The sequence below is a fragment of the Gorilla gorilla genome, chromosome 1 (assembly GCF_029281585.2).
Source record: "Gorilla gorilla gorilla isolate KB3781 chromosome 1, NHGRI_mGorGor1-v2.1_pri, whole genome shotgun sequence".
Classification (NCBI taxonomy): domain Eukaryota; kingdom Metazoa; phylum Chordata; class Mammalia; order Primates; family Hominidae; genus Gorilla; species Gorilla gorilla.
In genome coordinates, this window is record NC_073224.2 from 155,574,803 (window position 1) to 155,637,075 (window position 62,273).

Below are 62,273 nucleotides of genomic sequence, written 5' to 3' on the forward strand. Positions count from 1 at the left end.
AAAAAAAAATATATATATATATATATATTGTAATGAATCCTGAATTACTATGAGTTGAATACTTATTACATAGTAAGTGTTCAGTAAGCGCTAGCTTTATTATTGTTGTGATTACTTTTTCTAGGTTGTAAGCTGCTTGAAATTGTGAACAACACATATGTCAAATGTTATTAAGCAATTAGTACTTAACACAAGTTTATTATTATCCATTTATATAACAGTTACAAGTAGTGATAAGAATGCCAGAAAAAGAAACACATTGAAATTAAGATTATTGCATTTGGCTGGGTGCAGTGGCTCATTCCTGTAATCCCAGCACTTTGGGAAGCCAACGTGGGAGGATTGCTTGAGCCCAGTTCAAGACCAGCCTGGGCAACAAAGCAAGACCTCATCTCTATTATTAAAAAAAAAAAAAAGACTATTGCATTTGATTCTGGTTTCATTATGTTACACTTCTTTATTTCCTTCAAGTTGATGAGTCACACTTATGCAGTTTTTTTCCTCCTAATGTGACTTTAACATTCTTCTTGTAAAATATCACTCATTTCTGAAACTTATTTGTCTTTTTTTTGCTGGAATTCAAACTCAAATGCCACCATTATTTTTAAGTGTCATCTATGTGCCGGGCTCTGTGCTAGGTACTTGAACATACCTAGCTATTATCTCCCTTTCATAGATTAAAAAAAACAAGGTTCAGAGAATCCAAGTGAATGGCTCAAGATCATCCAATTAGTAAGTAGTAGCTGAAAGAATGACAAATAAGTCTTAACCGTAAACCAGTGAGAAAGAACTTTAGGAGCAATATGATCAAATAGTATGGAAGAATACGCAGAGAGAGTTATTTGCTTTTCTTCAAAAAAGGGTGGGGAAGAGAGTCAGGAAAGTCTTTGTGAAGGAGAGGAAATGTAATCTACTAGGTGGCCAGTCAATCCATAAACAACTGGAGTTGACTAATGTGGAAAAATATTTTTCTTTTTATTTCTTCTGTTCTCAGTTGTGTATAATGGTTTATGTCTATGATATATAGTGCAAAGTAAATAAATTACCATCAAATAGAAGATTAAATGGTAAACATGAGAGAAAAATGTTTTATTTTGTGATATGCAGATTATAAGTATATTCACAGGCCTTTAAAATATAAAGAAGGTGTAATGGAAGAAGACCCATTGTCAAGGTTTTCAATGATAGTACCTGTGTCCTTTTACCAAGTTTACTTACAGCTTTCATAATATAATACTAATCCTTGAAATGCTTGGTAAATATGCCAATTCTGGGTACAAATGAATCCTCCACTTCTGAAGGCTTGGTGTGGACTCCGATTTAGGTCTCCAATACATGTCCAGCGATTTTTGGTGCCCTTTTGGGAAATACACCACTTGGCATGATCCTGATAAGAACTGAAATAATAGTGTCGTGATAACTTAATTGCTTTTATATTGTAGACATGGTAAGGAAGGGAGCAGTTTGAAGGAAGCTCTTGTCTTTTTCGCTGCCAGGTTTCTGTTAACAAGTGTGTCTTCAGCCGTTGAGCCATCCAGGCTGCAAAGATGTCTAGGGTTTAGGAGGAGAAAGATAGTGAGGTTGGTATTTACACTTAGATTAGTCCCTGAAAATATACTCTGGAATGGAAATCATCTTTCACCCCTGATATGTGGATGTCACGAGCACAATAATAACAACATAATTGAGATAGTGGATGAGAAAACATTTTGTAAATGCTAAAGTGATGTGCAAATGTAAGTTATTATCATCATTACTATGATGATGTTGGTGTTTGCAGACATCTTCTGTTCTATAAAACGAATGAAGCAATATATGTCTTTGTCCTGGAAAGACCTTTGGAAAAAATTAGTCTAGAGAAGGAATCAGGGCCAGTTTCTAGGGAACTTTGTAAATCATGCCAAAATGTTTGGATTTTCCTGAAATCAGTGGAGAGTTTTTAAAGGAATGTTAGTAAAGAATTAATAGAAACTGGTTTATGATCATAAATATCAGTTGAGAGGCAATGGGCAGGATGAATTGGGAAGGACAGGTTAGAAAGAAGAAAGGAAAAACATAAGGCTATCATAATAACTGTGTCAGTAAACACAGGTGTGACCCATGGCAGTGGCAAAGAGTTTGGAGAAGATACAATACATGTGAGTGTTATTAAGGATCTGGAACTGACTGAATTTGATGGTTTGATAGAAGGGTCAGAAAAAGAAGAGATGGGGAGTGACTGGGTAACTATGCAGAATACAAGAAAAAGTAGATTTGTAGGGGATGATGATGCAGTGAGTTTGGCATGTTGAACTTGATGTGGCTGTACCACCTTCAAGTAGAAATGTCTCACTTGCTGTTAAATACATCAGTCAGTATAGAGGTCTGGGGTAGAGATGAAGACTTGAGAATCATTGGAGGGCTTGCTGGAATTGCCCAGCATGGGTATGTAGAATGAGATAAGGAAGGGTAGGGACCACATGGCAACCCAGTCACCTAAAGAGTAGTCAGAGGAAGAGGACCTGGCAGAAGAAACTTAGAAGTGGGAGGAAGACCAGGGGACTGCGTATTCCCCAAAATCAGTGAAGGTGAGAGTTTCAAAAAGGAAAGAATTTCAACAGTGCCACATTCTGCAGAGACTCTCTCTGTCCTGTCAAGTTTGAGATCTCTAGTACCTAACACAGGACTTGGCTAGTAGTAGGCATTCAGTAAATTTTATTCAACGTATAAAGGAAGGAAGCAAATAAGCAAGGAAGACAGTGAGGTCATCTAAGACAGCCATTGGTGACTGGGGAGAGATTCAAGAGTCTACAGACAGAAGCAAGACTGCAGTGAAGGAACATTGAGCAAGTGAAGGCCCTGATGAGTTTTAAAAAAATAAATCTGAAAGAAAAGGAAAAATAGAGCTATAGATGCTTTAGAGTTGAGGGAGGGTTTTTAAGCATGTTTGTATGTTATGAGAAAGTAGCCTGGGGAGTGGGAGAGCTGAAACGGAACAGAGAACAGATCAGGTGGACAAATCAAGGTATGCTGAGGCTGAGATAGGTTTCAGAGCATAGGGGGTGCGTCACTTCTTTGGGGGTGGGGGAAAACCCTGCAAAAAGGAAGGAGAACAGATAAGATTGTTGGAGGGGTGTGGGGGGGGCATATTGAAGTGGTTTCTCCCTAGTGATCATTGTTCTATTTATGAAGGAGAAAAGGAAGCTATGAGTGAGGGGGCAGAGTAGTGTAAAGGGCTTGAGAGTAAAGAAGGCTTAAAATAACTGCTCAGGGAATGGAAGAAATGGAGATGGCTATGGCCCCTTGCCAAGCAGAGGATGGAGACTGTGAGTTTTCACTGGCCCCTGGCTGGATGGTTGCGAGATACTTTTGTGGTTGACTCAGCAACCTGGTTATTCAAGTATAGCAGGCTGATGTTCGAACTGATCCGTGACTTTCCTTTTTCCTTTTCTTTTGCTCCCTTTTTCCATCTCTCTTTCTCTGAATACTCAAAATATTTCTCTAAGCTATCCCTAGTCAGTTCAACAGCAGAATTATATAGCATGTTGTTTGATGATGGTCTTTCATACCGTCAAGAAAAGAATCCGACTTTGCAAAATGGAGGAATTTTTGTCCCTGGGCTGACTGAAGTGTGGTGAGGAGCCTGCCAGGAATCTCTGATGAGCTGGCCCTGGTGCACAGCTGGGGCATGTGAATGAGCTCCTGGTGAAAGGTGGCTGGGATGGAACAGCTATAGACGTTGGGGTTGCAGACCAAGAGCTGAGAATCTGAATCAAGAAACAGTAAAGAAAAGTTGAGAATTAAGACACAAATGGAAATACCTGCTGTTATTATAGATCTTTTTGTGGATTTAAAAACAAAACAACACAAAAACAAAGGCATTTCTTTCTTTAAACCAATAGCCTTCAAATAACTTTTTGTTTAAATAACTGACACCTGTTAAGCACTTCCTAGTTTCCAGACATGGTCCTACAAGTTTTACATGGGTTTATTCATTTAATCCTCACAGCAACCATATTGTCAGGTAAATTCTGTTGTTATCATTATCTTTACTTTATAGATGAATTAACTGAGAATTTACATCACACACCCAAGATTATAAAGTTTGTAATTGATGAAATTGATATTCGAACCCAGGTAATCTGGCCTTGGAGACCATATATTTTTTCTTCTAAATGTACATATACATATACAAAAGTTGAGAACTCCATGTACCAAGCAGCTTTAAGAATCATCAGCTCCTCAGTGTGCATGCCTAATCTCTGTGATATTCGGCATCATTACATGATTTCAACTAGTGAGACTAGAGCTTGACTTGGGTGAGGAGCTCAGTGATCCTTGCCATAAGATGGAAATTTGATGAGAAACATTTTCTAAATTTCCTGTTTCTATAGGCAAGTTGCTTTTCACTACTATTTAGCTACCAACCTGTCCCTACTTCTCCTTTCCCACCACAGTTTGCCAAATCTAAGAATTTTTCGCTGAGCTTGAAATCTTAAAAGGAGATTATCTGGCTCAGAGGTGTCATGTTGGTGGCCTACAAGGAACATGTGGCCTGGAAAACTTCAAAAACAAAATTAAGATTGAACTCATATTTGGAAATCAGTTTCTCTCTCTCTCTCTCTCTCTCTCTGACACACACACACACACACACACACACACACACACACCCTAGGTTTCTGGTACTTCATGAGAAATATGGAGCTCTGTAATCATTAGGCTTGTATTCCTGTAGAGCCACAATATGTTGGAACTGAGGCTTTAAGGGAAGCTAGGTGAGTCAACACCCCAGTTCGTCACTATCCTCACTTCCCATGTAACATGTCTGTTTCACTCATATATGTTATCTACCAGGCCCCTGAATACATTTGAAACTACTGCCCTGATCGAGTTCAACAACTGCACTGGTAGATTAAGAGCCAAAGCCCAGTAAGCGAGCCTGCCCAAGACCTCACCATGGCAAAGCCAGCATTAGAATCTAGGTATCAGAGGGTCTATGAATAGATTAACAGATGAAGTGACACATTTATGAATATATTTCCAAATCCTTTCTTCAACATAGTTATCTGTTTTTTTTCCTCACATACTTTAGTTTTACCTATTGCCTCATACTGGTTGTACTTGAAAGTTATGCAGATGCCACTTTGTCCATTTCGTCTCCCTGTGGGTGGATAATCATAGCCTTCTTCCGGAATTGGAGGAAACTGAGGGATGGAATGAATCAGCCAGAACCCTTGAACTCTGTTCCACAGCAGTAAACCTACCAAAGACACATTTAACAAAGATAAATCAGAAAAACAAAGCTTCTTTTATAATAGGGTTCACAGTGGCAACATTTAAGCCCATTTATGCTTCAGACTAGTGTTTTATTAGGCTAATAATCACAAGGATCATGCTTATTTTTCAAAGATTTCAAATACAATTCTGGCACATATCACATTGCCTGATTACTGATAAAAAGCCACCACGAAAAGGGAACCAAGGTAGCCATCCTGTGAAGAGTTAAGAGGAATTTCATTTTGAAATCACAAGGAAAATTTGTTTTGGCAGAATGCAAATTTGCTAAATTGGAATTTGACCTTGTTAAACTATACAGTCACCTAGCAAGATTTAGATAGTGTCTTCACTGCTAAGCAGCTAGGCTCTTTTCAAAAGCTGACTAAAAAACAGAGTTGAAAGAGAAAATATCAAATGAAGAAATGTACTCACAATAATTTGTTATAAAAAACTGCTGCCCATTTATTGGCAGAAGAGTCACTATTTCTACAAGCCCAATAAAAGAAGCAAAGAGAAAAAAAGGAAGCTGTGCTAAAGCATCCTAGTTAATTACATTTGTAAAAATCTCTAGAGCAAAATAAACAACTTGAAAGCCAATAAGGAAGAAAATAGAAAGATTTTTATCATTTTGTGACATACCAAAAAGAACTTTGTAAAACAGACATCTGACTATTTTTGTGTTTAGAAATTTATCATGGTAGGTTTGGTATGATAGCTAGACTTTCCAGTTTGCATATGACTATGCAAACATAAGATTCACTCGTGTTTGCCTAATTGTTTTTTTTTTTTGCAGGAGACTGGAGCTTTATTATTACTCAGTTAGTCTCCCTGAGCATTCAGGGATCAGAGTTTTATTTTATTTTATTTTATTTTTTTTTTTATTTTTTATTTTTTATTTATTTATTTATTTATTTATTTTTTTATTTTTTATTGATCATTCTTGGGTGTTTCTCGCAGAGGGGGATTTGGCAGGGTTACAGGACAATAGTGGAGGGAAGGTCAGCAGATAAGCAAGTGAACAAAGTGCTCTGGTTTTCCTAGGCAGAGGACCCTGCGGCCTTCCGCAGTGTTTGTGTCCCTGGGTACTTGAGATTAGGGAGTGGTGATGGCTCTTAACGAGCATGCTGCCTTCAAGCATCTGTTTAACAAAGCACATCTTGCACCGCCCTTAATCCATTCAACCCTGAGTGGATACAGCACATGTTTCAGAGAGCACAGGGTTGGGGGTAGGGTCACAGATCAACAGGATCCCAAGGCAGAAGAATTTTTTCTTAGTACAGAACAAAATGAAAAGTCTCCCATGTCTACCTCTTTCTACACAGACACGGCAACCATCCGATTTCTCAATCTTTTCCCCACCTTTCCCCCCTTTCCATTCCACAAAACCGCCATTGTCATCATGGCCCGTTCTCAATGAGCTGTTGGGTACACCTCCAAGACGGGGTGGTGGCCGGGCAGAGGGGCTCTTCACTTCCCAGTAGGGGCGGCCGGGCAGAGGCGCCCCTCACCTCCCGGACGGGACGGCTGGCCGGGCGGGGGGCTGACCCCCCCACCTCCCTCCCGGACGGAGCGGCTGGCCGGGCAGAGGGGCTCCTCACTTCCCAGTAGGGGCGGCCGGGCAGAGGCGCCCCTCACCTCCCGGACAGGGCGGCAGGCTGGGCGGTGGGCTGACCCCCCCACCTCCCTCCCGGACGGGGCGGCTGGCCGGGCTGAGGGGCTCCTCACTTCCCAGTAGGGGCGGCTGGGCAGAGGCGCCCCTCACCTCCCGGACGGGACGGCTGGCCGGGCGGGGGGCTGACCCCCCCACCTCCCTCCCGGACGGAGCGGCTGGCCGGGCAGAGGGGCTCCTCACTTCCCAGTAGGGGCGGCCGGGCAGAGGCGCCCCTCACCTCCCGGATGGGGCGGCTGGCCAGGCGGGGGGCTGAACCCCCACCTCCCTCCCGGACAGGGCGGCAGGCTGGGCGGTGGGCTGACCCCCCCACCTCCCTCCCGGATGGGGCGGCTGGCCAGGCGGGGGGCTGACCCCCCACCTCCCTCCCGGACAGGGCGGCAGGCTGGGCGGTGGGCTGACCCCCCCACCTCCCTCCCGGACGGGGCGGCTGGCCGGGCTGAGGGGCTCCTCACTTCCCAGTAGGGGCGGCCGGGCAGAGGCGCCCCTCACCTCCCGGACGGGGCGGCTGGCCGGGCGGGGGGCTGACCCCCCCACCTCCCTCCCGGACGGAGCGGCTGGCCGGGCAGAGGGGCTCCTCACTTCCCAGTAGGGGCGGCCGGGCAGAGGCGCCCCTCACCTCCCGGACGGGGCGGCTGGCCAGGCGGGGGGCTAACCCCCCCACCTCCCTCCCGGACGGGGCGGCTGGCCGGGCGGGGGGCTGACCCCCCCACCTCCCTCCCGGATGGAGCGGCTGGCCGGGCAGAGGGGCTCCTCACTTCCCAGTAGGGGCGGCCGGGCAGAGGCGCCCCTCACCTCTCGGACCGGGTGGCCGGCCAGGCGGGGGGCCGAACCCCCACCTCCCTCCCGGACAGGGCGGCAGGCTGGGCGGTGGGCTAACCCCCCCCACCTCCCTCCCGGACGGGGCGGCTGGCCAGGCGGGGGGCTGGCCCCCCCACCTCCCTCCCGGACGGGGCGGCTGGCCGGGCGGGGGGCTGACCCCCCCACCTCCCTCCCGGACGAGGTGGCTGCCGGGCGGAGATGCTCCTCACTTCCCAGACGAGGAGGCTGCTGGGCGGAGGGGCTCCTCACTTCTCGGGCGGGGCGGCTGCCGGGCAGAGGGTCTCCTCACTTCTCAGACGGGGCGGCCGGGCAGAGACGCTCCTCACTTCCCAGACGGGGCGGCAGGGCAGAGGTGCTCCCCACATCTCAGACGATGGGCTGCCGGGCAGAGACGCTCCTCACTTCCCAGATGTGATGGCGGCCGGGAAGAGGCGCTCCTTGTTTCCTAGATGGGATGGCGGCCGGGCAGAGACGCTCCTCACTTTCCAGACTGGGCAGCCAGGCAGAGGGGCTCCTCACATCCCGGACGATGGGCGGCCAGGCGGAGACGCTCCTCACTTCCCAGACGGGGTGGCAGCCAGGCAGAGGCTGCAATCTCGGCACTTTGGGAGGCCAAGGCAGGCGGCTGGGAGGTGGTTGTAGCGGGCCGAGATCACGCCACTGCACTCCAGCCTGGGCACCATTGAGCACCGAGTGAACGAGACTCCGTCTGCAGTCCCGGCACCTCGGGAGGCCGAGGCTGGCCGATCACTTGCGGTTAGGAGCTGGGGACCAGCCTGGCCAACACAGCGAAACCCCGTCTCCACCAAAAAAAATACGAAAACCGGTCAGGCGGGGCGGCGCACGCCTGCAATCGCAGGCACTCGGCAGGCTGAGGCAGGAGAATCAGGCAGGGAGGTTGCAGTGAGCTGAGATGGCAGCAGTACCGTCCAGCTTCGGCTCGGCATCAGAGGGAGACCGTGGAAAGAGAGGGAGACGGAGAGGGAGAGGGAGAGGGAGAGGGAGAGGGAGAGGGAGAGCTGTTTGCCTAATTGTTAGATTAAAAACCAAATGCCTTCTAGTTATTTTTTTTTTCAAAGTGCCTATTTTAAGAAAGCATACTGTTGTTCTTTGGGTGGAAATAGAATCAATACCTGTGTCAAGGTGGAAAATACTGAAAGTTCTGTTGTGTAACAGAACTGGATAACCTTCAAGAGTTCTCCTCTGTGCAGATGAGTGTGCCAGTTTGCTGGAATCCTATCCTCCTGGTACAAATGCCATAGGATATTAGGGCATCTGTTGGCCAAGAGAACCCCTCCACTTGATATTGTGCCCTACTTCTTTAGAGCCATTTCCCCAAAGCCTTGTGGCAGTTAGCAGGGTAGAGCAGGAATGGTGTGGGAGATTGTTGGAGGAGAGGTTGAAGGATGTAGCATGTTATGAAAATTGTTGGGTTCCCAGTAAATAGGGCATTCAGGAGAGCAACTTTGCTAAATAAAAAGCTTTCAAAGTTCATGACCTTTGTCAGCCATTACAAACTACATTCTAAATCAGAGGCTGCAAACTGGCATCCTCTGAGCCAAATCCAGCCTGTGGATACATTTTATTGCACTTGCAGAGTATTTTTTAAACTTTGAATTTAGTGCCAACATTTAAAAACTGGGGAGTTTTTCCACAAATATTAATTTTCAACATCTCCTGGAAAATTGTGTCCGTATCAGGCAAGTTGAATAGTAACTGCCTCCTTTCACTTGCTGACATCATTTGCCTGCTCCCTTGAAGGCATTTGAATTTGGAATCTTCTGAATACTTGTTGCCATGGAAAGTTATTTATGATATACGAAATTGAAAAAAGGTTGAAAAATAGTCATTACAGTAGTTTTGTAAAAATGTTTTAAAATATGTATTTTAGAAAAAGTAGAAAGGATTAAATATGGTTTATCTAATGGGCATTAGGATTATAGATTTTTTTGTTTACCTGTATTTTGAATTTTTCTGTAGTTCACAAACACATATGCAAAGTTTAGAAATAAAAAAATTGTGAAAGTATAATAAAAATTATATGTGATAATGTAAATAACATGATAAAAATTAATATAAAAAGCTATTTAAAATACTTTTTCAAAAATGTATATTTCCAAGGGAACTGTATGTTAAGAAGAGCTCATTTTACTCTCTATAAATTATACTTCAGTAAATCTGACTAAAATGTGTTTGTACATATATACTACATGAACATATACATATATACATATTCATGTGCATATATATATATATATATATATATATATATATATAAAATTGCTGGTGTGTGTGTGTGTCCTCAGTATCAGTACCTGGATTCCTGCTGCTGCAAAGCAAATATTTTAACATATGTTAAGAAATAAAATGGGATTTCTAAAAATGAGATTGCCAAGTCAAATCATATAATTATATTATAACCAGTGATATAGAAGTCGTACATTTCAATAACTCAAATAAACTATTAAGAAGAAAGGCTATCTATTTAGTATGGAATATAAGGATATTCAAGATGAAATATTTAAGAAATTGTTGATTTCCAATAGGAAAGAGAAACCAAGAATCTTTGTCATACCTTTGGTGTGTCCATACTTTCTGCTGTAATTCACAGGTTTAGGGACTCCATCATTGTATATTAGATAGGCTGTGTTGTTACTCTGCAGGAATATATTAGGGTTATAATGGCGTAAATCTTCCACTTACAAACGCCCACAACATTTCTACCAGCTACCCAGCCTGCAATACGTTGCTTTCATTAATACACATGAGAAGTCATCTATTCCCCTAATAGGCAGCTTCCCCATCAATATGAAGCCTGTGACATGAAAGACAGGGGAAAGGAAGTCCATTTTTAACTGTGCATGATTTTTACTCATGTGACAGGAGCCCTGTGCATTGTGATCTGTGTGTGAGGGCAATGTTCCTATTTCTCTTGGTTGTTTTGGAACCAAGTTTCTGATTAAGCAACCAGTGTATAATAAAGGAGTACTGAATTATTTGTTCAGGAAATGAAGTAGGAACAACCAACCAGGGATTACATCTGAGGTTTTTTCCATTGATATTATAGGCACAGTGCAGAACTGGCTGTCAGGATCTGATTTTCTCTGCACACTTTGTGCTTCACTTCACTGCTGGGTAGTAGCGTTGTGTTTAATCAGGATTCCTCATTATCTGCTCTCCCTTCCTCCCATTATGAGAGGATTTTTCTGCAATCCATTTTTCAGTGTCACTTCACCTTTCCAACTTGATATTTTCCTGCTTTAAAAAAGTGGTGAAATTTACTGTGTGATATTGGATTTCCTCTGGTAAGGCCAAATATGAGTCAATTTTCAAACAGCCAAATCTTAGAGCCAAAATAAAGCTATTATTTCGATAGTATCTATTTTTCATGTTTTAGAAACTTGCTAATATTTGTTCTAGGTGGTTCCATTTAATTTGTGTGATGATACAACTTTAATTGAAGCCAATAATGTCAATATTAAAAAAATCTGAGTGACATAATTAAAAGCAGGAAAGGATAACCTATGTCCTTAAAAAAGGCCTTTGCTTTTTTCTCAGAAAACAAAGTCAATAAAGAAGCCTCTCATAGTTGCTTAATTATATGATGTAATAAAATTTGTTTTTCAATGCACAACATAGTCTGTTGGAGCGTTCTTGTCTACTGTGCTTAGGAATGCCCCGAAAAGTAAGCTGTTTTCTTACCTTCATTTTCCATAATTGATCATAGCTACTGAATGGCATTCATATCATCATTTGGAGAACTCTGAAGAGTTAGTTACTCTGTGAACCTGCACTGAATGTGGTAAGGAGGCCATTTGTGTGCCTTTGGGGTACAACATGGAGGAATTCTGGGATGATCCAGTGAGGAATTTATTTTTTATGATAAATGAAGTTTATTGTTCTAACTGAGTGTAACTGCCAGCTGAGGTTAAGTGGATTGTAGCCTTAGTTGGAAGAGAGGCTATTGATAAAGGGAAAAGATCATGGACTTAAGAGTAGGTAGATGTAGGCATGTGCCTTTGAATAGCTTTATTCCTTTAACACATATGTTCAGTATTGTTTTGACTATTGAGTGTTGAACAAGAGGGGTACAGTCTCTGCCCCCTGTCTAGCAGAAAATATAGTCACACAAGTGCAGGCAATATAGTTTGATAAGTGTTTATGAAGGTACACGGAAGATTCTTATTTGTAAAGGCAAGAGAAGGGAAACAATTCCAAATGTAACCCAGCTATTGGCCTTGGTCACCTTCACATTTGAGATTTAAACCAGTCGGTCTAATCTTGCATTTCACTCTCTGTCAGAGGTTCAATTCCGGGTCGGGGGTGGAGGAGTAATATTCTCACAGTCACTTCTGGCACATAATTCCAGCTTCCAAAGAACACTGAGTCATACCTGGATATCACCAACTGCTGTTGCTCTCTTCTTTTGGCTCTATGCCAATCAGGCATGGAAATCAGTCCCTTTCCTGTCATTTTCCCCCCAGAACCAATCACTCAAGACATTGTATGTGGCAGGTTTTACTAAAGGTAAGAAATATTGAATGCTTTTACATCACCATAAGGCCTTACCCCAGTCTTTCTCCATGTTTCTTATGCTTTTTAATCCCTGGCTTCCTTCTATCCCTTTTTTGTTTAGCAGAGCAGTTTAACTGTGTCTCCCTGCTAGGGTGTGGGGCTACCTTTGCACCTTCAAAGATCATTATTGTATTTGGCCAAGTGAAGGCCTATCTACTCCAACTAAGGCAAATGATAGAGGCTTTACAATGTTGCTCTTTCCTTCTTCCTCCCCTAGCAGTCTCGTTGATGTGGAAAGGAACAATGTAGGCATTATTTTCCCACTAATAGATATGCTCCTGGTCCCCATCCCCAACCTGGAAAGCAGAAGCAGCTGCAGGCGTTTTCATTTTATATAATACGGTTGGCCCTTGGGTTTGAACTGCATGGGTCTATATGTATGCGGGCTTTTAAAAACATATGTTGGAAAATTTAGGGGGAGATTTTTGACAATTTGAAAAAAAAAACTCACAGATGAACCACATAGCCTAGAAATATTTTTAAAAATTAAGAAAAAGTTAGACACGTTATGAATGCATACAATATATGTAGATACTAGTCTATTTTATCATTTGCTGCCCTAAACTATGCACAAATCTATTATCAAAAGTTAAAATTCATCAAAATTTACATATACAAACATAGACCAAACATGTGCCATTCACAGTCAAGAAATATAAACAAACATAAATATGCAGTACTAAGTCATAACTGCATTAAATTAACTGTAGTAATACTGTACTACTGTAATAATTTGATAGCCACCTTTCGTCACCATTGAGGTGAGCTCAAGTCTTGTGAATATCTGCTGAAAATGCCACATGACACTAACAACCTCCATGTGAGCAGTTCTCTCCAGTAAATTGCATACTGTAGTCAAAAGTGATCTCTCACAGCTCTTGCATATTTTTCATCATGTTTGGGGCAATATCAGAAACCTTGAATAAAACCGTAGGACCTATACTGAGTGCCACTGCTGATGCTGGAAATGCTTCTAACAAGCAAAGACAAGTCATGACATTATAAGAAGATGTTGAATTGCTTGATATGTACTGCGGATTGAGGTCTGCAGCTTCAGTTGCCTGCCATTTCAAGTTAAGTGAATCCAGCATAAGAGCCATTGTGAAAAAAGAAAAGGAAATTTGTGAAGCCCTCACTGCAGCTATGCCAGTAGGCATGAAAACCTTGCACTTTTTACAAAATACTTTTATAGCTCATACTTAAAATTAAAATGCAGCTTTTATATGGGTGCAAGATTGCTATAAGAAAGGAATACCATAGACTCTAATATGATTTGAGAAAAAGTGAAGTCACTATATGACAAAGCAGAAGGAAGGTAGATCATCTAAAGCTGGAGAATTTAATACCAGCAAAGGATGGTTTGACAATTTTAGAAAGAGGTTTGGCCTAAAAAAAAAAATTAAGATAACAGGAGAAGCAGCTTTTGCTGACCAAGAGGCAGCAGATGAATTCCCAGATGCTATCAAGAAAATCATTGAGGGGAAAGAATTTCTTCCTGAGCAGGTTTTTAATGCAGATGAAAATTCCTTATTCTGGAAAAAAGTGCCACAAAGGACATTTATTGGTAAGAAAGAGAAGCAAACATCAGGATTTAAGGCAGGAAGGGACAGACTAACTGTACTGTTCTGTGCAAATGCCGTTGGGTTGATAATCAGGACTACACCTATCTATAAAGCTGCTAACTCTTGAGCCTTGAAGTGAAAAGATACATACCAGCTGCCAGTTGTACAATAAGAAGGCCTGGGCAACAAAACCCTTTTTCTGAATTGGTTCCAGTGATGCTTTGTCTCTAAAGTTAGAAGGTACCTTGCCAGTAAGGAACTGCCTTTTAAAGTTCTTTTGGTATTGGATAGTGCCACTGGGCACTAAAAGTCCCATGAGTTCAACACCAAAGGTGTCAAAGTTGTCCACCTGCCCCCAAACATAATGTCTCTGATTCAGCCTCTAAATCGGGTTCATAAGAACCTTTAAGGCTCATTACATATGGTGCTCTCTGGAAAGGATTGTCAGTGCTATGGAACACATGATAGAACACATGAAAGGATTACAGCGTTGAAGATGCCATTTCTGTTATAGGAAAAGCCATGAAAGCCATCAAGCCCAAAACAGTACATTCCTGCTGGAAAAATCTGTGTTCAGATGTTGAGCATGACTTCACAGGATTTATGACAGAGTCAATCAAGAAAGTCATGAAAGAGATTGTGGATATGGCAAGAAAGGTTTGGGGTGATGGATTTCAAGATATGATTCTTGGAGAAGTTCCAAAGCTAATAGACACCACACTAGAGAAATTAACAGAACATAACTCAATGGAACCAGAGCCAGATGATGAGCAAGAAGACATAGAAGAGGTGGTGCAAGAACACAAATCAATATTAGACGCATTCTGATCATTCAAGACTGCTTTTAGGCTGGGTGCAGTGTCTCATGTGTATAATCCCAGCACTTCAGAGGCCAATATGGGTGGATTGCTTGAGTCCAGGAGTTTGAGACCAGCCTGGGTAACATCCTGAAACCCTATCTTTACCCGCCCCCTCCGCCAAAAAAAAAAAAAAAAAAAAAATTAGCCAGGCATGGTGGTGCATGCCTGTAGTCCCAGCTACTCCAGAGGCTGAGGTGGGAGGGTCACCTGGGCCTGGGAGGTCGAGGCAACAGATAGCTCTTATGGTGCCACTGCACTGCAGCCTGGGTGTCGAATGAGATCCTGTCTCAAAAGAAAAAAATAAAAAGATTGCTTTTAACTTCTTTTACAACATGAACCCTTCTGTGATACGGGCACTGAAACTAAAGCAAATGGTGAAAAAAGGATTACTACTGTATAGAAACATTTTGGAGAAATGAAAAAGCAAATAGATAGAATTCATTATGTATTTTCATGTGAAAATTACACTGAGTATGCCTGCCTCTCTTGCTTCCCCTTCCACCTTCCCCACCTCTCCCATCTCTGCCACCCCCGAGATAGCAAGACCAGCCCTTCCCCTTCTTCCTTCTGCTCAGCTGACTCAACAGGAAGATGACAAGGATGAAGACACTTATGATGATCCATTTCCACTTAATGAAGAGTGAATATATTCTCTCTTCCTTAATGATTTTCTTAATAACATTTTCCTTTCTCTAGCTTACTTTATTGTAAGAATATAGTATATAAGATATATAACATAAAAAATACATGTTATTCGACTATTGATGTTATCAGTAAGGCATCCAGTCAAACAGTAGGCTGTTAGTAGATAAATTCTTAGGAAGTCAAAAGTTATACATAAATTTTTGACGGCATGAGGGCCGGCACCCCTACCCCAGCATGGTTCAAGGGTCAGCTGTCGTCTGTTTATTCAAAGCAGGTTTGTTGAGACAAATAATTTTGAAAAGCATCTAGAAAAGTGCTTGGCACGTCACATGTTCTCAAATAGCCTACAGATAAGCTTTAACTTTGTAGCTTGGCTCTGAAGGCTAGTCTTAATGGCAGGTAAATAACATGAATATTACCACACACCATGACAGTTCCGTGTGTATTTTGACTAAATACTCAGATACACATGTGCAGTGCCAGAGGCTAAAACAGGATTGTTGTGGGCATTAAATTACTTGACATATGTAAAGGCCCAGCATACAGTCCAGCATATTATAGGAACAGAGTCATGTTATATATTTACTTGTCTATAAGTTATTGTTAGGAAATGCATACATGAGTATAATTGGATGTTAATCATGGCTTGATTTTACTTGTCACTCCTGGTTGGAAAGCAGTATCTTGAAACTAAGCAACAGATGATGCCTAGAATATTGGGAGCATGCCCATAATAAGCCAGCAGGCCTACTTACCTGTGTCTCTTTGGCTGATTAGCTCATTGCCTGATAAAGTCCAGATATAGCAGGGATAATCTCCATCCAGGCAAGTTAGTTCTAGGGCCTTGAACTAGAGTCCTAGTTTTCAACATATCATTTTGAAAACAATTAATTGAAAGGAAGATCAAGTAGAACCCTTTACTGAGCTCACCACCACTGATTAACACCATGATATAAACAATCCATAACTCATAGCATGTTAATCACAGTTCTGTATTGCCCTGTAACAGCAGAGGCTTCTCTCCCTATTTCTATTAGATGAATAAGCAAACTGACAGGCATTTTGGCAGCCAGAAGACTTCAATATACAATTAATTCACACCTTGCCTAGTGACACCACTGGACATGGTGCCAAGTAAATTTGGCATTGCTGTAGAGTATGATGACATGTTTCCTTAGGTGTTAGTCAGATTGACTCAGATAGTTGTCTTGAGCTGGTCCTGAGCTAGCTCACTTCAAGGTGCTAGGATTGGGGGTTGGGTGGGTGAACAGAAAACTCTGGTGAAGGCTTTGGATTCAGTTTTATGCATTTTATATTATTCAAGTGAACAATTAACTATATAACATACCTTAGAGGCATATGCTTCATATAGCTGTTGTAATGTCCTTCCCAAAACACTCTTGGTGTCATTCATTAGTTGCTCACTCTTCCTCCAGCTTCTAGTTGTAGAGTCTAGGTACAGGTACTCTAACCCAGTCTCTCCACTTTCCTTGTTTTGTCTTTTAGGTAACTTATAAAAAGTAAACCTAACAGACAAAATGATTATGAATTACTAACATTTATTGACTGTTTTCCTGTGGCAGTAACTGTATTACACACTTTAATATATCTCTCATTTATGTTTCACGGAAGGCCTCTAAGGAAAGGGATTTGCTCAAGCTCTTTGCCTCTTTCTTCACTCTTATCTTTGCTCCTCCCCAGAGAAGAAAATAAAAATCTGATTGGATATGTTCTAAGACCTTGGTTATACTGGTGGGTGGAGTCCCTGAAGTGGAAGTCCATATACATTGAGAGTGGCTCTTTCTGTTGCTTCCATGATCCATGTGGCTACAGTGGAGAGAAGGCCAAGGCCCAGACCATGCCGTTGGCTGACTGGATATGAGATTTGGGTTTGGGCTTCAGGAGAGGTGGAAGGTACTTTGAGCCCCTGTCGTAAGCTGCATTCCTCAGCTCAGTTCATCAGAATACTCTGCCTTGATGATTCAGGGCTAAAACCAAGTAATTAAGTAGGCCCTTTCCTTCCTTTACTATTGTTTTCCATTTGTATATCTCCCTTGGATATCTCACAGGGAGGAGAGGTAGCTCAGCCAAGACAGCATTAAGGCATTATTGGATTACCTAGCTCAGCGTTTCTCAGTGTGCTCTATTCACATTTTCGGCCGATCATTCTTTGTTGTGGGAGCTGTCCTGTGCATTGTAAGATCCCTGCCCTCTACCTACTAGATGCCAGTAGCACTGCCAAGTTGTGACAATCAAAATTATCTCCAGACATTATCAAAAATCCTCTGAGGGCAAAATTACCCTCGGTTGAGAACCACTGATCTAGCCAAATACTTTCTAATAGCATGAACCCCACCATTAACCCCTAAACACTCACAGTGCACCAAACATTATAATATATACACTATTACCATACAACAGTGTCACAAACCTGTAAAAGCTTCACACTCTTCACTTGGTCCCCTTCGGTCTTATACTTAATTTAAGTGAACTCTTTCCTGCCCTGCTTATGCTTTCTTACAGGGTCAGGTCCTCACATGTGGCAGGAAACATGAAATTATTCTTTGGTGCTGACTTGATGGTCTCTTTCCTTACCTTTCTCAATAAATGTTAGCAGCTTGGCAACAAGTTGCTTATATTCTCTCTAACAGACATTGCTAAGTAATATGTCCATTCACTTGTGGCAAAAATGATTTTCCATATCAATCACAATTTGGTGGCCCACCAGTGAAGGGTTTGTGAACTATCAGTGTGCCGTGGCACACCAGTTGAGAGCTAGTACTTTTAAACATTTTTCCTAGGTGACTGTCTCTAATTATGTACTCAAGAGTCCTCAATCTGTTTCTAGCCCAGACCTTTCTGCTGAGGTCCAGAGAAACCTAAACTCAAAGATGTCCCATTAACCCCCAACTCCGTATTTTTGAAACCAAATTTATAATATTTTGCTCCAAATCTGCTCATCCCACACTATTAGGGAACATATTCATGCAGTCACAGAAGCAGAAGCCTAAAATTATTTCTTTCTTTTTCTTTCTTGTTTTTTTTTTTTTTTTTTTTGAGACGGAGTCTCACTCTTGTTATTCAGGCTGGAGTGCAATGGCACGATCTTGGTTCACCACAACCTGCGCCTCCTGGGTTCAAGCAATTCTCCTGCCTCAGCCTCCCATGTAGCTGGGATTACAGGCATGCGTCACCATGCTTGGCTAATTTTGTATTTTTAGTAAAGATGGGGTTTCTCCATGTTGGTCAGGCTGGTCTTGAACTCCTGACCTCAGGTGATCTGTCTGCCTAGGCCTCCTAAAGTGCTGGGCTTACAGGCGTGAGCCACCACGCCTGGCCAACCTAAAATTATTTCTTAACATCTCCCTTTCTCCTACCGGCTGCAGCCCATCCATCACCAAGTCTTCTCAGCATGTCCTTCTTTCTATTTCCATGACCGCTTCTTTAACTCAGGTCCACACCTCTTCTCACGTGTAATGCTGCAAAAGTGCTCCTGGTCTCAGTGACTCTAGGCTGCTTCCCATCCATCCAGCCCTCATAGTACTGCCAATGGGTTTCCTAAAGTGCAAATCTGACCATTCACACCCCTGCGTGAAGTCCTCCAATAGCTCCCTTTCAATGTCAAGTTCAAACCTTGTAGCTCAGCACACAGACCCCTTGGCTGTCCCCACCTCTCTAACCTCACCTCCGCTCATCTTCCTGTATTCTCCTGAAGTTCCAGCAATACCAAACTACTTTGCAACTCCCAAATTTCCATGTTGCTTCTTGCCTCTCTACCTCCTCATTGCTCCTTCATTGGCCTGAGATGCTCTTGCACATCCCTTCTTTTTCCAGCTACTTCTTAATTGTTCTTAAAACTTAGCTCAAAAATTACATCCTTAGAGAAGTTTTCTGGGCTTTCTGTTCCCCAGTGTTCCACCTATGCCCTTACCACGTAACTGTGAGGTCCTTGAGGGTAGGAACCATGTTTCGTTCATATTTATATTTTCAAAACTCCACACAGACCTCTGTTGAGCTCAGTAACTGAGGAAAGACTGACTACTGCCTTGAGCATATTTGTGTTCTCTAGCCTGAAGTTTACACAAAAAGCTTGACACCAACCATTATGGCAAACCTAAATATCCCAATTAAAGAGTGAAAAAGTAGTTAAAGCTTTAGGAGAACCCATGACTATAATGCAACACAGCATTTAATGTCTTTGACACTGTACAACAGGCCAATGGCCTACCTACCAATTATGGCAACAGCTGCCTCTGCTTCCAAACAAACCGAGGTTAGGCAAACAGTGCTGTGTGTGACCAGGTCCCCCTTCTCTTTCTCATAAGGAGCAGCACATGCTCCATTTTCAGAAAAAAATAATCTGCCTTCTTTACTCTGTCAGTCTTTCAAAGGATGTTGGAAATGTTCTGTTAGGAAAAGCCATGATGTAATTAAAAGAAATTGCCAGCTGACAGAAGCTGTCAGCTCAATCCCACTTCTGTGGCTACCAGCCTTGCCCCGCTGAGAACAGTGAATCAGGCCCAAGAGGGGCTGCTCAGCTCTTTTTCAGGGGGAAACTCCGTCACTCAGAAGCCTACCCCTGCCTGGGAGTTTGGCCGATTTGCACACTTTAACTTCCTTTATTTGTAAAGGGAGGAAAGAGAATGGACATTCCCCTTAGGAACTTCGCAGTGAGCCAGGCCAACTCTGTACCGAGGCTGTTTGCATGCAGCAGTCCTTCCATTTCATTTACCTACCAGTCCACAGCTTTCCCTTCTTCATTTCTGCATGAAATTGTTGCTGCCCCCAGCACCCCAAAGAGGCCGAGGAAGAGCAAAGCAAAGGATGTTCTTAGCAATCTTGCCATCATTTTCTGTTTCATTTATTTCATGCCACAGCAGGACACTTTCCCCATAGATTGTGGAGTCTGAGTTTCAAGGCGCTCTCAGGCTGTGCTGGCTCTGATGTTTGATTTGATTTACCTGTTCTGTTCGCTGTTCGGGGCATTTTCAGAATGGGATGGATCCCATGTAATTGTGCGATTCTGTCACAACATGCCAGCGTGACTCTGGATGCCTTTGTGCTGAATTGTTGACTGGTTTGCAAAGTCATCAAAAAGTTCTGCAGAAAAAAAGGGAAAGATAGTTAACTCTTTGGACTGAACATTGTTGTATGAAATTCAGTGGGCAGGGGGACTTCATTTTAATAAGTAGATGTTAAATATATTTCATGTCTTCTCCTCCTGTTTGACTCAATGAATGAGAGCAAATGCAGGTGGTTCATACATTAAACAGAAATGATAAAACCTTATGTCTTAGTAATAATTAGGATCTGTCACTTATAATAATCTCTGTCTTAAGGAACCGGTTGCTAAGGGATACTTCAAAGGGTTGCTTCAAAGTAACAGTAAATTTAACTGTATTTTACCAAAGATGTTTACATATTCTCTCCATCTTCCTGGTTTTAGCCACTCAATGTGGTGCTTCACTTCAAAGAGGCTTTGGTGTCCAGTTGGCTGCTATGCAATAGGTAAACATATTGATCACCCACTCTTCAGGTTAATAAAAAATGTTACAAACATCTATTTTGCCCAAACTATGCTTTCTCATTCTCGAAGCTGAATCTGAAGTAGAAAACCAAAATAAAACGGACCACTACCATAACAGCTATAAAAAGGTGAGACCAATTTCTTTGTGAATCAGGGAAGGAGTAGATAGACATATGAAAATAATTTCTTTAATGCATACTTTTGCATCAGTTATTAAAGCTGCCATCATAATAAATAGCAGGTTACATCATGCCTGGAAATAATGCTGCCCCTAATCTGTCTCTCTGATAATCACAATGATAACTATAATAGTTCCAGATCAGAGGATCCAGACCAAACTGAACCCTTGTAAATCAGATTACCTCTGTGGTTGCACTAGAACTGTTCACAATTCTCAGGATTCATAGAAAAGGGGAAGGCTTGTGTCTCTGTCCTAAGACAGAGTTTTGGGAGGAGGACTCTGTACCACCTGCCCAATTACCTGTGGTGCCTGCAAAAAAGGCAGAATTCTAGGACTTATTCCAAACCTGCTACATCAGAATTCTTCCAGTTGGGCTCAAGAATCTATATTTTTAATAAGCTTATTGGTGATGCTGGTGTACCCTAAAGTTTGAAACTCACTGCCCTGAGGCCAAGACTATGCTGTATTTGGTAGATTCACAGCTTTCTGCAGGTTAAATGAAGAAATATTTTTCTTACCCATTCCTCCATTGGTATTATTATTATTATTATTTCGAGATGAAGTTTTGCTCTTGTTGCCCAGGCTGAAGTATACCCACCTCGGCCTGGGAATCCATCCACCGCGGCCTCCCAAAGTGCTGGGATTACAGGCATGAACCACTGTGCCTGTTCTCATTTTGTTTTATATATTTTCTTCCTGTGTTCAGAAAAAAGGATTTCAACAACCCCAATCTTTTTGTCAATTTTTAAAAGTTTTTTAAAAAATTATCAGCTGGACGCAGTGGCTTATGCCTGTAATCCCAAAACTTTGGGAGGCTAACGCAGGAGGATTGCTTGAGCCTGGGAGTTCAAGACCAGCCTGAGCAACATAGCAAGAACGTATCTCTACAAACAATAAAAAAAAAAATTAGTCGGGCATGGTGGCACATGCCTGTAGTCCCAGCTGTTCAGGAGGCTGAGGTGGGAGTATTGCTTGAGCCCAGGAAGTGGAGGCTGCAGTGAGCCATGATGGTACCACTGCACTTTAGCCTGGGCGACAGAGTGAGATTGTCTCAAATATATATATATATATGTATACTGAGAGAGAGAGAGAGAGAGAGAGAGAGAGAGAGAGAGAGATTACTCTTCTCTGTTAAAGTAAAAACAGAGTGTTGCTGTGTCGCCCAGGCTGGAGTGTGGTGGTGCAATCTCAGCTCACTGCAACCTCCGCCTCCCACGTTCAAGTGATTCTCCCACCTCAGCCTCCTGGGTAGCTGGGATTACAGGTGCCCACCACCAGGCCCGGCTAATTTTTGTATTTTTAGTAGAGATGGGGTTTCACCTTTGGCCAGGCTGGTCTCAAATTCCTGACCTCAGATGATCTACCCACCTCAGCTTCCCAAAGTGCTGGGATTACTGGTGTGAGCCGCTGCACCCGGCCAAAATAATTTTATTTATTTACTTACTTATTTATCTGTGAGACTTTTTGGTATTACAACTAATAATAGAAACATACCAGTAGGATTCACTGATGCATTTAGAGAATGTAAGCAAATTGTTTTCAGTTATGTAGGGCTAAAGACAGTTTGTTGAGTAGGATTTAAAATCATTCCTATTTTCTTCTCCTTATTACACTTAGCACAGTGCCTGGTAATAGTAAATGATTCATAAATGTTAGCTAAGATTATTCTTACTACAACCTGAGCTTTTCCTGGAAGGTGGTTGGGGGACATCTGTATTAGAATGATATTTGCTAAATCCAATTTTATTTCAAGGTCTGGAAAGACACTGTTAGGTTGGTTTCTTTCAGATGTCACTTTCAATAAACTTCCTTATCTCCCATTATTGCTAACCTGATCATGCTGGTTGTCAGTCAACAACCTTTCTTATGCAATCACTACTGTGTCTAATATTGTACCAGACACTGAAGATCTCCAGGGATTTCAACGTTACCTAAAACCTAGAGTCCAGTCTGTTTCAGTTTTTACTGAAAACAGTGAAGTAATTTGGAAAAAAAACCTATGAATTTGGTGAGTGAGGAAAATGCAAACTGTGCAGAATGTTTTTCATAATATTATCTGCTTTTGAAGCCCAAGAAGTATAATGTTATGTAAGTGCCATAGTTCCTTCATAACCTGATTGCCTCTAAAAACAGTAGAAAATGCCTTCGTTGTAACTTGGCCAAGTACTATATAGTGTACAAGTAAGAATTCTTTCTAGGTAATGGGCTTTTAATTTTATGATTGAAGTTTTGTAGTCACCCAATTATTCTGGAAAATCTCAGTCTTGAGCTCTTCAAATAGTGCCTTTTCCACATTCTCTTTATTATATCTTTCTAGTACATTTTATGTGTTGTTCATATATTCTAGCTCCTTGTATGTCTGCACTAATCCTTATGATTATTTATTTAGATCTGTCTTCCAGTTCTCTAATTCGCTCTTTGGCAGCATTAATCTGTTACCTAATCTATCTCTTCCAAATAACTAATTCTTTTAAAAAATATTTTCTTGAAAAATCTTATTTTTTATTTGTACATTGACAAACTATACTTACATATATTTTAATTCTTTTTTGAGTTATGTTTAATGTGTTTCTTAATCCACTTAATGCATTTTTACAAGTTCTATTTTTTTTTTTTTTTCAAATTCGCTTGGTCTTTCTTATGGTCTTGTTTCTTGCTCATACATCCAATCTTTTATTTCTGTAAAAATATTAAATATATTATTTTATATTTTTGTATCTTATTCAAATACCTGAAGTCTTTGCAGGTCAGACTTTGCTATTTGTTATTTCTGAAGCTCTTTGTTATAATACCTTGCTATTGTATGTACTTTTGATTTTTGGCTATGAGTTCACATTCTGTGAGGATTTTTGGGGGTTGAGATAAAGTTGGGTTTCTCAAGAACCTGGTCTCTACTGGCTTCATCAAAGTTCAGTTGTCCTTTGAGGACTCCTGGGAGTCAGGATGCTGGCTTTATTTATTTATTTCCAATATCTTTTTGAAGTATTATTTACACACCATAAAATTTATCTGTTAAAGTTCAGCTTATTTTTGTTCAGATTTTTACAAGACTGTCGATGGATTGAGTAAAATCTAGAAGTTGACATACTGAAGGAAAAAGTTGATGTACTTGTTGTGGGAGGATGGGGAGAGGACTTGAATTATTTTGATGAAAAGGAATGAGACAAGCAAATGATTCAAGTATTTATAGATTAAAGAATTTGAAGATTAAAAGAATTGTTACTGAGAAATGCAGTTAAAGGAAAACATAAATACAGTAAGTGGAAGAGGACCAGAAAATTATGTTTGGTTAATTCCTACTCATCCTTCAGGTTGCTTTGAGGATGCCAATTCTTCCTGGAAGCCATCCTTGCTCTCTCCCAATCTGACTTAGGTGTCCCTGCAATATATTCCCAGATCTCACTATTTTCTCAATTAGAGTAATTATCACAATGTGTTGTTAATTACTTGCTTACCTTTCTGAGTCTTCCTCTAGACAGCAGGGGTCAGAAAACTCCTGTGCCTATTTTTGTAAAGTTTTATTGGAATACATCCACATCCATTCATTTATGTATTACTTATAGAAGCTTTTATGCTACAATGGCAGAGTTTAGTTGCAACAGAGACCCCACAACCTAAAAAGCATACAAATTAACTTCTGATTCTTTACAGAAGAAGTTTGTTCTAGTCTATGAAGGCAAAACAGTGCCTGGCTTGTTTACTGTTGCATCTGCAGCACATACCACAGTGCTTGTCACCTAGAAGGAGCTAAATAAATACAAGTGAATATACTGATTGAATGAAAAAGTTTTCAGATCCTGCTGTGATTGAGTCGGGGAAAAAAACAAGAAAAAGTTTTCAGAGACATCTATTTTGGGGTTATATGGAATTTAGAATGAATTTAATCAGAAGATATATAAAAGTGGGTATATAGTAGGTAAAAATCCCATTAGAAAGAATTTTAACACAGCTAAGCATAGTAAGAAGAATCAGCCAGACCTGGGGTCCATGGCTGCCTCTCACTCGCCACGTGGTTTCCATCAAATAATCAACCATGTTGAGCTTCAGCTTCCTTTTCTAAGGGTGGGGCTTATGATTTCTACCTTCATAGAGTGCTCTCAGGATTCAGTGAGACGCTATGTGCACAGTCCCTGTCACATAACTGACTCTCATAAATGCTGGTTCCTTCTCACTTGTTTCCTTTCCTTCCATGACAAAGTAACTTTCTTTTCCTTGCAGATAGACTGGAATCAGTCCTTTGGTGAGGTTTTAAATGACCTCAAGCCCATGTTATTTGCGTTTTCAATGCTCTTTATCAGATAAAAGTCTGTGTTCCACTCAAATGAGTGCCATGTTGTTGAAGACATGAAGCCGAAGGGGCAACCACCCTAAGATTTTCCTCCTGTTTCACAGCTTAAACCTTCCCACCATAAACACAGAATTCATCTGAGTTCAGGATCCTCTGTAATTAAAAAAAAAAAATGACTGAAGTGCTAGAAAAAGGGATGGTTTGTGCAGGGGCAGCTCTTGGTGTGGGGTAAGTTCTGCCTAGCATAGTGTCTTTTCCATCTCAGTGGGACTTTTTCCACTATATCAGTCTGCCTGTCATCTGTGTGACTTTGGGTAGCTCACTTAACATCTCTGGGCTAGTTTCTTTCTTCCTTTTTTTTTTTTTTTTTTTTTTTGGAGATAGAGTCTCTCTCTGTTGGCCAGGCTGGAGAGCAATGGTGCTATCTTGGCTCACTGCAACATCCGCCTCCTGGGTTCAAGTGATTCTCCTGCCTCAGCCTCCCAAGTAGCTGGGATTACAGGCATGCACCACCATATCTGGCTAATTTTTTTTTTTTTTTTTTTGAGACAGTCTCGTTTTGTTGCCAGGCTGGAATGCAGTGGCGCAATCTCGGCCCACTGCAACCTCTGGCTCCTGGGTTCAAGCGATTCTCCTGCCTCAGCCTCCTGAGTAGTTGGGACTACAGGTGTGTGCCACCATGCCCAGCCAATTTTTGTGTTTTTAGTGGAGACGGGGTTTTGCCATGTTGGCCAGGCTGGTCTCCTGGCCTCAAGTGATCTACCCGCCTTGGCCTCCCAAAGTGCTGGGATTACAGGAGTGAACCACCATGCCTGACCTCTCTGGGCTAGTTTATTTTCAAATAGAGTCTCTCTACCAAATCACAGGGTGCTTGTGAGGAATAGATAAGGTAATATTGATCCCAGAGGGTGGAAATTTTAAAAATGCTAAAGTGGTATATAAATGCAACTTTCTACAGCAGCATGGCCAATTCCCTGCTTTGCTGGAATCAGAATAAATGCTTCCTTTCTTCCCCTAATGAATGCAGGAGCCAGCCATCAAAGTGGGTGTAGGGCCTATGATGTAGTGGGAAAGAATATGTCGTCTAGGGGCACATGGGCTGAGCTCTCATCCTGTCTCTGTCACCTAGTAACTATGTGACCTTGGGATATTACCTAACCCTACTGTCTTTTTTGGTCAAAGTTAGATAATAATACATATTTTACAGGGCTTGTCAAGAAGTAGAGGAAATAATATATGCTCATTTCTTGACATATCAAACTCTTAATAAATGGTTGTTGCTATTTTATTTTCAAGACATACATTAGGAAACAGACATCTTTCAGTGTATGAATTTCAGCAAAATGTTCTTTCAGCTGCGTTTTTGGTGGTCTCCATCAATTCTTTGTTGTGGGATCTTCTGCCCCTAATCCTAGAAGCTTCTGTGGGCCTTGTTCCAGGTTCAGTGCCCTAAGCCTGTTGGTGCTGTGGAAAGGCTGGCAAGAAAATTAGTATTTCTCCTGGCAATTAGCAATGAGTTTCTCTTTCTTGGTAGTAGGTGAAAGAATGAAAAGAAGACTCCTGTAAATGGAGTCTTTATTAGGTAACAGGTTACCGTTTCTGCCATAGTTATGCGGATGAGTTGTTATACTGTTCTTGAAACATCTGCTTGACAAATCCCTTTAGAGTCACTCTTTGAACATAACATATATCTTCCCCCATGATAGCAATAATAGGCCACTCTGCAGGTTAAAGCAACATGCCATTCCCTACTGGATATCAATATTTTCCCATCAACATTTAGTAGATCCTAGGCAATCAAAATGATACCAGCTGTCACTAAGATTAGCCACCATTATTGTTCTTATCATTATTGTGTATTGTTAAAATCTACCAAAGTGATATTAAGATTGTCCACGAGTGCTCATTTTTCTCATGTTAGCTCAGCATTTTTCTCTGAAGTCTTTTTGTTCGTGAATGTCCAAAAAATAGCAGGCAAAGGAGAAACCTGGGAAAATAATTGGAAGAACTTCTCTACCACATTCCAAAGACAAAAGAGGCTGTCACCGTGAATAATTTTTCCTTCTATCATGGCACACTGCAACTGAATTGATATTTATCTATATGTGATGGGTCCTACATAGCTAGTATTTTTGTATTTCTCTCTATTATATAGAAGAGAGATGATGCTTTAGAAGCTCTTCTAAGACTTGAGAGAAAATTCTAGTCATTTTAAAATTTACATTTATAAGTTTCCCCTTATCTTTCCTAATATTTTCCAGTCATTTTTCTCTAATTAAAACTACATACATAAACACACATTTGGTGAACATACACATACACCAAATGAAAATTCATATGTAAGTATTGGGAAAAGCTAAAATTAAACACAACAATAACCTTTAATATCTGCCTTTGCCAGCAGAGTAGAGAAATTTGATGTTGAAGAATGACATGCTAGAATCAAAAACATAAGACTATAGCTAAAAGAAGCCTCTAAAGTGAGGCAGTCCTGTGCAAAAAATAAATGAATATGTGCCAAAGGTTTAGGTAGTTGGAAACTGTGTTATACTATTACTACCTCTGCTAATATTTAATAATATAGAGGCCCGTGGGTGGTTTCACAAGGATTTTTATTTTCTGAGAATGATGTTGAGCTCACAAGCCACAAAAATCAACCGTATTTCTTTTCCCTATAAGAGTTCTTGTAGGAAAATAAGTACCGATATAGGCTGAATCTCCTTATACCCCTCCACCTCATCCTGTAACTTGAAAATATGAACCTGAGGCTCCATTGATGAGCGACTTAGAGCTGAAAACCATGTTTTTCCTGCCAAAATAAAAATGACCTAAATTTTCTGAACTAATCTGCAAAATGAGGAAGCGTGTTTCTTGGACAAATAATTTATGACAATTTTCAAAGCACTGTCAAGTGCTATGGGCAAATATAAAGATGACTCAATCTTGCCTTCAAGACATTGATATTGGGAATACTAAGACATGTACACACATGAGAATAATAAAGAGTGACCTCAGCAGCTAGTAACTCTTCACCTAAAGTGCACTGGAAGTTCAAAGGCAAGAGGTGTCATTTCCTCTTGGGGGCATTGGGAAAGTTTTATGCAGAAGGTCCAATGTGGAATGAACCATGCTCTGTGGAGAGAGGGCATTCTAGGCTGAGGGTAAGAGTGTTGGTTGGTGGTTAAAATCAGAGAGACTTGAAGTCAAATCTTGGTAGTTTGGCCAGAGAAATGTACTTCTTTCTGCCTCAGTGTTTAACTAGAAAATGGAGAAATTCATTTGGTACCTGGTACATGTAAGTACAAATATGTGAGTGCTATTATTAAAAGGAAGCATGCATAAATACGCACAGAGCTAAAAAGTATGGCCCATGGGTGGAGAAGAATATTAGCTTTATGTAACGATTTGCCCTCAATGTGTATAAGCAGCTAGGATTCATTTAAAATACAATTAGTATTGACAAGGATTTGTTTTATTAGTTGTACATCTACAGCACAAAACAGTGTGCACCTGTGTGGGATCCTCAGTCTTCTTTATCAAAAAGAGATGAAACTCCTGTACTGATCAGTAGTGGGATCACGCCTGTGAATAACCACTATGCTCCAGCCTGGGCAACATAGTGAGATCCTGTTTCTAAAAATGAAAAAAAAGAAAGAGATAAACAAGGATGTCTCCCTACCACTTACTGATGGAACTGATTTGAAATATCCCCCTTTTTTTTTTTTTGGTCAAATTGGCAGGTCAGATAATAATAAGAGCTAACATTTACTGACACCATGTGCAAGTCACTTTCAACCTCATGACAATTGTGGGAAACAGCTGCTGTCATTACCATATTTTACAGATCCAAAAGGGAGGGAACAAAAAAAATTAAGTAACTTGCCTAGGGCCATACAGCTAGCAGGTGGTGGAGGCAGAAATTAAACTCAGGCAATCAGACATTAGAGCCTTCACCTTTACAATACTGTTCCATTGCAGTTGTACACTGAAATGACCAAGTCTTCTCCCTCCTGCCACCTCATGGCTAGTTGTCAGACCGTGGCAAAGTCAGTTTGATCAAAGTGATCCTAACAATTTGGACACCAATTACACAGAGCAATGGTTCTTAAACTTTTATAAGTCATGAGGCCTTTTGGAATCTAATGAAATTCTACGAATGCTCTCCCCAGAAAGATTCACCTCTCCCCTCCCCTAAACAAATAAACTTTTAGTTACAACTTCATGGAGTACACAGTTCCAACCCAAATCCATCCACTGAGACTTCAGGAGGCTAAAAGACTCTAAGGTAAGAACCCCTAGACCTGTAGTGACATCTACATCACTTTCATTATGGCCTGAAAATAAGAGAACACTTACTATCTTATTGCAGAAGTGAAAATACATGAGTCATTTAAAATCCCTGAGAGCTCTCCCCAACATTACTTGCAGACAAGTAATCCCTTTACATTTTAAGACGTGTAGAAAGGGGATTTTTCTTGTGTAGAGCCAGGTAAAGATTTATTCCTGGCTGGGCATGGTGGCTCACGCCTATAATTCCAGCACTTTGGGAGGCCAAGGTGGGAGGATCGCTTGAGCCCAGGAGTTTGAGACCAGCCTAAGCAACATAGTGAAATCCCATCTCTAAAAAAAACTACAAAAGTTAGCCAGATATGGTGGTGTACACCTGTAGTTCCAGCTTCTTGGGAGGCTGATGTGACAGGATCGCTCAAATCCTGGAGGTTGAGGCTGCAGTGAGCTGTGATTATGCTACTGCACTCTGGCTTGGGTGACAGAGCAAGACCCTGAAAAAGAAGAAAGAAAGAAAGAAAAAAGAAAGAAAGAAAGAAAGGGAAAGAAACAACAAACAAAGAGAAAGAATGAAATTATTCCTGCTAATATTTTTTCCAGAGTATTATTCTAGGAAATCGATTCACTTTTATAACTTCTCAAACCATACAAGCCTGAGGAAGGACAACCAAAGGGGTGAGTGTCAGTAATCATGAACATTTAAAGAAGGCCAATGTACCTGAGGGTAGGCAGGCAGAAGTAGGCCTTATCATAGCAGCAGCCCTTTGATTTGACCACTCCAGCTCTCGATTGGTGTGCACTCTAGGTATTTATCTCTGTCAGTAACTTTATCCTTTAATGCAAAATTTGACGAGTGATTATTATTTATCAATGATAATTATGGCTAATAAGTGCTGATTAATCGAGTACTGATTATTGGTAAAACACTTTTCTAAGTTCTTTATATTTTTTCTCATCCTCACATCAATCCTTAGAGATGGACACTACTATTATTCCCATTTTATAGATGGAGAAATTTGCCTCTGTTCAGAGCTAATATGTGGCAGAACAAGGATTCCGCCTGGGCTGCCTGACTGCAGAGCCCAAAGCCTGTCCTTTCAGCCACCTGCCCACTCTCCAGAAGAGAGCACCCTTTGTATTTTACCGTATGAGATCTCTGCACCATTCCCTACATTCTACACAATGGGGCTCTGACACCTACTTCTGATTTATCTGATTAGAGAACTGGGGGAGAACAGCCTCGGTTATGGTCCAGGCCATTATCTGCTCTTTGGGTGCAGGGACGCTTTTGGGTGTCCCACGCCAGACTTGTTCCATCCGCTCCAGGATCAGATGATTGGTTCCCTTCATACAGACTCATTGCCAGTAAACTTGATTACTCAAACTTTGCTCAAGGGCCAACTCTGCTTAGTCCAGTCAGGGTCCTGCAAAGGAGCACTGACCTGTCCCGCACATGTCTTGCATGATCTCCGGTCTGGGATGGCTGTGCTGCACTGGAAGGCTGTCTTATTAGCCATGTGAACACTTTGTGCTGCCTTACCGACTCTATACTCAATTCTGCCCTTCCTCGGCTTTTTGTTCTTTGGCCAGCTGTGCCTGTGATCTCCAGGCTGTGGTGATCATTGGGCATAAATTCCTTGCCCCACTTTCCCAGGAAAAGGACTTCCTAATTGGGGTCTGAGCTGAAGTGGCTCTTCCTGTATTGAAATCCTTTGTGTGTTTTCATTAACTATGCTGTGTCATCACACAAGCAGTGGGGGTGGTGGTGGCACCATCCATTCATTCATGACACATTTATTAAGCACCTACTTATGTTCCAGGCATTGTGCTGAGTGCTGAGGTTGCCATGGTGACCAAGATCAAACTTGTTCCTGCTTTCATAGTTTACTGTTTTTGAATGAATCAGACACATAAAGAGGCAGGTGCAATACAATTTGATAAATATTCTGATAAGGCAATAACAAATATTTTGAGAGCACCTAAAAGGGGCAGCTATTCCAGACTTGAAGGGCTGGGGTGGACCCTGGGAGAAGTGGCATCTGAGACCTGAAGGGTATCTAGAAGAAGCTAGGCAGGCAAAGAGGTTGGTAGTTGGGTAGTAAGGAGGAGAAAGTGTTCAAGAAAGACGGAATAGCAAATCCAAAGGCCAACAGACAGAAAAAGCATGTAACACCTGGGCAGCCGTGATTAGATCAGCATAGCTAAAGCAGAGTTTGCAATGACGTGTGGCCAGATATTATGCTGGTGAGCTGAACAGGAATGGGGATAAGAAGGGTGGCTATCATTTAATCTTTCTATGTACCATGTAGGTACCACTTGCCTTCATAGGCTAAACTACTGTTGCTTGAATATATAGGGGCAGGGATGAGGCTAAGGAGTAACATTTGTCAAGTCCTAAGGAGTAACATTTGTCGGGGATGATGGATGATCTCAGAGACCTTTCATTCCAGACTCCAGCCCATACCACTCGAGGGCCCCAACCCAGCCAAATGCCTTCCTCCTTCAGGTAGAGTCCCTTGTGGCTCAATATACACCAGAGTCTTCCACCTGTTACTGCCCCCAGTGCTGTCCACTCTGAAAACTGGCGCCCTTAATCAAGGTCCCCTCTGCTACCTCTGCTGCTGCTGCTTCCACAGCCAGGCCTGGCCTCTATTGCTGGGATTAACCTCAGTGTACCACTAGCTACTGGGAACTAAGCCAGGCCTTTGACATTCACCAGCAGCCCTACAAGGTAGAGGTGCTTCTTTCCATTTGCACAAATGGGGAAACTGAGGCTCAGAAACATTAAATTACTTGTTGCAAGCCACAGAGCTTTAAGTGGCAGGGTTGAATTTGAACTTCGTTTAATCCCAAAGCCACTACCACACAACAGTTTCTCTTTCCCCGACAGTCTTGTAGTTCTTACTGAGATCCCTGGAGTCTGCTCCTTTGGTTTTCTTATTGACCCTTTTCTTCAGCATGAGTCTCCAAATGTTGGGCCAGAGGCTTTTCAGAGGCCTCTCCAAGAGTTTTCCTTAACCTCTCACAAGAAAGAACTGAATTCAGACATCTCAACCCCCGAGGGCATGTTCAATGACCAACAATAGCCTGCCCTGACCAGCTCTATCTCCAAGATTGGAGGCAGCCTCCCACCCCCTACTTTAAGAACAGCAGTACTGGGTCAAATGGTATTTTTAGTTCTAGATCCCTGAGGAATCGCCACACTGACTTCCACAATGGTTGAACTAGTTTACAGTCCCACCAACAGTGTAAAAGTGTTCCTATTTCTCCACATCCTCTCCAGCACTTGTTGTTTCCTGACTTTTTAATGATTGCCATTCTAACTGGTGTGAGATGGTATCTCATAGTGGTTTTGATTTGCATTTCTCTGATGGCTAGTGATCATGAGCATTTTTTTCATGTGTTTTTTGGCTGCATAAATGTCTTCTTTTGAGAAGTGTCTGTTCATGTCCTGGGTATATACCCAAATGACTATAAATCATGCTGCTATAAAGACACATGCACACGTATGTTTATTGCGGCATTATTCACAATAGCAAAGACTTGGAACCAACCCAAATGTCCAACAATGATAGACTGGATTAAGAAAATGTGGCACATATACACCATGGAATACTATGCAGCCATAAAAAATGATGAGTTCATGTCCTTTGTAGGGACATGGATGAAATTGGAAATCATCATTCTCAGTAAACTATCGCAAGAACAAAAAACCAAACACCGCATATTCTCACTGATAGGTGGGAATTGAACAATGAGATCACATGGACACAGGAAGGGGAATATCACACTCTGGGGACCGTGGTGGGTTGGGTGGAGCGGGGAGGGATAGCATTGGGAGATATACCTAATGCTAGATGACGAGTTAGTGGGTGCAGCGCACCAGCATGGCACATGTATACATATGTAACTAACCTGCACAATGTGCACATGTACCCTAAAACTTAAAGTATAATTAAAAGAAAAAAGAAAAAAAAAAAAAAAAAGAACAGCAGTACTTTCTGACTTTGGCTAGTATTCTTAAATTCCCCTCAGAGGGTCTGGTGATTTTTTATTCAAATAGATATTTAGGCAGCCCTTGGTACACCTGAACATCCTAAGTGTGATTTGCAGATGAGGTTCCTTCTTTTTCTCCTACCCAGACTCTCACTGCATGCTGTTTTTCATTTACTTTTATTTTTGTCACCTTCTTTCATTATCATTTTAATGTTCAATTCTGTGCTAAATAAAATAAGGTTTTTCTGTTCTTCTGCTCCCTCCTGCCTCTTTCCTCAAACACCAGTAAAGCCCAGGGACAAATCTTATGGATTCTACCGGTGGAGATGAATGTGTTCACTAGCCAAGGCTCCAGCTTCAGACAAGGGTAGTAATGAATCAATCACCAGGCTTTTATTAAGTGTCTCTTCACTAAAAGCATAGCTCTTCCTGCAGCCAGACAGCCTTGGCTCTGCACTCCTGAAGGTAATCTGGACCCTGTCACTAATTACTCTTCTTCCCGGCAGCAAGTAGAAAAGGCAATTTTCAAATTGTTTCTATTGATCGCAGGGCATTTTCTCCAGAATATCACTCTCTATAAAAAGGGCATGCAATTATTTCCAGGTAACATAGTCAAGATATTTTATAGAAGAAAAGCAGTTCACCTACTGGCCATTCTACAATTTAGAGTCAATAGACTTGAGTGCAAATCCTGGCTCTGTCCTTTACTGGCCGTATGAACTAGGGCAAATCACTTAATATCTTTGAAACTCACCTTCTCCCTCCATAAATGGGAATATTAATTCCCATTTTACACTGGGATTATAAAGATTTTACAGTGCTATTACGAGGATTAGGTTAGTGGGGATTAAATAAAACAGTATAGTTTTGACCCAGGAGGTCCTATTAATGTATTTATTATTATCAAAAAAGCCCTGTACCTGTCAGTCTTCAGAACAATCTGATATATTTTCATTTGCTGCTTGGGATTCTCTTTTTCCTATACAAGTTCTTATTCTTCTTCAAAAATAGAATGTGATATTGCTTCCATATATACTCTGAATCTCATCTTTTACAATTGTATGATATAATGAAGGTTTAAATAAATTTCACCTAACTTTTGGCTTTCATTGAGCCTTCTTCAATAAGATGCCTGTGTTTTCATTGCAGAATGATGAGGTGGAGTTTGTCCGAACTGGCTATGGGAAGGATATGGTAAAAGTTCTCCATATTCAGTGAGATGGAAAATATCACAGCATTAAAGAGGTGGCAACTTCAGTGCAGCTTACTCTAAGTTCCAAAAAAGCAACTTCAGTGCAGCTTACTCTAAGTTCCAAAAAAGATTACCTACATGGAGATAATTCAGACATCATCCCTACAGACACCATCAAGAACACAGTTCATGTCTTGGCAAAGTTTAAAGAAGTATGTGTCATTTTTCTTAGATGCTGCCCATCTTGATGCAGAATTTGCTATAAAACAGCATGAAGTGTTACTTGCTTATTTCCAGTTCCCTTTGCATTTTAATCTATTTTTACATTTAAGCCATTTTTTTAAAAAATGTTCTTTTCTAGCCTAAAGGTCTCAGGATTGAAGAAAACTTTGCAGAAAAACAAACAAACACACAAACCTCACATCTTTGTTTCCTTGGCTCTTATCTCACTGCAATCTTTTAGGCAGAGAATCTTATTGGACAAAATACATGTTATCTCTAATTAGAATCAAAGGAAAATCAAGGTCCTGAAAGAATTTCAGAATAGAATTTTACACATTTTTGTCATGCATTTCTTTGGGTCTTACCATTTAGTTTTTATTTTTTTAGAATGGTGTGCATTTATAGAAGAAAATATCGTTTCACTTCCTGTTATTAATACAGAAGAATATCTTGAGTATGAGATACATTTATTTTTATTGTTGAAATCTATTTTCCAAATTTTAATGCCATTCTAACTTTCCCAACTCTGTTACTACTTACCGTTCATATACAGTGGTTATTAGGACTTTTCAAGAGAGACTTAGATCTGATAGAACTGATATTTTAGCATTTCCAGCTCTGGTTTCTTTTTTCTTTTTCTTTTTTTTTTTCTTTTTTTGAGACAGACTCTCACTCTGTCACTAGGCTGGAGTGCAGTGGCATGATCTCGGCTCACTGCAACCTCCGCCTCCTGGGTTCAAGTGATTCTCCTGTCTCAGCATCCCAAGTAACTGGGACTACAGGCGCCTGCCACCACGCCCAGCTAATTTTTTTTTTTTTTTTTTTGGCACTTTTAGTAGAGATGGGGTTTCACCATGTTGGCCAGGATGGTCTCGATCTCCTGACCTTGTGATCCGCCTGCCTCGGCCTCCCAAAGTGCTGGGATTACAGGCATGAGCCACCGTGCCCGACCCCACCTATGGTTTCTTTAAGTGTGAGTGAAGCTATGCTGGGTCACCCAGATTTCTGGGCAATTCAAGCTGATTTTTTTTTTTTTTACTTGCCACGAAGTCTAAAAAGACAAGAAATGTAGACTGGAAAGCTTCTTTTCTCATGTTTTTTCATGAAATCCATACCCATAATTCATTAAATGAACAAACATTGCAATATAATTTCTGCAACTCCTATTTTTAACCTGAACCTTTCTCTTGCTAATCAGAATGACCCAGCAGACATAGATGGGGCTATGGAAAAAGGAACTGCATTCTTTAAAAAAATCGTTTGAAAGTAGACCTGTGCTGTGATATGGACAAGGGCCAGGTACAACAGATTCTTGTATTTCCTGTACTGTGTAGGAGTTTGCAGAAAAGTGAAGAATGGACCTGAATGTTAAAAACTACTTAAAGTCATTCATTATGGATAGAGTGATCGTATAGCTTCTTATCGAAACCAGGACACTTTTGAGCTCAAAATAGGATGCTATTCGTAATTATTCTGGGCCAACAGGTATAAAACAGAACTATACTGGGGAAGCCTGTACAAATACTTCACTTTAATTGTAGGCAAAGCCATTAATAATTTCCAGACTGTGCTAAGACCATAAAATATTACCTAGGGATTAATATGGAAGCTGCATTATGGGGGTGGAGAGCTGGGATCAATAGAAGGCCTGTATGCAAGGTAAGGAGTGAGGTGGCCCTTCATTAACATTTTTCCTTGGGAAAATGGGAAGCCTCACAGAGTTCAGAGTGTTATGGTGTGCTGTGGTTGATACAAGTGATGACTGAACGCACTGTGAGAAGAATCTGAATGTTAAGTTATTTTTTGCTCATCCACTGACACATCCTCTCCTGCAAAATGGGTTTCTTTTAAAAACGAGAGTCTCACCTGGTGATGGTGATTATTAACTTCATTTGGGAGCTCTGGTAAAAAAGTGAGATAAACACCTTTTTTCTCTTGAGATAGACTCTATTCTCTGCTTGTCTAGTTCTAAAAAGCAATTCATCAGGAAAGAGAACATCATGAGTAATATCAAAAGACAAAATTACAACAAGTTTAGTTATAGAGTGAATTGGTTTTTATTTACCATTGGGGCAGCTTCTGTTCTACAAAAAAGAGTAAGAGCTTCCACTGGGCAAGAACAGAACATTGGGTTTTGTAAGGTGGCAACAAGAAACAGAAAAATGGAAAAAAAAACTGATTGGTTAACATCAGGTTTCAGATTACTTTTTTAGTGAGAGTTAAAGCAGAGGGGACTTCCTTATCGCACTGACTCAGATAGACTGGAATCTCCTGTTTTCAGGAAAAACTGGTCTGTTTTGGTATCTATCTGCTTCCTTAAAGCTTCAATTTGATTATGTGGAATTTAGCATAAGTGACTCCATTTTGGTCTGGTCTGTTGGGGTCTAATGCAGGAGCTTAGTCCAAAGCAATGACCTCCCATCATTTCATTTAACAGTATTTATAAATTATTTTTAAATGGGACAATTATTTCTGCTTTGAAGCATTTTGTTTCTTTTTACAAATCAAAAGCATAGAAGCCTTTGGTGTGAATATTTGTGAGCATTTTCTTTCTTCTTTTAACCATGTAATCTGAGCTCAAGTCTATGTGGAAGAAATCCCTTGGAAGCATCTTGAAAAGGTTAACTCACTTATTTGTGCTCTCAGTTTAATTAAAGAAATTGGCTTTATGGCATGAACTGAAATTTTCCTGGAAATAATTTGTTTCCCTAATTTTCAGAATGGAGTTAAGCATGTCCATGCATTTATTCACACTCCCACTGGAACACACTTCTGTGAAGTTGAACAGCTGAGAAGTGGTAAGAAACTATTTTTCATGCTTTGATTATATAGTAGCAACTTCAGGGTGGCTTTGTTTTCTTTTTTCTTCCTTTCTTCTAAACAATGCTGTTTACTAACATGGAGGAAAACTGTAGAGACTTTTTAAGGCTTTTAAATCTGAGATAGAAATGAATATTGTGACTTTGAATTACATTAAAGAATTATCTACTTTTTGTCTTAAAAATATAAAAATGAAATAATTCATTTTGCAACAACCCTGGGGATTGAGTCAGGTAAATCATTTTTATTACCAGATTTTGAGGTAAGGCAAAATTTAAAAAGGCCCAGGCTGAAAAGAACGCAAATCTCTGAATTTTCTGACCAATATTTTTTGTGCCACATCATGTTACAATTACAGTAACCTTCATAGGAAATATTTACTAAATAATAGTCAAGTTTTCCTGAAATTTTATTTGTGTAATAAAACCACTAATATTGTAATTCCTATAAAATGCATCTCATTTAAAATAGCAATGGCAATTATATAATTCTATTTGCTAAGAAATTTCCAAATTAATTATGAAACATAATTATATCATAGGTGTTATTAGTACTGATAACTGAACTTAGCAAATATTAAAATTTCCACAGCTTGTATTCCACAGATTTGTTGAGCTTGTCAGAGCAGAGTTCAATAATTGGCTAAGAGTTAGGCTAGAGGACCTCTAAGAACCATGGAGACAAAGCTGGTAATAATGTCTTTATCCCAGTAAAAAAATAAACTTTACTGATTGTTATAAAATGAAAAGGTGGACTCTAAAATTTTTCTATTTTCTTTCCCTCCCCTCCTTTACTCTTCCCTTTTCTTCTTTGCTGTTGCCTTCCCTTCCCTTCCCTTCCCTTCCCTTCCCTTCCCTTCCCTTCCCTTCCCTTCCCTTCCCTTCCCTTCCTCCTTAGTAGGAATTTGAAGTGGCATCTAATGAATATCAGATTTATTATAAGGTTAATAAAATATAAGATCCCTTCTCATTCTGAGTTCTTTTGGATAATGCCCTCCTTAGAAAGTTCTAGTGTATTAGCTATTTTTAAATATTTTCCACTATCTGAATTAAAGTCTATACATAACTAGGGCCTTCTCAACGTTTGATAAACAGTTATAAAATTAATGTTATATAAAAGAGACTAAATAGTTGTTGTATTTGGTTAAAAAGATGATCTTTATCGCCCAGATGTGTAGTCATATGCTATATTAGCTTTCTGAGCTATTTGTTAAATTAAATTGGAACTAACTTCTTTCTTTCCTTCCCTCCTTTCCTTAGCCCTTCCTTCCTTCCTTTCTGTCTCTCTGGTTCCTTCCTTCTTTCCCTCTCCTTTCTCTTCCTCCCTCTCTCCCTTCTTCCTTCTTTTCTTTCTTCCTTCCTTCTTGTCTTAGATATGTGGCTTTGGAGGAGAAAGAAAAGTTTCCTGACTCAATGTTATCCTACCCAAGCCCCATTAACTACCCTCATAAAACTAGAAACTCGAAATCAGCTCTGCCCAACTGAAATATAATGCAAGCCATATATATAATTTTAATTTTTTTCATAACCACATTAGAAAAGCAAAAAGAAATTAGGGAAATTAATTTTAATAATATATTTTATTTAAATAACATCAAAAATATTTCGGTATGTAATAAGTATAAAAATCACTAATGAAGTATTTTACATTCTTTTTACAAAATTGTCTTTAAAATTCTGTATTTTATATGTGTAGCTTATCTCAAGTTATGCTAGCCATAATTCAAGTGCTTAATAGCCACATGTGGCTTAGTGGCTACTGTATAGATCAGCATAACTCGAAACTGCTTTTCAGTGACGTTTGGGATGCTTTTTTACATTTTTCAATAATGTAAAATAATAGCAGCTAGGATTAGGCCTCAAGAGAGCTAATTAACAATGAGAGCATTTATGAAAAGTGCTTATGTCATTCATTCATATACTATTCATTCAACAACTAGATTTCGAGGACCTATTATGTATGCAAAGGGCTGTAGGTAAAGAGGGGAATAAGATGTTCCCTGACCCTAGTGAGACAGATTGACTGCAGTATGAGAGGCTAAAGACTATGATGAAGGGATAAAAGGCATGCTATGGGAACTGAGAAGTGAAGAAACTCTTTCCAGAGCAGTCTGTCTGGAAGGCTTGACAAGGGAGGAAAAAATATTCCAATTGACTTTTGAAAACTGATTCAGAATATGCTGCGCATTGAAGGAGGAAAGGGAATTACACGCAGAAGAAACAGGATACATATGAGTACAGTCCATGAGGAGTGAAAGAGGGGAAGTAAAATATTTTGAGCACTTGCTTCATGCTGAAGACTATGCCGGGGAAGTAATTTATTTAACTGTGGAAAGGGCAAAGCATTTGGGGGACAGTAACAAATTCAGTGGGTCTGATTTCTAGAATGTAAGAAGGGAGATGAAGATAAATAAGTTGGTGGTTTGGGCTGGAATCTGAAGGGCCTCATGTGTTATACACAAGTTTAGTATAAGATGAAGGCAGTTTTGCACAGTGGTTAAGCAAGAGGCCTTGAGGTCAGAATGAATCATATTTGAATTTGAGCTCCACTACTTAACTTTGTGATTAAGAGCAAGGTTACTTATACTACATTGGTGGGTTTTAATTTGTAAAACAAGGATACCAGTGCCCACTTCAACAACTATCCAGAGAAACAAAGGAGATGAAAGCTAATTTATTTTATTAAGGCATTTAGCATAGTACTTAGCGTAGTACTTGGCACACTAAGCTCTCCTTAACTAATAGCTATAGTTATTGTTTAGAATGACAACAGAGAACCAGAGAAAGTCTCTAATGGTCAGATTACTATGTGCATGTTTTTGTTCAGAAACTCTGAACAAGGTATGGTGACAGATTAAAGAAACAGGCAGTAGTGAGACATTTGGAGACTTGCAAAGATGAAGTGATGGGGTCTAAACTAAAGCAGTAGAAATAGAGCTGGAGAGACTGAGAGGTTGTGGGAAGCATTATGTGAGACATTTTTGAAGTGTAATCAATAGGTCTCAGTGGTTGATTAGAGATGGAAGATTGGAGAGAAAGAGGAGTTAAAATTGACCCTAATCTGGGAGGACTGGGCAACTGACTAAGGAGATTACACACAAGGGGAAGTTTTCAGGTGGGAAGCTGGTGAATGTGGGATTATGTGCTGGAGATAGATTTGGGGCCCATCAGCAGATTGGTGGTAGGTGAAGCTACAGCAGATTGGTGTTAGGTAAAGCCACAGGGAAGAAGGACCATTCCAGAAAAACACACAAAGTGAGAAGAGTTTGAAAGAGGAGATGGCCTGGGAAAAATTCCCCACTGTAAGGGTTGGGCAGTTTAAAAACTGAGACAGAAGAATGTTTAGAGAGATAGAAGGAAGACGAGGGATGATAGTGTCATGGAAGCAGAAGAAAAAGACATTTCAAGAAATTAGGGATTTCTGAATTACTGGGGAAGACGCATGACAAATAGGCCCATGTGCAGTGGCTCAGCACTAGAAGTTTACTTCTTTTTGCAGAAGTCCAGTTCAGCGTCTGTGTGGGGAGCTAGGGGGGTCAGGCGGATGCTGTGCTCCATGAAGTTCTTCAGGAACCCAGGTTGATGGCAACTTTATATTTTTAATCCTTACTTTTTGGTGTCACCTTGAAAGTAGACCCTCATACCAGACAACCAAAGAAAGAGCTTAGAGGAGCAAAAGGAGGGGCAAGTCCTTGAAGCGTAAGCTCCCGGCCTGGAAACAGCATGGATCATTTCTTCTGGAGAGAGCTCAGTCACATAGTCACACCTCACTGCAAGGGACACTGTGAAATGTCATCTAGCTGAGTGCCAGGAGGAAGAGCAAGTAGATTTAGCCTCTGCCATAGGAGAGTTAAGAAGTTGGGGTTCTGAGAGGACTGATGAGAAACTATGTAGTCAGTAAATAGGCATCATTGGTGACTTCCCAGAATACTTTTAGCAGAGCCAGGGAGGTGGAAGTCAAGTGGCCAAGTATAGGGCTGTGCTGATCATAAAAGGAAAACGGACTTCTCTTTTTATCCTGTTCTTTCCAGGAATGACCAAGAGTTGCTATCAGCTTGAATTCTAATCACCTGGCTGCAGCTGAGTGGAAAAACTAGCCACCATAATCAGGTTAAAACTTTTTCTTTCTGCAGAAAGCTGCAAAGCTTCAGGGTATTGAGATCATTGTGGCAGTGTTCCCAGAAGCTCCAGCTTGACTCATCTAGAGTCCAGCCCCCAACTCCCCCTCTGATTTCATGCAGGGCTGGCAGGGATTGGGGTAGCGGAAGAGATATCTGTTGCCTTAAGTGTATACAGGTATGTGTGTGCACATGTTTATGGGTGTGTGTATCTTTCAGTGTTGTGTATAAGAAGATGACATTTCTACTCTGTCCCTCTTTGGAGAGTAGGGATGTATGCTCTTTCAGTAGCGAAGTTTAATTCTTTATTTACTTATTATCCAAGAGCTGAAACTGTAGGAATCGTAATGTGAGAGAATGTTACAATCATCGTCATAAGAAATGCCCTTGTAAAGGCTTAACTAAAGAAAATAGTAATTATATTATACACACACCACTCACAAATTCACATGGTGAAGGCTGTTGTTACAAACACCTGAGTAGTGCCTTTGGTGGGGGACTGGCTAGAATGGTAAGACTTTTGCCCCCTCAAACACATGTGCTTATTCACACGTTCAGTCATGCCACTCCCAAAAGGACTCTTCCCAGGAGGAGGTGTGACTGAGTTTCTCCCGATGGACTATATTCATTCTTACTTAGCAAATGATCAAACATTTCTAGAAATCCTGCTGAACCTCAAGCACCACTTTAACCCTGGGAATTGCTCTAAAACTCCCATTACACTGCTTCTTCCTAGTGGATCTTTTACAGCTACATCACTAGACTGTATTTTAGTTGTTTCAAAGCCTGCTGATTCCACAGGAGAATCTGGAAGAGAGAAAGAAATTTGTTTGCCCAAAGGAATGAGGGCTGGTTTTATGTTTGTGACTTCTCAAGCCCTGAGAGGAGAACTAGGCCCTATGTGTATGAAGCAGGCAGTTGGTTTAGGTATCATATGGCATTGAATCTTCGGAACTGTTTCTATCATGTATCAGTGAGAAACTACAAGCTTAATGGAGCTGTAAGTCATTGGTATGATTGAGTCACTAATTTGAACTAAATTGACCCCCAAACGTCTGCACTATTTGAATTATAACTCACAATTTCTTCAGCAGCAAATTTCTCCCATTTGACACTAATTATGAAATTCAGCTAAAGCATAGCTAAATAGAGGAATGGAAGATGGAGAAGAGACCTCAAATACTAGATTGTGTCTTCTGATACTGAAAAATACTTCCTATATATCTATTGACATGAAGGGTAGTGAGGGTAGGGGGATGGTTGTAAGGAAGGCAACTGATGAAATCCGACCTGGAGGAGAACAGATTTAAGAGGTGACAAGATGGGCAGATGGAAGAAGTGAAATGGGAGAAGTGGGAGATCCAGGACAGAGATGGCTACTGCCAAGAAGTCTGTTTATGTCGTTTTGATATCAAGACTAAAGTGCTCTTCGGTTCCTCTGTAAGAAAAGTTCTTGGCAGATTCGTGGTCTTTTAAAATGTTCTTGGTCATTACCTGGTTGTACAAAAGCCCAGTTAATTTCCTACCCTCTGGATGATGTCATCTCTTTCCATCCACAATTGCACAGAGGGAGCTTGCGCTCTTCCTGCATGAGCTAAATGGACTCTCCAAGGCAAATATTTAATTGATCTTTACTTTTTCTGGCACTTTACAAGTTTGAGATTTTCTACTAGAATGATTTAATATGGTTTTAAAATATCTGCCTTTCAGCTATTTGTGTCCTTTTTGGAGGTGTTAAATGTGGAAGCAATTATCCTCTTATGACAAGATCTTTTTCTTGGCTCAATAAAGCTTTGTGCTTTGTGACACCTGATGCGTAGGTAAGGAATTGGGCTTATTTTCTATTAATTTGCAGTGAGTTTCTTTCCCTTAGATAGCTAAAGGGTAGGATGTATGATTCTCTGAGAGATAAGCCACAATCTGCTAAGTGTGTAGGAGGACACTAAAAGCTGGAAAAGATTATGTTCTAGCAAAGTGAAATGTGAAAAATCTTTCTTTTGCATTACTCCATAACCAAGGCAGAAAAACAAAACAAAACAAAGCTGATTAAGTGATTTCATGGGGTGTAACCTAGAAAAGGACAGTTTTTGAATTACTTCTTGTTGGTCTAAATGGGAATCTTTTTTAGAGTGTGTTAGGCATCATATTTTTAGCTGATGGGCCCATGATTTTGAAAGCCTCAGGTTCTTACCAATGTTCAGAAAGCTGGGGCACCGCCAACAGAGAAGATAAAATAAGCTCTCTGATTTCATCCAGCATGTCTAATGTGTGCCAGGGAAAAATTCTTTTAACATTCAGAGAGAATAGTTTTTGTTGTTGTTGTTGTTGTTTTTAATAGAATGATGAGAGCAGCAGAGTAGATGGTTTGTGTTCTGCCAAAACTGTGGCAATAGTTAATTGTCTTGGGGAACATGAGACATTTTATTCTGTGTGAAACTGATGCCAAGACACATTTTAAAAATACAACTGCTGTCTCCGTTTTTAGATTCCAGTGAGAAAGCAGATCATTTCAAAGCGGCCTAGTAGGACTGACATTCCCTTAAGGTCAATAAATCTTATCCCAGGGCTGGAGATGGATAGGATGGCACATTAGAAGTAGTTTTCAGAACCCAGTAAGACTTTGTGAAACATGGGAAATATTTATAAGTTGTTGAAGTCATTGGGAAAAAGTCAATTATGGCAAAATCATCATCATCACATTTGTAGAGCACTTTCGTAGGTCAGCAATTCTACTAAGTTCTTTATGTGCATCCTCTTAGACATGTGGCAACTCTAGGAAATATGTATGATTATCGTCTCCATTTTACAGATGACAAAATCAAGGTAGAGAGGGGTTAAATAATTCCCTCAGGAGCATAGAGCTCATAAAAATGGGGGTTGAGGATGCAGGGAGAGCACTGGGATTTGAGTTCTAGGAATCTGAGTCTCAAAGCTGTAGATTCAACCACTATGCAACATTGCATCCAGGAATCCTTTTATGGTTTACACCTTTGGAGGAGCCAAAGTTTGACTGGCTTACATGGATGCCAGCAGTCAAGGCCAGATGAATAGGAAGAAAACAATGTAGATAAAGTTTGTCTTTGGTTCTTTTTCACCTTCTTTTTATTCTCCTGCAAGGGTTTCTGCTACTCATTTTAACCCCACTCCTGATTGCAAACCCATGTTTCATTTCTATAGGATTTTGTTTTCTAGAAAGGCTTACCATGGGAAGTAGATTATCATAGTACCTTACAAAGGCTTAAGGAGTCACTTCTTTAAGGGATATTTATTTGCATTTCAATAGGAAATGTTTAAGGAATACAAAGGTTTTTAGATACATAGGAGCCAACTCTAAAAATGATTATTCAATCTCCGTTTCTGACCAATGGAGATGGTATTTTTCAGGCAGGGGGCTCTATCTGAGGTCCTTAAAGCACGCTGTGAATAGAAGGTGGCAACCTTGTCTCCTGGAAAGGCCACGTATAGAACACAAATGGGGAAAGGGTCAAAGGAAGGAGGAACCATTGCATAGATGGCAAGTGATCCAAAAAGCAGGAAGAAAAGCATGGGATCTCATAATGTGGTGCTGAGTTTAAATTCCACCTCTGACAGTTTCTAGCCATGTGACTATGGGCAAATGATTAAAAGTCACCTGCATTAAAATAACTGCTTTATAGAGTTTTGAGAACTAAGTAAGATAAAGACTGAAAACTGCAGCAACCAAAGTCATGTCTACAGAGAGGAGGTTCTTAGCCAAGGTTAACACCCTTCCTTTCACCTCCTGCCACACTATGTGTGAGTTGGAGGGGACCAGAAAGGGAAATGGTAAAGACTGATGGGGCTGAACTGTCTAGAAAAGAAAGATACTAAATTGTGCAATGCTTATTCCTTGACATGAATCAATCTTGCTAAACTCATTCATTCATTCATTCAACAGATACTTATTGATTGTTTCTGTAGTTCTGCTGGGTTTGAGGCTTCCACTCACTGCATGTAGCAATGCTGATTTTGTGAGATCATGACTTTATACATTTAGAATCTGATAAACCCGGCCAGCTGAAGGCGTTAAGGCATTGTTGGTATCTTTCTCTTGCTCCTTCTTCAGATGTAGCTTCCAGTAAGTACTTCGGAAAGTTAAACAAGGATCATTTCCTGTTTCAACGCATTATCCTGGGACACTCTGCACAGAATATCTTCTTTAATCAGGACATATTTAATCAGCAGATCTACCACTAACCACTGGCTATTGTTCTGTCTGATAGGAGTATACTGAAGCATGGAAAAACAGAAATACAGACTTTATTTACCTACTTTTGAAACTCCACAGCTCCTGAGTTAACTGTAGCAATAGAAACCACATAGGTGATGTAAACCACTGGATTTTTAAGAGCTTCCTTGGATTTTAATTGAGGATCATATGTTATATTCTTGTTCTTCAACTAAGACCATGTGTGTGGTGATACCTGACATCTCTGGCCCTTGATTTTTAGACTATACAGTCCAAGAAGCATAGATATTGGTTGGAACTAACAAAGAGACTGAAAAGAGGTGATCTTAATAATCATGCCATGGCACTTTGCTATTAGGGTTTGCCAAGTGCTCCCGGAATGTCCCCAATCCTTGCCAGCCTGTGCAGACAAATAAAGTCATAGTGATGTTAATATTGTTCTTTTTTAGATGATGCCTGTCACCCTTCCACCTGCCCCATTACTTATGAAAGTGCAGCAGAGACAGAAGGAGAGCCATATCATTCCCTCCATTGTTTTCAACTCTCCCCTCTCTCCCCCAGGTACCCATGAACCAAGTTCGTCCCTTCTCCTTCAGCAGAAAAAACAAAAGCCTTTATAGATATCAACTTAGGCAGATCTATCGCTTGTGAGTCACCAACTCCATCTTCCCTGTCTTATTTAGGCTCAGCCAGGCCCACGCTGCTACCCATTTATGAAGTTGCCTGGTTTTGCTGAGCTGATAACCGTAAGGGAACTGGGATGCTGGGATGCCGGGATGCCATCAGGGCTTAGTGGAGATTGGGATCATCGGCTACTGTAGATGATCAGCATGAGGACTACCCCCAGTAAAGGGGTCACAGTAGCAGGTAGAGGAATGGCTCTTAAGGGCCGTATTAACACATTTCAGCATGATCACCTGTTGGAGGAGATGGAGCTCAAAATACATAAGGTGAGTTGGTCAAGAAGACACTCCCACTTGTACATGAGAGGAATGTATTCATTTCTGTGGCCTTCAACACGGAATGGAGGTTATTCTTAGACCTTCAGATTTTCTAGGGCAAGACAGGGCAGGGAGTCATGGAATCCGGATGGAAGCAAAGGCACACCATCCTCTTCACTTGGACTTCAGAGGAAATAGGATGACAGAAAACACGGGTGGTGATGTAGTTTTTGTACAGAATGTGTCATGTTTTAATGACCAGGATCCTCTGTGCTAGGTTTCAGCAACAAGACACTGTTTGTTTATGAGCTCAGCCACTCTTGACTTTCTACTTGAAACAGGACCCCAAGTCATTCACTCTGGAATCAAAGACCTCAAGGTCTTGAAAACAACACAGTCTGGATTTGAAGGTTTCATCAAGGACCAGTTCACTACCCTCCCTGAGGAGAAGGACTGATGCTTTGCCACCCAAGTGTACTGCAAGTGGCGCTACCACCAGTGCAGGGATGTGGACTTCAAGGCTACCTGGTATGAACACATGCATGTAGTGTCTACCCTTGTCCCAGGGGCCCAGACTTCATAGAATCTTAGATGTAAAAGAGAAACTTAGAAGCCATTCAACTCAACCTCCCACTATTCAGAAATCCCTTCTGTTTATTCAATTTATTAAATTGGTGGTTCTCAAACATGTATGTGCATCAGAATCACACAGAATCAGAAAATGAAGCTTGCTGGGCCCATCCCCAGAGATTCTGATTCTGTAGGACTGAGGTGGGGCCCAAGAACATGCATTTCTTGCAAACTCCCAGGGGATGCAGATGATGCCACTGGACCAGGGACCACAGCTGAAGAAACACGGCATCAAATGAAGAGAATATCTGGCCTTACTACCTCATAGTGATGCAGAGAGGGCTAAACGAGGGTGACCAACTCGTTGTAGTTTGTCACGGACTTCCTGGTTTTAACACTGAAAGTCCCATGTCTCAGGAAACCTCTTGGTTCCGGGCAAACTGGGATAATTGGTCAATCTAGCCTAAACTCAAAATGATTATGGTGTTCACAAAAGCATTTTATAAGTTATAAATGCCTTAAAAATATTGTTAACTGAAATAACAGGGAGAGATTCTACAAAGATAATGAATTTATTTAGGAACACACAGGGAATCTGCAAATTTGTGGGCTGCAGGAACCATAGGCATATCCTAAGAGGTTGAAGCAAGGGGAAGCTTTTAAAAGCAAAAGGAAAAAGTGTATGTAATTTGTTTTCAGACAAAGAGAACACTGGTTATAGTGGCTATCGCAGGAATTGACGCCAGCTCATTAGTGAAGACTGTGGCAGGCAAATGTTCTTGTACATCTGGCTAGCTGTCCTTGTGACTCACGTCGCGAGCCACTGTTTGAAAAGTCCTTTGCAAAATTCTTGTTACAGGCATATGTACATAAGAGCCCTTCAGAGAGTCTTTGCAATAGTTCTTACAGGCATCTGTGCATGAGGGCCCTCCCTCAGCTTCCTGGCTTTATTTATTTATTTATTTCATTAGCATCTGACACAAGTGACTCCATTTTGATTCTGACAACTCACAATATAAAGGTATGATTATTGTTATATCCTGACAGGGAGTAATTAGGCCTCTGAACTTTCAGAACTTGCTTTTTGATTAGGTATCTCATTCCTTTGCTAAAGCTCTTTTAGAAATTTCTACCCTACCATAAGCTAGAATTGCATGCTTACCCTTCCCCCACCACCCACTTCCACAGCACTCCCTCCCACTAGTGTAGTTTTTCTCTGCTTCTTTTTATTATGTGATAGGTTTTTAAATGCATGATGAGAACGTTACCTCAGTCTTCTTTCCCTTTTGTTTCAAGTGCTCTCCATGGGCAGCAGCCTGATGTATTTATGTTGAAAAGAGCTTGAAATTGAACATGCCAGAGGCAGGATAGTACTGTAGGCTGGGCCTCCTTCTAAAGAGAGGGACTTAGAGCATATCATGTAACTTATAAGCTCAGGTTCTTCTTCTCTAATTGGGGATAATAATAGTACCTACTTCAGCTATATTGAGAGAATTCAATGACATCGTCACATAAAATGCTTAGCACAGAAAAATCTGTCTAACCTAAAAAACACAGAGTCTGGCACAGAGCAAACCCCCAAATGTAACAATTCAATGAACCAGCCAAGCAGAGCAGCAAGATGGTGAGAATACTTGGGAGTCTTCTTCCTAGGTTCTTCAAACATGTCGGGAAATTTACCCTAAAATGCCCACTGGGCCCTGGTGCCAAACTATGAAGACAGTCTAGTGATGCTCAATATGTTTGTTGAATGGTGTGTGTGTGTGTGTGTGTGTGTGTGTAGGGGAATGGGAAGTAAGGTGTTTTGTTTTTGGCATTGCAAGATACTAATATCTTCTAAAAACATCAATAACATTGTTTTCTGGGGGACAGACAGGTCACTGCTTCTTAGCTTCGTAACACATTACTAAAATTCCTTTCAGGATCCTCAGTGGCCTTCTCTGTGTTTTAGGGACACCATTCGGGACCTTGTCATGGAGAAATCTGCTGGGCCCTATGACAAAGGTGAATACTCGCCCTCTGTGCAGAAGACCGTCTGTGATATCCAGGTGCTCTCCCTGAGCCGAGTTCATGCGGTAAGTTCTGTCAGTTGCCATTCTGAGGATTGGGAGAACGTGTGTCTTCTGTCAGCTCTGAGAAAGAGTTGAGAGTTAAAATAAGAAAGTGGAAGACACATGAAAAATGACATCTGTTGTTGTTCAAAAGCTTGTTATAGCAAGTGAAAAGAGAGCAAAAATGGAAAAATCTGTCTAACCTGAAAACACAGGCCCCTGTTGTAGTCCTTGAGTTTTGTTGAAGATTCTTTGAGTCCTTTCAACCTGCCACTGATTTAAGCCTCATAGTCAGGACACTTGAATGCCTTGAGGGAGAGGGGTAATTAGACAAGGTTCTGTGTTTCAGAAGAACCAGACAATGAAAGATAGATGTAGAGAGATTTCATCCATCCATCCATCCATCCATCTGTCCATCTACCCACTTCCCCACCCATTCATTCATTCATTCATTCATTGAATGGTGATTATGTCTCTGGCAGCATACGAAGGATACAAAGATAAATTAGATAGTCACTACCCTCAAAGAGCTCATCATTCAGTGAATGAACAAAATAAGTAAATGAACAATACAATAGAGAAAAGAGTATTATGAAAGTACAGAGCAAAGCACTTAACTCAGGTAAAGGAGATGGGTTCAGCCAGGTTTTCTAGAGGGAAGGATGTTTGAGTCTAGAGGTTATCTGAGTTTACTCTCAAGGGTGAGGGAGTAGGGTAGGTATGGAGACAAGAGATAGCATGATACAGTCGTTTACTGTTGAGGGTCTACCACGTGTGACTAAATATATATGAATGAATTACAGTCATTCCATGTGCCTGGAAATGAGGCAGGAACCACAGGAGCCAGTCAAGAGGGCCTTTTTGGCTTATTTTTAGAGTCTGTGCCTTATCCTGAAGGCTTCTGGGAGCCACCAAGGGGTTGAAGCCGGATGTTTTGTGCCAGATTTGTACTCTAGAAAAATCATGCTGACAGAAATGTGATGAATGAAAAGGTTGATGGACCATAGGCAAGGAGACATGTTGGGATCTATTTCAGAATCTTGCAAAGAGAGTCTGGGCCATGGTGGGGCTGGAGAGGAGGAGTATCACTCTTAGACCTGGACAAGAGGGACTCTGGCCATGGCTTAGTATTCTACAGGTCCCCCTCAGGCCTTCCTCTGGCTGTGCCAGAGGAGGCTGTGCCTCCCTCCACTAGGTGAAGAATCAGTGGGGCCACAGCAACATACACTGCAGAGGCCCATGCATTCCCCAGAATTTCCTGTCCAATTAGCCCTGAGACTACTTCGGGAACCTGGGCAAATCTCTTCTCGAGATCTGTCTTCCAGAGGGCGAATCATGCTATTGGTGTTCACGCTTAGGCCTGAGAGTAGGCAAAGGGGCAGATGTTTGCAGGAGGTATGGATGGAACTTGACATGCAAGCTGGAGTGTCTACCCCTGTGAGTCCAAGAGAGAAGGTGGGATGGGCCAGGGGCGAGTGGCTGGCTCTTCCCATGCTGCCATGCCCTGGCATGGTACTCCATGCCAGGCAATGAGGAGAAAAAAAGATTCTATTTTCACTTTCTTCCATCATTCCTACCTTTTGATTAACTAGTCAATTCAGTGGCATAAAATACACACAGGAAAACATGAAAGAGTATTTATGTTTCTAATTGCAATCACAGTTAGAGAATTTTAAATTAATGCTTGGCCTTCCAGGTTGTTATGAAGGGTATATTTGTCAAGTTAGAAGAGTAGAACATATTTCACTTAAAAAAATTTTGGCTTGATTAATAGAACTTTAAAGTTTTTATACCTTTGGTATGTGGGTCTCCAATTATACTCTTACTGCAGGGCCTATAAATGTTAGATACAGGCCTGGAAAGGAAGGAGTGGAATGAGGAGGAATTTAGAAGGTTGACTGACCAGTACCTGGAGGCCAGTTGGATGTTGAAGAGGTCTCCCAGATTTCTGACCCGAGGAGCCCTTTCTTTTCAGAGAAACAGATTTTGTACACTGAGGGGAGAAGAGCAGACCCACCATCTAATCACACAACTAGCAGGAGAGAACAGTGTCGGGCAGTGAAGGAACATCAGAGGGTGTCTCCAAGTCAGAGAGAGAACCTGAGTAATGGGTGCGAGGTTAGGGGAGGTGAGGGTAGCTGGAGTGACGGAGATGGAGGCTCGCAGCTCCTAATGTGATGCATACCACTGTGGTTTCCAGATAGAAGATATGGAAATCAGCCTGCCAAACATTCACTACTTCAACATAGACATGTCCAAAATGGGTCTGATCAACAAGGAAGAGGTAAGAGGTAAGAGAACTTTAAATATATTTAAAGCACATCTCTGTCCCACCCCCTTTTGCCCCTTTATAAGCCTGGGATGATAATGTCACTGAATAAAACTCTCAAGCAACTGTTGCTTTGGGGAATATTTATAGTTGCCAGTGATTACAGCCCTCTTCAATTCTGGGCCTTTCAATGCCTGAGGTTGGAGTGCCTTCGAAGTGGATGAGTGATTATAGAAGGTTGGAAGTCCAAGAGAGAAAGACAGAGAAGGAACAGAGTGTGCCCAAGGAAACAGCTCTGAGACCTGCTTCTCTGAAAGTGCCATGCAAGGACACAGCTTCATTATTCTTCCATCATGAGGCAATGAGGAAAAAAAAAGATTCTATTTTCACTTTCCTCCATCATTCCTACCTTTTGATTAACTAGTCAATTCAGTGGCATAAAATACACACAGGAAAACATGAAAGAGTATTTATGTTTCTAATTGCAATTACAGAGGTAAGATGCGGAAATTAATTTTTTGAAAACAACCCTTTGTCTTGGAGAAACATTTCTCCTGTTTTTTTTTTTTGTTTTTTTTTTTTTAAGCCATGGCAGAATGTTAAACCACTCAGTGTGTCTGACTAGACAGCCTGAATTACTGACTGGTGGGTTGGTGTGGTCAGTTCTTGGGAGATCAGAACCATTCTTCCCTCTTGGACCACATTCAAAATAAGATTTCTCAATTTGCTCCAGCTCCCCACACACTTCTATTAACTAGAAAACATTGTTTTGAGTAACTTCTTTTAGTATGTGTTGGGGAGTAAGATAGGGAAGGAGCCATCTATTAGCATGGCTCTGCTCCCGTAGACTGATATCCTTTGGCGGATAAGGGATAATGAAGGGGTTAAAGGTCCCACATTCTGCACCTGCTGGCCCAGAAGCCTCACAATCCTTCGGGCCAGGTACCTCGTTTCTGTTTTGCAAGTAATGTGAGTGGCCTCTAGCAGGCTTTGACCACCATCAGCTGCAGATGGAGGCTCGGGAGTCGCATCTGGAAACAAAGGTCATGCTTAGGTGCCTGGCAAAGGTGATCTAGATTCTGAAAGCCTCCAGGGATTCAGTTCCAGTTCTCTGGGAAGCAGAGCTGCCCTTGCCTTGGTCCCACATGCTGTACATCCAGCCACAAGGAGAGGCAGCAGTATTTACTTTAGAGGAAGGAAAGGACATGGCTACCAGAATGCCATTAATTAGAATCTGAAGCCTTTTTAAAGCCTTCTAACGGGCAGGAGAGCGACCTGAAAGTAATCCTGGCCAAGTCCACCAGAGGCAAAACAAATGGACCCTACATAGAAAAAAGGATCAGGTGTCATGGCTCAAGCAGTGCTTAGCTCAGGACCTCAGGCAGAGAGAGGAGGGCTCCTGAGGGCCCCCGACACCTCAGGTCTGCACTAATCCCAGCATGCTGGGGGGCTGCGCCCACAGGGTTCTTCCCTCTAGGAAGTCAGACTCGCAGCTCCCTCATGGAGCCCAGCTGGGGACTTGGAGTCAGGAAGGCCTAAGTTCCTTTGGGTCAGGGCTCTACATAAAGGCACCTGAGTGGCTGAACAAGCTGTCCTTGTGTCTGTACTTTGAGGATGGCTGGAGCCACTCTTGGACTCTCACCCAGCAGATGTGTACAAAGTGAACATAACACATGAGAAACAGGAAGCTGGACACATTGACACTAGCAGAGAAGTGACAAATGACAGGGTGGGAGGGTGGAAGAACTCTAAAAGCACCGCTATCTGGAGCCATCTAGAACTGAGTGAACAGCCCTGCAGACCTCAGACACTTCTGAGGGCATGGTGATCTTACAGCATTAGACAATGACTCATGGATGAGGTGAGTCACCAAGGAAAGGTCAATTGTGTTCAATACACTGCATTTACAAAGCAGGGATATGGAATGCATCTTAGAAACATTTATATCTCAATGATTAACATTTTTCAAAAGCTTTTAAATTTTCTAGGAAATTGACTCATCTCTCAACTATTGCCAGGATAATAAGGCATTACCATGCTTGAAGTAACTTTACTGGAGGACATACACATTTTCCTGTTTAGTAAGTTGTTGTTTTTGTTTTTAATATTGAGTCATAGAAAGGAGGAGAGAGCTATTTTAATATCCTTTAAATTACCATGTGGTTTTTCTACAGGTCTTGCTGCCATTAGACAATCCATATGGAAAAATTACTGGTACAGTCAAGAGGAAGTTGTCTTCAAGACTGTGACATTGTGGCCACCAATAGGAGTCCACTCTCAGCTGAGGAATTCCTTAAGTCATTTGTGATGCTGGAGATGATAGCATGTAGCCATGCAAAATTTCACACTAGTATATTGATTTACAGTGTTCACTTTCCTCCAATATGAAACAGTTTATTTCTTCTACACCTAGCTCAGCAAGGCATTCTGTGGATTACCTTATTAGTAATTATAACAGGCTTTATGGCTATAGTTTACTTTAAAAATGCTGAGCAGTATTAGAACAGTTATAAATCAATATTTCTTTTTGGTTGTCTTATGCCTTCCTATCTTAGAGAAGCTTTAGAATCAATTCATTAAGAAAATGATCATGAATTAATGAGTGTGTCACATCAATTAATTTGTGCACAGGTTTAAGAAACAAATATTGTTTTCATCCTACTGATGCTTCTAAGTAATGCAGAAAATGAAATAAAATTATATTGAAAAATATCACCATTGTTACTTCATTTGACTGAATATTTGATTTTAAGAATGCTCTAGCATATGTATCATTGATTATTTATTTCCACTCTGATAGTACTTCTGTGATCTTAATGTTTGATTTTAAACTTTTTCAATCCTTAGAGAATATTTAGTACATATGAGGGTACTGAAAAAGAGTAGAAATTGTTTTTCTTTGAATAATGCATCCCTTATGTGCACAAAACGTCACATTTAATAAATGTTAAGCCAATATACAGATGGGTGGATGTACATTTAGAAAGAAGACTAGAGAGTATAGATGTGAAAATATCAGCAATGACAATTTCTGGATGATGAGATTATGAGTGATTTTTATTTTTCACCATGTACTTTTCTGAATCTTCCAAATATGAACAATTATTCCTTTTATAGCCAGAGAAACAAATATAGTTGATGATTTAAAGATGTGTACAGATTTGAGAGCTGATTATATCAATTGACTAACACTACCATTGTATACATGTAATAAAGCTTCACAAATTACAGCTTTAGAAACCCATGATGAAAACTTGTCCACGTTAACATTCTGGGTAACCTTTTCCATTTTAAAAAATCTTCATTTAAAAAATAAAATAAAATCTCCATTTTTAAGAATTGCTTACATATGAGCCCTTAGTATTATTTGTTAATACGGCTTCATTCACCTTTATGATACTACTACTTAAGGTTGCATGGTATAGTGGTTAATTGCACACTCATTTAAATCCTGGCTCCACCTCTCAGTAAATATAAGACAAGTTTCTTCATCTGTAAAATGGAGGTGAAAAGAGAACCTACCTTACAGGTCTTTTGAGGATTAAATGGGTTAATGCTTGTAAAGTGCTGTGGTAGTATTTGGCCTGACACGTAGAAATTTCTATATACGTGCGTGTTGAATGTAATAAATGTCCTGTCTTCTTTTCGTTTGTTATTAGGCCCACATAGAAAAGCTGTCATTGGCCTCCGGGTCAGGCAAGAGATGGGAGGTGTTCAGAGCAGCAAACCCTACAAGATGTTGGAGGCCATTCACAAGCAAGCGCCTGCTTGGAAAATAACGTGGGATAAGAACAATGAAATAATTTGATGAGGAAAGTGTTGTGCTACATTGAATACTCACGTCACAAAATGTGCTTCTACATTATGTAACTTACATGGTCAAATGACTGGTACATTTTATTCCTGTGCTAATTTGTTAATTCTGTTCCAAGAGGAAAGAGTCTAACATGACTTTTCAAAAACAAAACAAAACAAAACAAAACAAAAACCCCGACTTAATTAGGCCTTTCTTACTTGATGTTCTCTTATTCTTGTAAGTTTTAGAAACACTGTATTTGCTTCAGAGAAGAAACCCATGTTAGAGCAGATTCCTTAGAAATTGTGGCCCGTTTATACGTATGTGCATTTTGCTTCTCCTTAGCTCTTAGCACATTTACTGCAATAGATTGCAAATGAGCTATTGGATGTTATATCCCAGGTATGTGGCAGGAAAGCCTGTAGTATGTGAAATTTTCAAGGACAAAGTTCCTGTTTTGTGAAGGATGTTTCCTTCTTAGAATTGTGAACGATGGGGCTGAAAACCAGCTTTGGGTTTTACCTGTTCCTTTCAGTTCGGCAGACAGGCAGGCAGAACTGAACTGTAAACACTTGTGAGGTAATTTGTTTTAAAAACACTTCATGATTTTGCTAGGAAGCCTCCAGGGATTCAGTTCCAGTTCTCTGGGAAGCAGAGCTGCCCTTACAACACTCTTCTGTCTCCTCACTCACTCTCTCTGCTTACCCCAACCCTATCTCAAGTACTTTCATGGAGGAATCGTGCGGGTAGTTCCAAGCCCACGTGCTGCCGGGGAGGCAGTTTCCATGGCATTCAATGGAGCAGGCTGTCGTGTGGGGCTTGTGGTTTTGGCAGCCAAGATTCTGCCTGAGGTTTGTTTCATATTCTTTAAATTTCATCTCATAATTTTCATAGTGATAGACTCAGAAAATATATCTCCTTCCTTTTCCTTTTCCTTTTTAGAGTCAGACTTAAGTTCATACCATTCCTTATTTTTAGACACCAGTGTTTTCCCTCTCTTTTTTCTACCCCAATATAGAAGTGTAATAAGTCTTTTGAGACAGCATTTTATTGATTTGTCATTGTAACAGAATTTACCTTCTTCAATACCGGCAGATTTTAACTAGAGAAATTTGAAATTTTCCTAACCTCTTTATACTTTGTCCAGAAGGAGCGTTTCCTTTCCTCCGGACTCTGAGCTGTGTGGAGTTGGCCCTTTGCAGTCGCCTTTGCTAGACCTTTACAAGTTCTGCTTTCTTGTCTGAACTCATGAGGAAGCCAAAGCTTCTTTCCCAAAGAGATTGACTTGAAGCCTTCTAACCAGACACACAGGACCTTCCGGCTTCCGCATACTTGAAACTTATTCTCTGTATGTTTCACAGTCTTAGCACTTGTTTCTCTTAGAGCTTAGCTACCTGTCATTCTTCCATTTGCCCAGGCTCCCTCTCAGAAATTCTTAGTTTTGTGGAGCCTATCAAGACCCTATTGAGAATATGATGGCTATGGACCTTCTTCCCAGAAAAATGCTCATTCATGTCTCTACAGCTGCCTCTACCTCTGCTAAGGAAGTAGTTCACACATTATCTTTAAAGTATAAAGGATTCCAACAGAAATTTGCCACATGAGGAATATATTCAATCAAACTTGGAAAGTATACTGCTCACCTTTACATAAGAAAGAAATAAACGTAGTATTAGTTTCCTGAGGCTGCCATAACAAATTACCATAAACTTGGTGGTGTAAAACAATAGAGATTTATTCCCTCATAGTTCTGGAGGCCAGAGTCCAAAATCAAGGTGTGGGCCGGGTGCTACTTCCAAAGACTCCAGGGGAGATTCTGTTTTTGCCTCTTCCAGCCTCTCATGCCTTCAGGGGTTCCTTGACTCGCAGCTGCATCACTCTAGTCTCTGCCTCCATGGCCGCATTGCTTCCTCCTTTTTCTGTCTGGCAGGTTTTCCCTGTATGACTCTTATAAGGACACTGGTCACTGGATTTGGGGCCCACCTGGATAACCTTAAGACAAGATCCTCAAGATCCTTAATGACATCTGCAAAGATCTTTTTTCCACATAAGGTCACATTTGCAGGTTCTGACAATGAAGGCATGGTCTCTGTTTTGAGACCCATTCAACCCAATACACCAAGTAAGAGGTCAGTGAGCTGTTTAAGGGCAGCTCTTCTGGTGCATGTGGATCTTAGCTATACATAAGCTACTCTTCCCTTCAGATCTGGGGGATGGTGCCATACCCCTCCTGCTTTGATCAGTTGTCACATAGATTTTTATAAAAGGGTAAAGAGCATGGACTTTGGATGCAGATAGTACTAAGGTTTAGACTGGGCTCCACCAATTTCTAGTTGTGTGATCTCGAGCAAGTATTCTCTAAGCTTAAGCTCTCTTGTTTATGAAATGGGAATAATAATAACACCTACCTCACAGCACAGGGTAGCAAAGCATTAACTGAGATCATGCATGAGCTAGAATGCCTTTGACTGCAAGTAACTGAATACCTAAGAGTGTCTTAAACAGAAAGGACATCGTGCTTGCTTCAGAAGTTTAAGAAGTAGGCTATCCCAGGATGGAATTGCTAATTCAGTCATGGCATCAGGACTCAGGCTAATTCCACCCTTTGCCCTGCTATCCTCAGTATATGGTAATGTTTTCTCTATGGCCACAAAATGGGGGATAAAGCTCCTGTTAAAGATGCTCTGGTGCCTTCTGCATGACAATCTCAGGGTCTTACTGTATTTTTCATGGGGAAGCTGACCTGTGATACTAAGGGTTCCAGGAAGGAGACTCGAAAATGGGATTTTGGAGCTGGATCACCCGCTGGCTCACTAGCAATGAGCCTTTGTAATACTGTAATCATGCAATTGTTAAAACCGTCTGCAGAGGTGAATTGGGATAAGATACTGGAGAAAGGAATACATTGGCAGGGGCAAAATCTCAAATGCTTGAGAGGTGTGGGGGAAACGGTTATTATAAGCACTATGGAATTTGAATGGGTGTCACTGGGGACCATTAGTAAGAAAGGCAATGAAAAATTGAGGATGATTAATAACTAATGTAAAGTAGAGCATGAAAGCAAGAGGGCCTCCTTGGCAACATATAAAGACAGTATACATCTAGATGGCAGAAAAAGCTTAGGAGACCCAGGTCTTAATTATTAGAATAGCAGAGCTCCAAGGAAAATTGAATTCTCCACCCTTGACAGCTCTGTCACACTAAGGTCAGGGTCCTGATTGATGCACTTGAAATCTTGAATCCTCAGCTTTACCTGAATTCTCTGTGCCTGCAGAACTGGCCTATTTCTCCTTGTTAAAAGCTAGCACTGCCCCTCTTGCTTGAAGACAATGCAGAAGCTTCTGCCTACAAGGAAACACATGCCTCCTTGTGATATATCCCCACCTCCTGACCACCAGATCTATAAATAGGGTATGTCACATCGTACACCAGCTAGACATATGCTGGGCTTGTTAAGGAAGGAAGGAGACCACAGGCCAAAAGAGTGGCAAAGGCCCAGCTAATATATATAAAAGCTGGAAGATTATACATGGGTGCTGGATAAAGCCCATCTAATTTTCAAATCAAGAAGCAAGAAGAGAAGCAGTTTCCATTCACATGGATGGACAGTTGCATACATTTATGGTCTTGCCCCAGGATGACATTAAATTTTCTAGCCTTTGTATATGGGACCACGATCATCAGGACATTCCCTGGGACATTAAATTGGTCCATTATACCCATGAGACTATGTTAATTGGACTGAATGACCAAGAAGTGACACTTGTACTCTGGAGAATGGTAGATAAACCCATCAAAGGCCCACCACATTAGTGACATTTTTAGCAGTCTGGTGGTCTAGGACAAGGATTGGTGAAATCTGTCCCACCACTTGTTTTTGTAAATAAAATTTTATTGGAATACAGCCATGCACATTTGCTTATATATTGCCTATGACTGTTTTCATGTTATAATGGCAAAGTTAGTAGTTGAAACAAAGACTATTTGGTCCACAAAGCCTAAAATTTTTTACCCTTTGACCCTTTATAGGAAAAGTTTGATGAGGGTATTATAGGACATCCCTTCCCAAATAAAGGACACATTATTGCATCTCAAGTTTTCTACCACTAGGAAGAAAGCACAGTGCTTGGTATTCTGTTTGGTTTTGGAAGACTCATATTCCACACATGGTAATACTGCTCCAACACATTTACTGGGTGGCAAGGAAGGCTTCCAACTTTGTGTGGGGCCCAGAGAAGTAAAAGGCACTGGAGTAGGTCCAGACTGGGTACAAATATTCCTTCTGCTTGAACCACGTGAATCAGCAAATTCTATGCTATTAGAGATGTCTCTGATTGGGGAAGATGCTGTGTGGGTCCGTGAATAGACAAAAACACACTCACAAGTATTTATTCTCTCAGTCAACAATAACAATCAACATAGAACACTTCTGTGACCAAATGTTTGGGGATTTCTCTCCACCAACAAGCAAGCAATCAGTTCTGCAGCAGGCACTCTTTAAGTGTCCTCTAATTCCGTTCTATTCTTACTCTATCTACCTAGAGATAGCATCAGATCCCACAGGTTAAGGAATTAATGCCCAAGACTGCCACCACCGCCCCACTCCATGCAGCTTTCAGACACCAATCTCAAGCTCCAGGTTGTTTTACCTGTGCTTCTGACCAACTGGCTATAAATCAGGGATCCCACACACACCCCTCCTTGGGTTAGATTAACTTGCTAGAGCAGCTCCTGAAACTCAGGGAAACACCTACTTACATTCAGCAATCTATTATAAAGGATATTACAAAGGGTTCAGATGAAAAGATGCATACGGTTAGGTATGGGGGAAGAGGCACAGAGTTTCCATGCTGCCTCCAACCCCCAGGTGCACCATCCTCTAAGAGCCTCCATAGGTTCAGCTATTTGAAAGCTTTTCGAACCATGCCCTTTTGGGTTTTTATGGAGGCCCCACTACATAGGATTGATTGATTACATCATTGGCCATTGGTGATCAACTTAACCTTCAGTCTCTTTCTCTTTCCCAGTGGTTGAGAGTGGACTGAAAGTCCCAACCCTCTAATCAAGCCTTGGTCTTTCCAGTGACCAGACCTCATCCTGAAGCTACCTAGGGACTGCTTGCCATCAGTCAATTATTAGCATACAAAAAGACATCACTTTAGAGATTCTAAGGATTTGTGGAGTTGTATGCCAGGAAGTTGGGTGAAGACCAAATATATGTTTTACATATATCTGCCAAGACCCAATGGGAAATTTACAACATAAACCCCCAGGGTTCTGGAGTAAGGCTATGCTATCGGTAGCAGGGAATCATTCACCATTTGAAAAATAGCTCCTGGTGTGTTACTGTGTTTTAGTAAACACTAAAGTCTGACCAGGGAACTTCAACAGATTTTGTGGCCAGAGCTGCTCATCATAAGCTGGTTTCTATCAAACCCACCAAGTATTAGGGTCTGGCAGGCCCAGCAGCAATCCATAGAAATATGGAAATGAGAGAACCAGGAGTAGGTAGAGGTAGGGCTAGAGGGCACAAGAAAGGCACATGAGCAGGTGGCCCAGATCCCCATGTTACCCACTGCTGTTTCTCCAGTGCCTCTCACGCTATGGCCATTAAGGAGAAGGTGGTTCTTATGACAGTGGTGAAGGAAAATCCTCCCAATGAATACAGTTTTAGGAAATACACCAAAGAATCATCTACTCTGTGTGTAATGTGTTTCTAGGTAATAATATATACAAACTTGTGCGCAGTGGCAATTGGCTTGGTTGGTTGGTTAGACACTTGGAATGAGAAAGATTAGGAGATTGGTCAGAGGGAAGGAGCTTGTAAAGGGGCCTGTGTGGGTGGACATGAAATGTGAAGATTTTTGCTTTGCATCTTAATGTCCACCAAAGAGCATCAACCATGGATGAGACACTAAACAATCAAGCAGACAGATTGATTTTGCCAGTGGATGTCAGTCGGCCTTTGTCATTGGCAATCCCAGCGCTGGTACAAGGAACTCATGAATAGCCATGGTGGCAGAGGTAGAGGACATACACGGGCCCAAAAGCCAGGGATCTGGCTTTCCATTACTAATAATAATGGTTGCTAACAAATATCCAAACTTCCAGCAGTAGAGACCAATAATGAGGGAGACCTTGATATGGCACCTACTTGGCAGCAAGTTAAACACATTGGGCCCCGTTTACTTTGAAAAGGTCAGTGATTAATCCTGACTAAAATGGATACATATTTTGGATACGGCTTTGTCTTTCCTGCCCGCAGGGTCTCAGTCAGCACCACTATCCAAGGGCTTACAGAATTCCACACAACGTCACTCAGACCAAGGGACAAAGAGACCCTCTTTAAAGTAAAGGCAAGCTGTAAGTGATCATATAGTCCTATCACATACTTTACTATCCCAAAGCTGCTGGCCTGAG

The 62,273-nt window shown here is 41.1% G+C and overlaps 1 protein-coding gene, 1 long non-coding RNA gene and 1 pseudogene across 4 annotated transcripts; 1 reads left to right on the plus strand and 2 right to left on the minus strand.

The window, feature by feature from the left end:
* Window positions 1–1,065: 1,065 nt before the first annotated feature.
* Window positions 1,066–20,331, minus strand: DNASE2B (deoxyribonuclease 2 beta). Of its 2 annotated transcripts, XM_004026047.4 has the most exons (6): window positions 20,126–20,331; window positions 16,738–16,915; window positions 10,323–10,404; window positions 5,078–5,239; window positions 3,549–3,746; window positions 1,066–1,551 (listed from the first exon to the last, which is right to left on the minus strand). In XM_004026047.4, the coding sequence occupies exons 1-6, from the start codon at window positions 20,248–20,250 to the stop codon at window positions 1,211–1,213; spliced, it is 1,086 nt and encodes a 361-aa protein (XP_004026096.3). In that variant the 5' UTR covers window positions 20,251–20,331; the 3' UTR covers window positions 1,066–1,210. The 2 variants fall into 2 exon arrangements, with proteins under 2 accessions (XP_004026096.3, XP_055207385.1); XM_055351410.2 differs by lacking the exons at window positions 10,323–10,404; window positions 16,738–16,915; window positions 20,126–20,331 and adding an exon at window positions 7,957–8,392.
* On the plus strand, window positions 12,075–54,762 carry LOC101139849 (urate oxidase (pseudogene); annotated as a pseudogene). The gene is made up of 9 exons (NR_188733.1): window positions 12,075–12,274; window positions 33,955–34,133; window positions 34,818–35,072; window positions 37,802–37,880; window positions 47,509–47,695; window positions 49,689–49,812; window positions 51,989–52,079; window positions 54,046–54,138; window positions 54,232–54,762. The product of NR_188733.1 is annotated as a urate oxidase (pseudogene) (transcript).
* On the minus strand, window positions 28,840–31,354 carry LOC129524721 (uncharacterized). Its single transcript, XR_008668600.2, has 3 exons — window positions 31,115–31,354; window positions 30,391–30,504; window positions 28,840–29,018 (listed from the first exon to the last, which is right to left on the minus strand). It is a non-coding gene; the product is annotated as an uncharacterized lncRNA (long non-coding RNA).
* Window positions 54,763–62,273: the final 7,511 nt, after the last annotated feature.

Coding starts and splice junctions, on each gene's coding strand:
- DNASE2B (XM_004026047.4), bottom strand. CDS start 20,250: ATGAAACAGAAAATGATGGCAAGATTGCTAAGAACATCCTTTGCTTTG. Junction 16,916..20,125: donor GAAGGGAAAGCTGTGGACTG/GTAGGTAAATGA, acceptor TTTGTCTGTTAG/GTTTACTTTTTATAAGTTAC. Junction 1,552..3,548: donor GTCGGATTCTTTTCTTGACG/GTATGAAAGACC, acceptor CCTAAACCCTAG/ACATCTTTGCAGCCTGGATG.